The sequence below is a fragment of the Diuraphis noxia genome, unplaced genomic scaffold (assembly GCF_037042655.1).
Source record: "Diuraphis noxia isolate RWA-SAM2 unplaced genomic scaffold, SU_Dnox_SAM2 contig0001, whole genome shotgun sequence".
Classification (NCBI taxonomy): Eukaryota; Metazoa; Arthropoda; class Insecta; order Hemiptera; family Aphididae; genus Diuraphis; species Diuraphis noxia.
The window spans coordinates 13,375,892-13,447,980 of NW_028301711.1; the positions used below are offsets into that span (position 1 = coordinate 13,375,892).

Genomic DNA, 72,089 nt, shown 5'->3' on the forward strand with positions numbered 1-72,089 from the left:
TATTAAATATAAAGTAATTACCTATTAAAACATTTTAGCAATTTTATGGATTAGCCTACCAAGCCTCCCTCCCACGTATTGTAATAAGATTAATGGCCACAGCTGTAAAAAAATTTCTACAGCCAGCTGAGAACGATTAATTTATAATTATATACATATAATATATACGCGCGTGTATTTATGTATATGTATGTGTCGTTATATATATATTATATGGGAGACAGTGGATTTTGGTATTTCGGGTATTTGGGTATTTCGCATTCGATAACATTTTATTTTCGACCTATTCATCAGCAGGATGGTCCAACAATACGCTTCAATAGTCCATATTATTATATAGCTATAATTTCTATAAATAATAATATACAGAGTGAATTTTGGTGTTTATACAGAGTGTAAAAAAAATATCCGATAAATGAAATTACCTAACTAAATAAAAAAATATCTACATTTAAAATGTTTTTTTCTCATATCATTTATATACGATTGTTATATTGTATTTTACGAAAGTAAAAATGTCACACATCTAATGAAAAGTTTTAATAAATCGTTAATGAATAATAATCCAGTTTTTGAATGTATATCAAAAGAACAAAATCTCAAAAGTCATAGTGGTAAAATTTACCGAGTATTAAAGTAAATGCAAAATAATATATAGGTACATGTTAACTTGATATGAACGTAAGTCATTTGCGCCAAAATTTGCAGGTAAGGAAAAAAATTGCGGGACTTATAAATGTCGCACATCAACAACGCCAGCGATACCGAGCGCCAAAATATAAAAATTAAACATATTTATTTTGCATCACATCTAAATATTCACTTTGGTAATTTGCACCACGACAGAAAACGAAATGGAGTATGTAATCTGCGCCACACTTCCAACTTTACTTGTTGGAATTTACCATCAGATAAATTTACTGATACATCGCATCGGAAAAACGATAATACGCATTTGTACCAGTGCGAGCCAAGTAATATAATATCGTTATTGTGCCCAACTGATAATAAGTAGATGCGATATCGATTACCTACGTATAATTGGTTATCTTTTTTTCATAATTATTTTAGTATTACAACCGATTTTTATAAATTTTTTATTATCCGATATTGTACTTTGCTGTATACCTAATACACGTACCTAAACTGGTATACTTTTGTTTACAATTATTTAATCTGTAAAAAAATTGCTTAGTTGTTTGAAGGTGGTGCAAATTACAATAATTGCTGAAAGCATATAATATGGCACAGACTATACATAATACCCTTGTACTTATTTGGTTTTACGTGGCGCAAATTAGGTACATAAATAATATATTTTTTGGCGCAAATTACATACGTCTGAAATATCGAAATGCATGTACGAATGTACATATTAACTCGTCAAATGTGGCCTTTTCTGCGAGCATAAACATATTGTCTTTATAACACACGACTGCAGCCAAAATAACTTTGGGACAGGGGACGATACCTATATACGGTGCACAATAAACAATTGTTTAGGTCAAGTGCAGTGTAGACGCGCATTGACATTTTATAGAATTTTTTGTTAGCGGGACACCAAAATTCGGTGTATTATACAGAGACACGCATTATTATTATTATTTCATTGTTTGAAGCGCACAATACGCTAATCGTGAGACGTGCAGTTTTTCGGAGCCGTCAAACTGGCGTCGGACCTTTTTCTTATTTTGTATTTATTTAGATACGAGTCCGCTGTCTGTACAACAATAAATTATTGGAACAGGCGCCTATAGGTGCATTTTAGTCACGGACGGAGAACACACACCCACATACACGTTCACGGGGACGAGGGATAACAATAATAATAATAATAATAATAATAGAATGTATCTTTTACATGCACACCCTTAATCGGCGTTTGTGTGTGGCAAAGACGATGCTCAAAATAATATTTTACAATAATAATAATATTCTACATAATAGATGTTATTTCTCCGAATTTTGGACAAGGAAAGCAACTATCACTCTCTCACTCAATCTCTCTCTCTCTATCCCATGTGTCACAGTTCAGGGGATCTTAATGTATTATTATTTTCTCGGAACGCCCAACATTCCCTCGGTTTTGTACCAAATATATAGGTATATTGTTAACCAGTGGGTACACGTGTGCCATAAATTCCGAGAAATTTCACATCTCTAATGGCACTAAGGCACACCCCGACACCCGTAGCCTAAAACTGCACTATACCAAATGGTTCTAGATTATTGAAAACTCGTATGCAAATATATCGACTCCCTAAATTTCAGACACAAATAACACGTAAAAAGAGATCGTATGGAGTTTATAAAAACGACGACTCTCGATTTTTTTTTTTTAATTCGTCAGGTCAAAACGTCAGAAGCTCCACCAAGACTGTTCAAGGTACCAATAACTGAAAGACCTGACAAATCATAAAACTTTTGCTCAAATCTGCAATAGGTGTTCAAACATTTTAGATTCTGAACGAAACGACGGATTACGACGATGATGTGTGTGTGTTTAGTTTTATAATTTTATGGGTCTGTTATTGTCTTTAGGGGGGGGGGGGGGGCAGTAAAAAATGATTCGATATTCGACTTTTGGCAGGAGAGTGAAATTATAGCTGATACTTTGGGAGATAAAATGCATACAATTTTCAGTTGTTTTCAAAATCGTCGAGAAAAATGAAAAATGATGTTTTTTAATTAATGTTTGAAGTAGCAACTTAATTTAGCAGTTGGCCACTATTGTGCAGATTGTATAATTATAACTGGAAAAATATATAATTATACATGACAAATTTCAAATTCATGGTAAAAAAAATCAGAGCCATGAGAAATCCGATGTAGATAAGCTCTATGCCTAAAATATCTGGGGTAAGAAAGTCTGGTATGTATAATAATATATTAATAAATGATATACAGGATGTAACAGATAGAACTGACTTTTAGAATAACTTTTGTTCTAATTAATATTTTTTAAATTTTTTTTTGTTTATTATTAAGAGACCCTTGCGCTACACGTACAATATAAAAAAAAATTTCATTTTTTTAATAGTACAAATAAAAAAATTTAAATTTGATTAAATTTTTGTTGGAAAAATTCAAAATAGCCAATTTGTAAATTTAATTAAAAGAAATATTTTGATGGTAAAAATATTTATCTAAAACAATTAGTTTATTTTTTAGAATTTTTCAAAATATCAATATTTTTTTGCATAAATTACTTTGGAGCATTATAACTTCTTTCAAATATTATTTCTGAAATCAGTATATTTCTTAAATTATAATTATTAATCATATAATTTTCACAATTTTTGTTGTACGTTTAATTAGCATAATTTTTTTTTTTTTAGTCAGTTCTATCTGATACACCCTGTATATAAAAAAAACTCGATACTTATAATATTAATAATATCAATAATATTGTTACTAATCCTTTTCTCGACCTATCAGTTTAACTAATTATCGTCAAAAAAATAATGTATTAAAAGACAAATTATGTTTAATTGTAATTGTTGAACTACATCATAGTATAATAATAGTCAACTAATAAAAAAGCTAATAAAAAATGAATAAAAATGTCTGTAAATACCTATAATATATATATATATATGCAGATGTATAACAATATTTAAAATAATATAATATGTAAAACAAAAAACCAGATAATTTAGATATAAAAAGCAGTAGTATTTGATTATTACATAATATCACCAAAAGTCACAAGCACTGTTTAAGGTCCAAAAAACTTGTGATATTGTCATATTAATAATATATATGCCTACAAAATTATTATTTATATATTTCGTCAAGTAAATTATTTATATTACCTAATGGCTAATATTAATTGGAAGTTTGATTGTGGATCACATATTTTCAAAATTGAATCCAGACAATTTTTCTGGGGGGGGGGGGCTCACTTTTTTTCATTGGTGAATGGTGATACGTAATTTTAGTATTATGCATTGTATCTATTAATAGGCAGTTATTCTTATTAAAATTTATAATTTAGACATTTCAAATTTATATAAAACTACAGAACAAATTTTTTTTTTTAATTTTTAAATCAATCTAAGGTTGTCACACATTATAAATCGTATTACCTATTATTATTATTTATTGCAATTTAGAAATTATAAATATTTAAAAAGTTATAAAACAAATTATAAATTTTTAAATCAATCTAAGGTCGTCACATATTATAAATTATATTATTATAATTTATTACAATTCAGAAATTATAAATATTGAAATAATTAAAAAATAAATTAGAAACCTATTAATTATTTATATTCAAATTAGTATTGTGCATTTAATAAATAAGTACATTTTGTTGAAAGTCAGAAAGTTGTATTTGTCAGGGGGGGGGGGGCGAAAGAAATTTATGAAGTATACCTGGATTCAGCACTGCATATTTTTCATTATGTACCGGACTTTATGTGTTTTGGACGATTTTTAACTACCTACTTATTGAACATAGACTTTTTTACTCGGACATTTTGGTAGTATACCCAAATTTCTATACACGTTTGAATACGTTAATCGCCATAAAGTAATTTATAATTCAAATAAATTCATATAATAATATCAGTAATTCAGTAAATAATAATATTAATATGAATTTTACTATTTATATTGTGGTAAGTAAAAAAAAAAATAGCTAATTTATACCAACACATCTTGTTCCATATATAACCTATACCTAACGGTTTTGAAAACATAATTTTGTGTTTCGTAGGTATTTTGGAATTTTTGAATTTTTAAGTCATATTTTAGAATTGTGTATACTTTTTTACAAAATAATATTTAGGATTTCGTAAATTTATAAAATAAACCAAACATTTTTGTTTCAAATTCATGAATACCAAACTCGTTTTAGATTCTGAGCGGAGTTATGAATGTATTGATTTTACAATGAAGTGTGTTTTTTATGTGTGTGTGTGTGTGTGTGTGTGTGTGTGTGTGTGTGTGTGTACACGATAAGTTGTCGAAATAATTTTTCGATTTTTAATTTCTGTAGTTTGGGGAGGTCAAACTTTAAAATTCCCAGTAGTTTTCAAAAGCATCGAGAAAAAAAATACGAGAAAGACTTTAAAATAAAAACTTTACATATTTTGGTGTAACTCTAAAACAAATTACCGTAGATACAAGACATTTTCAATGATATTTATATTACAATTTTCTCTACTTGATTAGATTTTCAAAATATTCAAATACTTTTAAGCTATAAATAGATATCTGTAATATTCGAGTTTTTTAGTTTTTTTTTCTATAAATATCAACAAAATTGTATTCGTTTGGTAAAATCGCTTCAAAATGTAATACAAGGCTCCTAATATATTAATGCAATGATACTTAAAAATAGTCATAATATTTTTTTTAATAACCACGAAAATTTCAAATTATTTTGAGTTAAAATTGATTAAAATTCATAAAAATGTAGCTTTTTAAATCTAAGAAATTATTCAAGTTTGTCTACTTTTATCAAATAAAAATTGTCTATTGTAAAGTAAAATTAAATTTATATGAGTATTAATTTTTACAACATATTCACTCATATTTCAGGATATTCATTCGATTTCTCTTGTACCGATATTCATATTTTGTTATTTTTCAAAAACGAAACTGTAGAAACTTGAAATTTACACCATATATTTATTTTATAATATTTTCAAAATATTTCAACTTTATTTAAGTTATTTAAAGACATTTGAAATTTTCTGTTTTTTTAGTATTTTATTCTATAAATGTCAATAAAATTTTATATTGTTGGATCAAAAATTTTTAAAATTTAATTCAAGGTTCCCCATAAGTTTATGTAATAGCAGTTGGAAAATATCAAAAAAAAAATATAAGTACTTTTTTTATAACCATATAAAGTTCAAATTTAGAACAAGGTTCCCCATAATTTGATATTAGAGCAGTTAGAAAATATTTAAAATTATCAAGATTAATAAAAATGTAGGGCCATTATTAGTGTGAGTTTAGTTCAGTATAGGTAATGTTGGTATCTAGATGTATGTGGTGAGCTATTTCACTCACGCATGTGCAAAAGTCAGATTAGACACTCGAAAATAATATTGATGTACATTAGCAACTATCGATGATGAGAAAATATAAGTTTTGCGAAAAAAATATATGTAGGCCATGGGTCTACTATAGGTAGGTACATAAAATTACAAGTGTTATAATGACACAGTTAATTATGATAAAAAGCTGGAATTTAAAAATATTGTCGACAGAATCTGAGAATAGTAGAAAAATAGTACCTATCTAGGAAGTTAAATTATAAAATATATTTTTTAGTTAAAACTTTATGTGGTAGTGAAAGGTTTTATTGTTGTCAGATTATAATTTTGAAAAATAATTGAAATTCAAGATCCTTATATCACAATATGCTTTGTAGAATGAATTTATTTTCAAGATTTTGGATATTATATAGTTGAAGATAGTATGCTTTAACCTACGGTTCTAAAATAAACATGCACATTAATGGGCAGACAAAAAAAAAAAAAAAAAAATGAAAAAGCTTTTCCTTCAAAATATTAAAAAGGACCGCAAACGAATTAAATTATTTTTCAAAACTAGAATTGTACGGCTAGAAATGTGTTTGTTTTTATTCGGTTATAAATTATAATTATTGGTGTGAATAAAATCCCCTTGATACGTTTTAATAATAATTATGTAGCCCAATAACCGATTTTGAATATTAATTTAGTACCAATAATGTAAAAGAAATATTGTATACTTATACTTATGTGACTTTGCGAATTCTTATAATAAATATTCACCCATCGTATTTTATAAAAAAATAAATAATATATAGGTAGCTCTTACAATATCGATAAAGATTAAACAAATTTTTTCAATTTCTTGATGATTTTTCATATAAAATACCTACTTAAAAATTAACAACTATTCATTTATAAAATCAAGAAAAAAGTTTTTTTTTTTATCAAGCATTACCAGGAAAATAATAAAATAAAAAAAATAAAATATTGTATCTGTATTATGTTATAAATTTATAATAATTATGTTTATATTTAAAATTAAGAAATTGTTCAAATTTCAAAAACATTTTTATCATTCAGTCATGCCTAAAAGTTGTCAAATTGTATTTGAATTATCACAGTTACTTTAAATACAATAATCAACATATTATGAAAAAAGAACAATTAATCTTAAGTAGTTCATTTTGGTTTCAGTTCCTCAAAGCATGACCTTAAAAATATATGCGGCTTTTCATTTGGATCATAATACTCAGGACCCTGAAAATCAAACAAATAACAGTTAGTTATTAAAAAAAAATTGAGACAGAAGTAATTGTTTTATTTCTATTAGTTAGTAGGTATAACCTAATTAAATATTTCAACTTGTTTTACAACTCTATTATGAATTCTGATGTTAAAATATTAATAAACTTTTCTAAATTCAATTTTTTACTCAATATTACTGAATTTCATAGAAATTTAAACTATAAAACTCAATTTAAGTTTTAAGGGACCATAAATTATCTTAAGAAGCTATCAAATGATTATTTCAAACTAAAATATTTCGATAATATCTTTAAATAGTTATTTAAATATGATAAACACATTAGGATAGTTTATTGTATTTTTTTTTTTTTAGTAAAAAATTGAAAAAGGTTTCAAAAATTATAATAACATTAACTCCAGGTGTGATTATACCCGATGATTATTTATTGTGGAATGCTCATTATTCCAAAATGGGTAGATGTGTTGAAAAAAAAATGTTTTCACTGTTAATAGTTGTTAAAAATAAAAATTTTAAAAATATTTGTATATTTTTAAAGTATTTTTTTTAATGACAAAATCCCTTTTTATTTTCATATTTCAAAGTAAAATATTTTTCTAAGCATTTTGATAGGTACATAAAAATTAAATTTAGGACGATCAATTAATGAGTTATTTTAAAGTATTTTAAGTTGAGATGAACGGTTACTCCGCAAAATGTTGGCCCATTACCCTAAACTTTAAATACTTATAAGTCCAGTGCTCCCACAGGGGGTGAGATAGACCCATGGTACTGCGGCCCGGTGTTCATGCAAATAAAGTGTATTAAGTATTATAATGTATAAGTGTACCTAGAATTATACATACATATATTCAAATATTATACAGTATAAGTTATAATTAGGGCTCGGATGTTGTTGCCCTAAAAATGTTATAAAATTGATTGCATTATTGTTGTGAAAAAAAACCGAAATTGCACTTAAAAATTGCAATAAAAAAATATTTTGTACCAAAAAAATAAAAATAAATATATTAAAGAATTATTTTATGAAATGGATTAAGTCATTTTATTAAGTAATATTATAAAGTTTTATTAGATAGGTTTTAAACGAGTAAATAATAAAAAGATTCAAATTCTCGTCAGTTGTCATTAAAAATCTGGTAAATTGTGCGGTCTTCTTATTTTTTCAGAAATCTACAAATAATTTTATTAAAATTTATAACTTTTTATTTAAACTATTTTTTATTTGTTTTTTTAAAAAAACCTTACCTGACCTTAAAAATTATTGCACTGTATAATATAACAAAAAAAATTGAAAACATAAAAAAATATATAGAATTGTATTGAAAATGACGACAATCAACAAAATTGCAAAAAGTTGCACTTAAAATTTTTATATATTAATTGGTACTCGTTTGAAATAAATTTATAACTTGCTTAGCAACGAATCCAAACAATAGAAAAAAAATGCAAATGCAACAACATCCGAGCCCTAGTTATAACTATGGTTTGGAAGTTATAGGAGTTGCATATTATTCTGTATGCTCTCGATTTATAGCAGACTAAGCTATAAATCCAAGCTACAAGCATACATTTAAAGAAATAATAATAATAAGTTTATTTTGCCAGTATAAATTTTCAGTGATACAAGAAAGTAATAGTACTAAGTAAGAATAAATTATATTGATTCACTTCTAAAAAGCTAAAAGCTTGTGCTAAGAAGTGAGAGTTTCTTATAACATTATAATATCATAGGCGAATCTAGGAATTCATAGCAGGGTATGCCTTTACTTCAAAAAAGTCCTCTGTAGTTCAAAATACCTCTCAGTTATCACACGTTTAAAATATGTTTCCCATTTGAAATAACATTAATAATATTAAATAATATTATTATGATTAATTTTTATTACCTAGTTTAGATGCTATTTTTCTTGCTGTAGAATACACATGTAATGTTTCAAAATTATTCAATTTTTTTTTTGTACATACTTACAACCAATAATTAAATTGTTAATCAATTATGTTTAAAATTCTTGGAAGTTTAATATAACATCTTATTTTTATTATTATTAATAACAAAGAATTGTATTAAATATATAACATAATTTTATTATCATTAATAAGAAAGAATTGTATGAAATATATAATATAGGTAGGTAACTGATATCTAGTAATAGGCGACTAGGCGACATAATATTATACTTAATACTTAATACGAAATCAAGTATTTTTCATTTTGTTAATAACCATAAAAAAGATAATTACTGGTAAAATTAAATTACATAAAATAACTATGATTATGGCTACAAATTACGACTATAGTCGTGCTATAAATAAACAGGCATGTTTTCTCTATTCTTGAAAATATTGCTGATCTTTTATCAACTATCAACATGCTTATCACTATAATATTAATTGACAATATTTTTACCCATAAAAATGTATTAAAATTAAAATACAAATTGTTTAATGTTTAGACTCAATACCATTGTAACTGAAGTCTGAAATGAGTATTATGGGCCCTACAAAGGTTTATACGAGTCGCAGGGTGTGCACTGGCACACCAGGCCCACCCTGTAGATTCGCATATGTATAATATATAAACGAAATAACTTAAAAAATTAATACAACATGAGGGAATAAAGTAAAATAAAATACTTACAAATTATAATTAAATGTAACATAATCAAACTGGTTAAGCTTAATATAAGATTTTAAAGAGTTAATATTATTGAAGTTGAAAAAATTTTAATTTAATTTCTGACACAATAATGTACATTTGTAAACAGGACTCTGAGAGGTTACATATTTAAAGCATTTAATAGAATTAAGATTAAAATGACATTTATTTCTAGTATTATAATTATGTTCTATGGTATTCAAACAATGTCTATATTTATAAACAAGTAAAAGCAAAGATTTATAATATAACATGGATATAGCCGATATGGGTTGAACATTAAAATCAATGTATAACTGATTTGTTGGATATAGAAACGGCTTAGAGATAATAACTTTTATTAAATTATTAATAGTTGTATTTAAAGGAATCAAATAATATTTATAAGTACCACCCCAGAAGGACAATCCATAGTAAACTAAAGATTGAACTAATGACATATAAATAATTCTCAAGTGTATTAATATCTATAATGTATTTAAAGCTTTTAAAGTTATAAAATAATTTCCTGATAGTATTCCAATGTACTTACATGATAATTCCATTTTAGTTTTTCATCAAATATTAGCCCTAAATATTTAATTTGATTTACTCTTTGAATATGTTGACAATTAAAGGATACAATTTTATTTTTACAATTTAAGAAAGGTGGACAAATGAAAATTTTTATAAGGTAGTTGAATTTGATCTAAGATTAAATAGTATATAATTAGACTTTTTTAGGTTTAACTTTAAAAAGTTATTATAATGACAACTCTGAACAATATCTAGTGAAAAATCAACATCATAAAATAAAACATCAATACTTTTATAATTAAAGAGCGTAACTGTATAATCAGCAAAACTATAAATATCACCTTTTATAAAAACAATAAGAAGGCCTTTAACATAAATATTGAATAATAAAGGGCTAATACAGAACCCTGTGGAACATCAATTGAAATATTATTTACATTACTATATTCACCATTAATCACTACAATTTGAATTCTATCACTTAAGTATGACTTAATTAATTTTAAAATATTACCCCTTATCCCAGCATAGTGTAATTTTCTAATTAAAAGATCTAGATTTACAGTATCAAATGCTTTTTTTATATCAAGAAAAACACCTATTACATGATTACTTTTATCAACATTATCATAAATGTAATGAGTATATTAAATAAAGTGTCGTTAGTAGACATTCCCTCCCTAAAACCAAATTGAATAAATGCATATTTCTCGGTTTTCATATGCATATTCAATATTTTCTAAAATAATTGATTTTTTTCTTTGTTAAACTTTGTATTTTAAATATAATGAAATAATATATAAATAATTAAGTGATTCAATGCAACAACTTAATAGGTATCATAAAACACATATATTTATTTCATATATAACTTCACAAATAATGAAAAAAAAAAAAATTTGGTTTAATACAATTTCAAATGAAAACTAGTCACGCCCCATATTTTATTTTTCAAAAATATATATTTTTTTGTGTATTAATAAATATTAATTGATAATTAATAATGACGTTATATGTTTTTGATTAATGAACCTTGATTAATGTTTTGCATATTTCACATTTTTTCATGTATATTTTATCATTTTTTTGCACATATTTTGCTCCTATTACTTCCATCTTAGTTCTAACAAATTACACTATTTTATTTTTACCTAACAAGTGTTATATAACTTTTTGTTTTTCAAGATTTTAAATTTTAACCCATATTTTAAGTTTCTACTATGTATATATTATATATGTATTACACGTGTTTTTAATTTATAAAGGATATCTATACATTTGTTGGTATTTTACTTTTTATATTAAATTATATTAAATAATATGTATTTTATTATTTATAAGCATGTAAGGGTTAGTTATACCTACTCTTATAATCTACAGGTACATAAAACTAATATTTGAGATATATAAATGTCAAAAAACTAATGGATATTAAAGACGGAACTAGATTTAGTTTAGTACCAGTGAGGGGACATGCTTATAAGTAATTAACACTCATAAATTACTCGTACTGATTTGATTCATATGTATTGAAATACTCGGAAAAATATTATGCTTCCAAAGATGAAATGAAAACTGTTGTATTATCCAAAAATGAATACAAATTAATAAAATATAAGAATAAAAATATTTAATCAATGGCTTATAATTAAAACATAATTTTTTATATGAAAATGTTATCTAACGAATGGAAATAAAAAAATATTATATTAAAAAAACAATATAATTTTTTGAATACTAAGTATTGCACATTAAATTAATCACTCGGTATATCTTATCTCTTTGGAACTTATTTTAAATTTGTCAAAGTTGTAAATAAATATTAGATATTAATTTGGTATTAGTGTGGTAGTTTTAAACCTTAAAGTAATTAATATACAAACCTTTGACCAGTCATATCCAGAACTGTAAGCAAACATTTTGCCAGTACTGTTAAAACAACATTTTGTGATTGATTGGTCTAATACTTCGGACATCTTCAATTTTGTACGTGATTCCTTATCCCAAAATGCAAATGTGGCATTAGATCCCACAGTTGCAAATGTATCATGGATTGGATGAAACTTGATATCATTAACCTGTTAAGATATCGAATAAATAAGAAATATAAAATAGTTTATGTTAACAAATAGCTACATACGGCATATATGTTTCGTGTGGGTGGTATTTTCAAGATATTTCGACAGTGGCAATTTAATGAGAAAACATCTTTAGTTTTTTGTGGTTTAAAGTTTGAAAAAACAGCAGTACCTCCTCCAATATTTCCCAAACCAAAACCTAAAATAAAACCTCTTATATTTCTATACTTGCATGTTAATATACATATTTTTTTAATAATATTACTAACCAGTAGGAATTTGTGTTATCTTATCTTTGAATATTGCAACACAACGATTTTGATATTTAAGAGGAGATGTTATTTGATCTATCATTGACGGTGTCCCATCTAGTTTATAAGTAATTACAACATTTGATGCCGTACCGACAACTGCAATAGGATATTCCTAAACAATTAAACAATTAATTGTTGATATGTATAGTACCTACGTCTTTTAAAATAAATAGTTAAAAAACACAATAATAAGTACAAGATAAAATTAGTTAATAAGTATATCTAATAACTATTTTTGATGTAGTTAATTAATAATTTATATTTTTATAAAATATGATGAAATAAACTTACCACATCAGCACAGTAAACTCTTTCGGATAGATTAATGGTCGTTGTGGGACGTGTACATCTAAGATCCCAAAACTAATAAATAAAAATAAAATAAAATATAATACTTGAAGTACATAATTAAATATTTTTATAGGCACTTCAAAACATATTAAAGTAAATTACATATCAAACGATTTGATAACTACAGGAAAACATATTAGGGGAGACTGGCTATATATGACATACCAGGAAAATATGACACTTTAATGTTTCGTTAAGAAATAGTAATATTTAAGGACCAAGGAGCTTTTAAAAACATTATTTATAACCTCCTATACATGATTTGACATGTTAGCAGCTTGCTTGTACCTTATCACAGAATTGGTAATCAAAATTATATTTTGTATACTATCCATAGACATATAAATATATATATATATATATATATATATGTCTATGATATTATTACATTTTTTTTTTTTATCACATTTAATATTTATTTTTTATATACATCATTTTGTTGTACTTGAAAATTTTGAATTTCATGTTACACAAAAAAAGGTAAGCTACAATATAATTCTATTGAAAATAAGCTTATGTTAGTACTTTTTCATGAAGAAACTCAAATAAAAATTGCACCATATTAGGCAAAATGACATAGTGGCGTGTCATTTTTCCCTAGTTACAAACATTTTATAATATTTATATTGTTTTTAGTTAAGAATGGTATCCAACTATAGTCGCAAGACCAACCGACAAAAATGGTCTGAAAAAGATATGTGTGATGCAATATTGGCAATAAAAAATAAAGAAATGGGATGGCTCAAAGCTTCTCAACAGTTTAATGTTCCACAAGCTACACTTCGACGTCACTGTCAAAATAAAAATAAAATAGCAAAAGGTAGAGTAAAAAAACTTAGTCGGGGAAGTATTTTGACAACTGTTGTAGAAAAAAAAATAGTTGATCACATATTAAACTTAGAGTCAAGGTTTTTTGGAATAACAACCCATGAAGTGCAGAAGTTGGCATTTGAGTTTGCCGAAGAGGCTAAATTATCACACAATTTCAATAAGGAAAAAAAATAGCAGGTTGTGACTGGCTAATTGGATTTCGAAAAAGGAACCCAGAGCTGTCGTTACGTTGTCCTGAACCCACTTCATCTGCCAGAGCTAAAGAATTATGTCAAGAAGACATAAGTTCTTGTAATTAATAAGACTGAAGTAATTATGTTTAAAATATTTTATAAATGTTAACTCCATAATCTTTAATTATTAAATTAATTATTTTTATTAAAATTGTAAATAATATTGAACTTAAATCCATGATTAAAAATAATGTCTTAGCATGTATTGTTTTTAAACATTTAAGATTTTAAGTGTGAATTATGTCAAGAGACTGAGTTGTTATTATTAATTAAGACTGCAATTTGATATGCAATTACTAACAAATAAATTTAATATAGTTTAATTGTTTTAAATTTTAAATTTGTTGTACCTAATATATGATACAAATATTATAACTTCAATATGTTCCTTCATTATTAGATTTATAAATACTCAAGAAATTATAAAACTGAACTTTAAACAGAGATTAAGACTAAATTATTAGTGTTATTTTTAAATATTCCAGATTGTGTTTATGTTTTTATATTAATAAACGTTTTAATAGCTGTTAAGTGTTGTTATATATAGTATGTTGGGTTACGATAATAAAAAAATGTATTAAAATATTACAAAGTTGAAATTTCATAATGTGATTCTATAACGAAATAGTCAAAATATATTATGGTAACCTATACAAACATTGTATGTCATTTTACCTGAGAATAAGGGTAAAATGACATAGTTCACATTTTTTTAAAAAAGTAAATTTTTTTTTTTTATGTAATAAATTTAGTATTTAACTGCAGTAATGTGTGTACCTATAGTACTTGTACAAATATGCAGGTAAGTTTTCAGATGTTAAATAATAATACATTTTTTTGTACACCGATTTTAAAAAATGGTATGTCATATTAAGCCAGTCTCCCCTAATTTGGAGTGTTAGTAATAATAATTTTAGATTTTTTGCGATGAATTTATAGATTTTATAATGATATATATTTTTTTTTAATTATGCAGGAAATCCAAATTTAAAAATTTCAGTATTTATCAAAGTTGTCGGGAAAACAGGAATTTTTTCACGAAATTGGTTTTTAGCAAAATCTATTTTGGTTTTCTAATTAATAATTGTCATAGGTATATGACATTTTCACTGTATACTACCATTTTCTATATAACATACAATTTTCAAATATTTGTCTCTCGTAGAACTATTTAAAAGAATATCAATAACTTTTGATAATTATGATTTCAGTTTTTTTTAAATTAAAGTGAATAACAAAAATTTTGCACGGTCAAAAAATTTGGAAATGTAACACAGGGTTCCTGTTGTTAATGGAAATTCAAAAAAAAGTGTATATGAACGTCAGAAAATGAAATTATGATGGAATTCATTTTTATATAAGTATTTAAATTTCAGATATAATGGTATGATAAGCAAATAATATTATTTCAATCACCGTCTACCGCGGTATTAATAATAATAATATCCATTTGTAATATAAAATATCCTAGACTGACAAACAGTTTCCGTTCAGAATTGTTTTTCGTATACAATGATAATATTAAATTATTGAATTCTTACTGTACATCACCCATTTACCTCCTTTTTTACTATAAATATTTATTATGAATGATACCTATTATATCAATAGCTTAAAATAAAAATAATAATTGTGAAATAATCGTGAAACGTGACTTCGAAAGAAAAAAAAACAATTGACACACCTTTACCGTTTTATCCCACGAGCCCGTCATGATACGAGTATTAGATGTTGGTTCCAACCAATGACAAGTTCTTACGGGTGCATCGTGAGCTGCTACTTGCACTGTTTGATTTGTTTCTATGTCCCAGCTTTTCACTTGTTTGTTACAAGACGCTATGAAAACCTTTGTACCGTCACTACTCCAGCAGACGTCTAAAATTGGCATGTTCATAGACTGCAAAGATTTTGGCACGGTTTGGCCGCTCTCTTCGACTTCCCAACAACGTACCTAAGATGTAAATCAAATAATCTCAATACGCTACATCGTTCCACGTTAATATGTTCTTCTCACGCTTTTGTCCCAACTACCCGCTGTGAGAAATGTTTTCTGCAACGTGGCCGGACTAAACTCCATTCCTGAAACGGAATCATCGGGAGGCAACCTGACTTCAAAATCATTATTAGGATTTATGGGATCCGCCATTATCAATACACTTCAAGCCGCCTTAGTCTATAAATCCATTCAAAACGAAACAATAATTTTCGATCATAAATTAATACACTTAACATCGATCGACTTACTTGTGTTGCGGCCGAGCTTGTTGTATCCGTCTTTATGTATTATCTCACGCGTCCGTGTGGATTTTGCCTTTGGCACCAGCGGATTCACAAACAATCGAGTTACTATAAGAAATATACACGGCAGGTGCGCAGCGTTGGTCTATTTAAAAAAAAAAATTAAAAGCTCAGAATATTGATATTTGATAGTAAATTGAGTTTCAAAAAAAGTTCAAAAAATAATTAATACTCAAAAATATTTTTAAAGAGTTTTGCATATTATTATTACCTTTTAACAAAAGCAATAATTAAAATTTTGAGAAAATATTTTTTGGTATTCAACAAATTTATGAATAACTGTCCAGGATAACATTATATGGATCAAATATGAATAACAGTAGGTACCTAGGTAGGTACTCTTTCTGTATTTTGAGCCACTTTAACTCCTGTTAGTAGAAAGTAGGTACCTAAATTTCATGAAATATTCTAATATTTTTTTAGAAATTGTATCAGATTAATTGGTCAGTTGAAAAAACCCATGCCTCTATTGTTTATTTCCGTGTACGACGTACTTAAGAATAAAACATTATTTTTCTGGTAGATGCTTAGACACTTAGATATTAATATAATAGACATTTTTTCATTATTTTTGTTAAACACTGATCGGAGAGTGTAACCCATGATCGTAATACTGGTTATTCTAATTAATATTTTTTAGTAGGTACTGAAAAACTGATTAAAATTGTTTTGAAAAAATTGAAATAGCTAATATGTAGACCTGGTTTTAGGTAACTGTTAATTCTAAAAACATCTATTTAAGTCAATTTAAAAAAATATTTAGATTTTAACAAGTTCCTGTTCAAAAATTATTATAAATTATTTTTATAACGTTTTTACTTAACTATTGAATTTATAATTATTAATTAGTTTTTTCAACTAGATCAACTTAATTTAGCAAAAAATAATAACATTTCAAAAATTCGCAAGAAACAAACTAAGTACCTATACATGACATGAATAAATATTTATACAAAACAAGGTTTAAAAATTGGCTAAATTGAATTTTTCAAAAAAATGTTTACCAGATTTAAACTTAATTTATTTTTAATATTAAAAAAAAATTTTAATTAAATGTTATACCATACGAGTATAAGGCATTGAAAAGTGTTGCAAGTTTTTGTAATGTACAAAAAAAAAATGTTGATTAGAACAAAAGTTATTTCAATTATCATGTCTTCCTATTTTAAAAAATGTATTAAAAATTAAAAAAAAAAATATGTGCATTAGGAACTCTTCTACTACAAACAATTGAGGAGTCCAGTTTCAATGTGTCTAGTACAATATCCATGTTCGTTAAATATTTTCAAAAAAACAACCGTATGGCATGAAATACACTTGTCAAAGGAGATTGTGCGTTTTTTAATACCTACCTACACTAATTGTAATTTTCAAGTTTAAAAATACACTGATAGAGTTTGACCATTTTACTCGACAACAGTGTTCTATTCGAATTCGGAGATAAAAATTTCATACGGCACACGACATCCGTTTCATTTTTCACGAAAAACGGATGTTGTACCCTTTGAATAACCAGACACGTCCAGTGGCGTAGTTATGATTTTGTTCTTGGGGTAGGGGGAAATATAATTTATTGGATGTGTGTGATACTATGATAGGCGACAGACATAATTTGAGAACCTTGGTACTTTTATAATCAAATAACCGTATATCAAGTATACCAATAGGTCAATGCCAGTGACGGGTCGCAATTAAATTCATTGGGGAGACTGACAATTTATAATATCATAATCAAGTTTGTGACTTGTGTATTATACCAATAATAAATAATAATAATATCATTACTACACAGGACGATACAATGTGGAATAACTAAATTCAATCGTCAAATAAACGGACGCACGACAGTACGACACGCTGTAGATTTTAGGTGTTAACTGAAAAGTACGTGACGACTGCGATGCGAACGGCAGAAACTTTGAATGAGTCTAGTCTCAATGTACTGAATAACATCTATACAATCTACCCTTCTCCTCAGCTTTGTCGTACATATGAAATTTGGATACACAATTGAGTCTCTTAAACGGCAGATTCTCGAATTAGCGACCGTCATTGTTATCGATGTAAAAATAGAAAACAAATATTATATTGTAAATTTTAATATCGAAAACCATAATTATTATTTTTTAAATGGATAAAAATATTAAATTATAATACAACATTCTTCAAACTTTTGTGTTTTGTTACTACTTTTTATTATGGGGAGTCGCCGTCTCAAAGATTCCCCTGACGAGCCGCACGCACTGGTCTTTGCATTAAACATTTTAAAAAAGGCTCTGGGGGGGATCTATCCACACCATCACCACTACCCATAACTACGCCACCGGACCCTTCAGTTATCACTATTCTTGTATCCGGGCCTGTGTCTTGAAATTGTTGATCTTGCACGACACACGCCTCTGGAAAACGTGATGATGTATTATGACGTCATAAAATGCATTCGTATTTTTACAACAATAGTATACATCGTGTTTATTAGATATTAGGTATACAATGATAATGAACGTAATATAATATTAAAATTGTTGAGACGATAATGAAAACAAAAACAACGACTACGACGGAAGAACGCTCGTCGGCCGCCTCTTATCGGGTACTCTTCGCGGCGTCGGTGACGCGAAAAATCTGTCGGCCCGTGTTCACGTACGACTGGAGCACTCGGAGGTCGCGGGCCATCTGGTCGACCTTGTTCTGGATCTCGTGCCAATATTCGGCGGACGACAGCGGTGCGGGGGTGGCCGTGGACAGGCCGGTCGTGTCGGACACGAACGACATTAGCGACGAGCCGCAAAAACAAGCGCCGACCAGGTAGCCCAGGACGGACGCCGCGACGGCGAACGTCAAGTGCCACCGGTACTGGCGCAAGAAACTTTTCGCGGTGCACAGATAGCAAACCAACAGAATGTCCATCGTGTTTGCGACGACGACGACGACGACGACCGATTCAACGACGCGTTAGGCCTTGGCTGATAACAATAAATTATTGTTTTAATATTACGATCGCGAAACGAAACGAATCTGTGCACGCGCCGTTCGTCAAACGTCTGGAGAATAAACACTTATTCGTTCGTCGAAAACCACACACGGATGATGACGCAGGTCAACATCGCGCGATGTCGACGATGAACGCCGGCCGCCGCCATGTACCGTACAAATGATACCGCGATGTGTATACGGTATACCGACAAAATCGACCGTGTCCGCGGGCAATTCGAACCGAGATCGCAAATATTGTTTTCTATTCGATTTAAAAGGGCGCTACGCACGTATTTGTTGTCTCCGTCTTACAAGTGCGTAACACGACTAAAATAATTTACGTAGATCAAGTTTAATTCCGTTAGTTTGAAAATTAGAGTGAATCGACCGGTTATGAAACTTGATTACGACAACTTGGTTTTCAAGTGAGTTATGATCATTTTTAATTTACGTTTTTTATGTACGCATAACTTACTACAAAACTGAACTACCGTATAACAACCCACATGCAAACACAAATAATGTTCTTAATCAAGTTTCATGACAGGTCGATTCACTATAATTTTTAAACTAACGGAGCTAAATCTGCTGAGCGTAAATTTGCAATGTTATGCACTTGTAAGATGGAGACAACAAACGGTCGTGTAGCGTCCTCTTAATGATAAAATCAAAAAAAAATAGACGCTCTCACCTGCAGCCTTGGACGTCTTTGCCGTCTTATCGGCGCAATTGTTATTAAATGTTTTAAGCAGGCGGTTGGGTTTTTATGGTATTTGCATATATTTCTGATAATGAGATGCTTAAAAAATAGCAACAGAGTACGCTTAAAATGTGTTTCATGATACAAAGAACTTAAATTAAAAATTTAGATATTAGATTTAGGTTTTTTTAGATTCATGTCAATCGAATAATCAGATAAATTATAAATGCAGGTATAGATTAAGTGAATATATAGACCGATTAAGCTGATTCAACGCCGTACAATTACAGCGAAAATATATAGGTATAATATAATATCACGATAATTTCGTATAAAGTACTTGATTCTAATTTATGTTATCTGCTGATTTGTTGAGTTTTTTGTCGATTTCTACTATAATTATTAATCACCAATTATCAACGAACGAGCGTTGAATGCGTTGTATAGTCAATACTCAATTGTAACTAAGTGATTGAAAAGTAATAACTTTTCATTAATTACTTTTTTAATTAATTGCCTTATAAATTTCCTTCTTTTGCATGCTTTTTTTTTATTACAATATTTAGCGATGTTTAAGGTAATATTAAAGCACATATTTATGCAGTTTTAAGTGCTATAAAATCTCAAACCTGGTTATAAATTGATAAATTATGACGGCGTGTACAGTGACTTACAACGACACACTACTAATAAGTAATAACCAGGGCTCGGGACTTATGCATATGCATATTTGTTCGGGAAATAAATAGAATAAATCTGATCTGCTACAAATTTGTGTTGTGGTATTTGGAGTTAAAGTTTAAAAGTTTATTGTGCATATTTTTAAGATTTATTGATTTTTATTGCATATTTTAAAATGATTTTTGATTATTTACTAGTAAATCAATTTTTAATGCTATGAAACGTCTTACTGAGATAACTAGGAAAAATATTTGTACAGAGATGGAAAATGTATTGAAGAAAAATATTGGTCTTGTTATGGTAAAGAAAATTAAAAATATTCATAACAGTGAATTAATTGACATGAAAGGCTAGGATATTAATGATCTGACATATTTTAAATATGCTCCAATCACATTGGTAAACGTAGAAAGATCATTTCCTGGCTATAGAACTTTACTAACAAATAATAGAAGGTCTTTCAAAGTCGAGAACATCAAAAAACATTTAATGATTCAGTGTAATGCAAGTAAGTACATAATAAGAATAATCAAATGATTATTTTTAATACATACAAATTTTAATTGGTAGGCATAGAAGATGTTGAGTGTTAAAAAAATCTAAAGATATCACATTCAACAGTTTTGACCTTTTTTGAAATAATATAGTATGAATAAGATATACATTTTAAGTAGCATGTAGAATATATGTTTTATTTTTAGGTAAATTTGTATAATATAAGCCTTTTTTAATAAAAAATAAATGCATATTTTGATATATTTTGGTGCATATGTATGCGCATATTTTTAAGATTTTAAGCACATAAAGTACCGAGCCCTGGTAATAACAGACACTAACATGATATAGACATATACTAGACGCATTTTTTCTTCATTTATAGGTACAATAGGTTATCGTACTATTTGACTCGTCTTCTCATTTGTACTTCACAAACAATAACCTTTACAGATCCCTAAAAATTCCTACACCTTATCAATTAGTAAAAGTATATCGTATAATATGACACATTTTAAATTTCATAGCAACTTCTTAACCTCTCTCATCAGTAGGTAACTCATTAATAATCAATCAAACAACAGCTATATCCTCCAACTCACTGGCTATATGACATAAGCGCCAAAGGTGCAAAAATGACGTATCATTTAGGTACGCCAAAATTAATATTCTATATGAGTACCTACTAGTTATTTAAAAATTGCTATCTTATAAAAAATTACATTATATTAAAAAAGTGTTCAATAATAAATTGTTAAATTATATTATATCTACATACGAATCAATATAATTTTAATAATCGGTTAGTTCTAAATTTAATATCTATTAACCGTGGCACACGTACCTTTTGGCACTAATGTACGATACGACTTTTTTTTCTAATCTCATTTTGGCACTTATGTCTTTCACCGAACTCACTTCCCGGTATTGTATGTAAAATACTAAAAAAATACATTAGCCTAGATACCTACTAAATTAAAAAAGCAATTTTTTTTTAATACACAATATATAACACCTAAAATAGTCAAATTTACCACCAGATCGGGGGGTAGTTCTGCCGATGATAATTTTCTGTCACTAATCATTACTTATCTATTAGATTTTAAATAATTTTAATAATAAAAAAACAGGATATACCTATCTACCGTTAATAAAAATACATTCGTGATTTTATTGCGTCTAATTTTTGGGATTAAAGACATAATATAAGATAGCTGCGTGACTAATGTAATTCGATAAGGTACCTGTTGTTTAAAATTATATAACCCTTTCAAACTTTTAAGTGCTCAACTAACAATGATATTTTTGAAATCAATAGATTGTGGACTAGGTGATTGGGTAACTTAAAGAAAATAATAATTAAAATTTTTATATTCATTATAAAAGTGAATAAGTTTATAATCGTATATTTTGAAACATGTAGTTTATTTCAATAACCAGTTACCAGATGGTACCTACGGGTTAATACTGAGAGTTTTTTCCATCTTACAAATGTGTACCATACCAAATTGTACGCTCAGCAGATCACGTTTAGCTTCGTTAGTTTAAAAAATTAGAGTAGATTGACTTATAAAACTTAAAGGTAAGAATATTATTGAGACGACCCAGTGAGCTTTTTGCTTTATTTTAATTTTGAAGCGAGTTATAAGTATTTAAGAATCTAAAATTTTTTGTACATCTGAAAATACTTATAACTCGCTTCAAAATTAAAATATAGTAAAAAGCCCAGAAGCAGTCTTATAAATAGTACTTTTGAAAAATATTTAAATACTAGGTAATACAGTATTACCTAAAATTAATAAAAAAAAAAAATAGTATTACAAATACTTTTAAAATATCTATGAATTTTACATAGATACATGTAAATGAGATGTACATGAGATGTTACATGTTATATGTAGGTATATTGTATATCAGTATAGGTGCCTACCTATATTATGTAACTATTATAATTTACTAAACGATAATATTTGATTTAGATATACTGTATAATACATACGGTATACCTTTACAATTTCTAATATACATAGTCATATTCTATTATTTTATTACTTGTAAGATTTATCAAAAATAACTACTGCATAATACTAATATAATACTATTATATGTACGTATTTAATTTATTTGGTATAATTGTGTAAATTATATTCTATAAATCTATATATTTATTATACGACTATGATATATTATAGCTCCGTCACTCCAGCACCCCAAATTTAAAATTTTTACACCAAAATTTCACAAAATTATGTAATCATTTTGTAACGAAATGTAACCATGATAACTTTTTTTGTAACTTACAAGAAAGTCCAGAATTTCGAACTTAAATTCCGGGTGCTGGGGTGATGTCACCCCAGCACCCGGGTACTTTTTCAAAATGGTCCGATTGATTTGAAATTTTCAGGAGATTATGTAACCATTTTGTAACCAAATGTAATCCAAAATTCGAGATCCCTGACTTAACTCGAATCCCGTAAAAACTGATTCAAGACTACCGGGTGCCAGCGAGACGTCACCCCAGCACCTCGGTACTCTTGATAATGATTTTTATTGCTCGAAATTTTCAGACGATTGTGTAACCGTTTTGTAACCAAATGTAATCCAAAATTCGAAATCCCTGACTTAACTCGAATCCCGTAAAAACCGATTCAAGTCCGGCGATCACCATCGTGACGTCACGCGTAAAATCAAGTACCTTTCAAAATGGTCCGATTGATTTGAAATTTTCAGGAGATTATGTAACCATTTTGTAACCAAATGTAATCCAAAGTTCGAGATGCTTGTTTTGGATTTATTCTAATAAGAACCATTTTAAGGATATTAATAATTAATGTTGTAATATTATATACGCACTGGCGGGTTTAATATTATAACAGTATAATATTATATAATATAATATTATATACCCGACAACGTATAAAATATATTTTTGAAATAAAGGTTTAACACTATAATTTATTATTTTTTTTTTTAGTTTTTACTTATGAATGTTTTAATTGTATTAATATTTTCTTAAATATATATATTATATATAGTATTTGTATTTATATTATTATATCTTTATATCATACGTATTATTTATATTTTATACCTAATTAATTTATGTTTATATTTATAGTTTTGAATTTTCAAATCCAACTTTGTTTTGGTTTTTAAAAAGTAATTATTTTCAGTGTAAGAAGGTTAATATAGGCAATCGTGATGAAATAAATTTTTATTGTAACACTGCAGTGGTGGTTTTCATCTAATAAATATGAGTTTGCGTGTTACTGATGATAATTCTAAGGACTTATCCCATCTGTACAAACATAGGTATTTTGTTAGAAAATACAAATTACATCACCCCAGCACCCGGAATTGAAGTTCGAAATTCTGGACTTTCTTGTAAGTTACAAAAAAAGTTATCATGGTTACATTTCGTTACAAAATGATTACATAATTTTGTGAAATTTTGGTGTAAAAATTTTAAATTTGGGGTGCTGGAGTGACGGATCTATATATTATTACTTTTTTTAAATAGCTATAATTCAATCAATTAAACTTGGAATTACCAAGGATCCCCATGGATAGAAAATTATTATGATTACAATATTATTTTTATTGATGTCAAATTTTTGTGAAAAATAATTTATAAAATGAACTTTTTTATTATTTAAATACAAGTATTTACATTTTGTTAAAAATACTTTTAACAAATTGTATTTAAAATAACAAAAAATACTTTAAAAAGTATTTTAATACAAATGTTCAAATACTTGTATTCGAATACTTTACAAGACTGCCCACGAAGTCTTCTCAATAATACTCTTACCTTTAAATTTTATAAGCTGCCAATTCACTCTAGTTTTTAAATTAACGGAGCTAAACGAGATCTGCTGAGCGTAAAATATGCTTTGTTACGCACGACGGAGACAACGCATGCGGGTATAACATCCTCTCAAGAGTAGGTAATATTTTATGCTCGTAACTCACTTAAAAATTAAAATATCGTAAAAAACAGATCGAGAGAACCCAGATGACCTTACTTTTAAAAGTTTTATAATAGGTCAATTTACTCTAATAACTATCAATACTGACAGCACACAGGCATCTTACTGATACCGAAAAGAAATCTGGTACCAATGTCGTACGCGTGTAAGACGGAGACAACACAATATGTTCAATAAAAAAATAATATTATTTATTATATATTATAAGTAAGTAGGTGAGTACTCTACATATTTTCTCAATATTCCTACAACAATAATATGTTAAATTACACAATATATAAAACTATACACCGAATTTCAATTTTTAAACATCACCACAATTTAAATTATACCTATAAATAAAAAATATGTCAAATATATTTCTCCATGTATGATGTATACTAAGTCACACATAGAGTCTACCTACAGTACCTACCCATCTATTATCTATAAATCAGAATATTTTCCAAAGCGATATCTGTTTAACTGCATACCTAAGAACAACCATTATCTTGAAGTACATATTATATAAACTTTAAAAAAAATATTTATTTTAGATAAGTTCATTATAATATCAAATATACTGTAAGCAATTTTAACTACTAATTTGATTAGTGTTCAAACACACATTGTGCAGGATATCTTAAGTAATTCATTAGTGTAACATGGTTATTTTTTTGAGTAACATTGTATAATGACGAGTTACAGTAATTTTTCATAAAATTGTCTTATACAATTAACGCCTGATAGCGAGCAATGCATAATTATAAAAAAAACAGACATACAATTTCTAACAGCTTAAATAATATTAATACATTACACAATACTGAGATTTTGTGTTATTCTAATACACTCAATTTAGGTTTAAAAATATTAAATTTCTTACAAATTATAAAAAAATAAAATAAATGTTTCTAAATTTGGATACATTGATCCCTTTAAGTTCTTCTGCAGAACAGCTTTTTGGTATGGCTGAGAAATATTTACATGCCCAAAAAAAAAAAAAATCACAAATGAGTGACAACAATTTTGAAGATAAAAAAAATGTATAATTATTTTCATAACATAAATTACTGAAAAATTGTACATGTATAAATTGTTTATTTGAAATTATTTAATTTTAAACAAATAAAAACATCTACACTTAAATTTGCAAAATGGGACTTAAGCCATTATATACTTAACCGTCTTAAACCAAACTAAATAGTAAGCAACAATAAATACACATTGGTATTATTTAATTTAACTAGTTACTTAAATGTTAACATTTTATATAAGAATTATTTGATATAAAAAGCTAATTTGTTAACATTTTTTTACATTTTCTTAAATTGACATAATAATATATGCATCAAGCCATCAAACAAATAAATGTATTATTATTATATAATTTAAACATTTTACATTAGTAGGAAGTACATTATTAAAAACTAAATTTGAATCGTACTTAATAGAAAAACATAAGTAACTTAAATTATTGAAAAAAATAGGAAATAATAATAATAATAATAATAATAATTAAAACGCTTGTTTAGTATTTGTATTTTCTTGTGCTACAATTTTATCACAAAATGATTTAAATTTATCAAGAACCTCTTCGCCAATCTGTACTTGATTGTGTTTTAAATTTACAATCACACATTCTATTATATCTACAGGTACTGTCTTATCCAATGTACGCACGGTATCACTACTGCTCATTTCTTCGTCAAAAATGTCTAATATTAAATGTGCACAATTAATCAATTCCCCATAACTTAGGTATAATTGTAGTAATTCACTAACATTTCTTTCTTTGAATGTTCTGAGAATCCAATTAGGTAAATATGCTTGATGACTTAGTAGCTCATCAGCTACATGATAATGCATCAATGTTCTTCCTTCTTCTTCATACTTATTTACTAATGTCTCCAAAAAACGCCAAGCTATTTTCCTGCAATCACTGCCAGAACTATTGAATCCATTATCGGCTAACCAAGTCCATGCTTTATCACATTCGTTAGAATCCGTGAGGGTCAAACATGTTTTTACCAGCTCTCTTAATGGCTGATAAAGTGATAAATTCCACATTTTAGATAAACGCATTGCTTCTTTAAATTTATGTTTCATTAATAGTACAGATGTCACACTTTGTACGTTCATATTGGTTGTAGATCCATCAATTTCCAGACGAGCTCTAGCCAACCAACATAATTTTTTTAGATGTTTAATTTCTATTAATTTATTATGATAATCAATATTCTCAGAGATAAAAGGTAGTGAAACTGTTACAAACCAAGCATCAGTAGGATTTAAACATTCTAAGTATAAGAGTGATAGTCTTAAATATTGTTCTTGTTCAACACATGTGTCAGCCCGTAAATATAATTCATAAAATGTCATGGATAGTTTTTTATACTTTGCATATTTATCATGAAATGAACATAAAAGCATGTAAAAAGGACCAGCATCAACATTTGACAAAGATCTTGCTTTTTTAAGTAATATATCTTCTACTGAGCTTTGCAAACCACAAAAACTAAAACTTAAGAGTTGTTCTTTTTCATCATTTTCTAATAATGTTAAAACAAATGTATGCAAACAATTTAATTTTCGATCTCGATCCTTTAAACACACCATATTATTGTATGCACATGCATATGCTTTCAATTTTAAGTAATTAAGAAAAATGTTAGAATGTAACATTGATATCATGTCAATATCTCCATTATGGATGCATAGTTTTAATACATAATTTCCAAGGTTAACTGCGTGATTAATGTAACCATATTTTTCAAATAAAGTGATCGCTGAAACAAAATGTTTTGTATTTTTTTTTAAATCACTTTTAAGTAACTTAAGTGCATTATCTGGATCATTATTAAGCATATATGAAATAATTAATTTTTCTTCCCATTTCTTATAGTCTAATAATCGAGCCATTTTTTGAATAAAACTGAATTGTCTTTCTTGTAATAAGAACTCTACAAGTGTAGAACCATCAATAAGTGGCCAAGTATAGATTAAAAAGCTATCAATATAACACATAAATGGTTCCTTAACTAATAATGTATTAGTAGAGATCATTTTTTCGCATAACTTAATATCATGTGCAAATACAGCCTGAATCCAGTAGCTATAAGCAAGATTAATAGCGTCATCAATATACTCTTTATTTTGTCCATAATTCTTGGAATTCAACTCAATAAATGTAAGCAATCTACAACATAAGTCAAAACGTGTAACCATTATTTGATAGAAACTGTGAGAAACAACACTAGTTCCTAATCTACTTCTGAAGTGTCTTGAATAATGTGTATCTGGCATATCTTCATCTGGCTTCAAATCAACATGCAGCATTTTTATTAATACACGGACAGCATCAAGAACATTACATCCATTTAAAAATAATGATATAATTGGATCATTACTTTTAAACATATAAAACTTTCTAACTAATTCCAAAAAACCATTTGGAAATGTGTTTATGTCTAAAAATAAACTGAATTTATTTGTTGGTTCTGACATTAGTACTTTGAGTAAATTATTTAATTTTTTGTCATTATTAAGATCTTTAAATGCAAATATCTTATTTTCAACTTTATCTGATGGTCGTAAAAAGCAAAAACTTGAATTTGTTACAACAACTAATAAAAATGATGGTGATCCCAACCATATAAGGCCAAGAGGAGCCAATCTTTTAAAACGGTAATATAAACAGCTTTTATAAAAACTGGCACTACACTGTTCAATAAGTTGCATTTGTGACTCAATATCCGAAGAGTCAAATTTATGCATTTCCAGAGCTACTTTTATATCAATTACATTACTTATCTTGGTACGGTAATCAGTGGCAAATTCACAACTAATAGGTATTTCGTAAACGGCAATAGCATTTTTCAAGTCATCTTCTGTAAAATAAGTCGATGACGAAAATATTTTGTCCAAATAAACTTGTTTTGAGTTAAATGAGATATTGATAGGTTTTTCAAAAGGAGTAGATTCTAAAGAGCAGTTTTTCCAAACACCGTCCCTGATATTTACAGATTTAATGCAAGCAGTGTCTTTTCCAGTTCTCCAAATACACCAAATTTCATTACCAAACAATGACATATTGACTAGTCTGTTGTTCACAGGAGAGCGTACATAAAACTTTTGCTGAAGTTTAAACATTCCATTGTAAGTGCATGGTTCAAAAACCACAAATATTGAACTTTCTGATAAACTAAGATAAATAGTAAGAAAAAGTTTATCATCAAAAGATTTATGAATAATATGAGGTCTTGAACCGTTCACCTCTGTTGAAGTTGTATACATTTTTTTCATATCCATTATATAAATATAAACAGATTTATCGATTGACCAAACTTTTAATTCACATGTATCATCAAGAGTGTATACATATATATCTTGTTGAAATGGATGTACAGCTAAACTGTTAATAACTGGGTTCTCGGCATGTGAAGAAAAAGCTTTTGTTATACTTGAAAGCATTCGAGGTACTGCAGATTCTTGAGAAATTTCTTTTAAGGTGGGTAGTCCAGAAATATACTCCATACGTATATAGAGCATGATGTTGTTTTTTAGAGTTATAATAAATATAGCATCATGTTTTTGATCTATACAAGAAGCACCTAAATATGGATGACTAAGTACTGAATTATAGGAAAAAAATGTTGCTGGATCATCAATAGATGATACATTAAAATTTGAAAAAATTGATAGATTTAATTGCACATTATGATTTTCATTTTCATTATTGGTTTCCATATGACTTGGTCGAGGAAATGTCAATCGATGACAACTACATTCTGTTGGCACTAATAAAACAACAGATTCCAATGTCTCATATACAGAGATTCCACTTTCCAATATAGGCGAATCTCTAAAATGTATACGCAACTGGTTTTCAGTAAGATTTGTGTCTAAACTATTTTCAACTAACTCAAGCTTATCATACAAAACACGCCAAAATATAAAATGGTTAGGTAAATCTTTAAAACAGTATCCACCTGATTGAGGTAGTGTACTTTTATTGCACAAAGTAGTTGAAGCACCTTCAGGGTTAATCAAAATTTCCTTCCATTGATTTGATTGAAAATCTTCAGTAATTACTTGTCTGTAGACAGAATCCATGTATGGGTTATTGATAACCATATTCTCTAAAAAAATTATATATAATGAAATATAAATTAAAAATTAATAAATAGCAATAACACATTGATCCTAGGTTGTTATAATTGTATTTAGATGAAAAATAAAGTCAAAACAAGCCAAAAAGGTCACAATTCTAGTTTTATAAACATTTATTTTAATACAACAAAATAACTTTAACAGTAATTGGAAACCTATATATTATGGTAGCTATCTTTTTTTATATTGACTATATGGTATAAACCTATGTTGAATACTCATATTTTTATATTTTTTATAACTGACTAGTATGAATTTACTTTGAATAAAACAATATAAATCTTAATTAATAATTATATACAGTAGCTAATAAACAGACGGACACAATGGGGATATAAAGTTATGTCAATAATAAGGACAATATTAGGGAATAGATGTTACCGCCAAAAGACTTAATTTAGTAATTAACATTAATGACTAATCAATAACAATAATATTTGCGATCAAATTGGAGAGTATAAGATATTGACAAGGAAATTACGTTAATGTCAAAATTCCGGCATTTTCAAACATAATTTATAAAAATGTTAAATCAAATATTTGTTTGTTGAATTAGACAACGCCTTGCTTTGTAAAATTTAATTTTAATTTCTGGTCGGAGAGATGAATGTATTGGTTTCACGATGATTTTTTTTTCCTCATCACACTTTAGAGCAGTAAATATGATTTGATTTTTTTTCTAGTAGTAAGGTTCATCAGATTGCTTAAGGAAATCAAATATAGAGATTCCAGTTCTTTTCTTAATAATTGGAAAATTAAGAGAAAATAGAAATGTTTACACAAAACCAGTTTTTGGCTAAAATATTTTTCTTATTTTGTTTTAAGAATTACTTTCAACAGTTGTAAAAGCCTGAAATTTTCATTTTTCAATAAATGTTTTAATTAGAATTTATATTATATGGATGTTTTGTTTTTCAATAAATTTTGATACAATGCAATACTAACCATAACTGATCAAAAAATTAAAAATATAATTCAAAGGTAACTTTCTCAAAAGTAATACAAATATCACAGAATAGCTATTTAAAAATATTAAAATCACATAAGAACAATTTTTTACATTCTTGATTTTTAATAGAGTATTGAGATGAAAAATGTCTTTATTTTGAAAACTTTAAAATTTTGTGTTCAATATGAAAATAGTACAAATTTAACTCAGTATTGAGTTAGTGAATAATTAAGCAAGCTTTTTATAGAAAAAATTTAATTCAAAGTTCTACAAATAGTTAAAAATCTAGAAAATATTTAAATAAGATTGTAATTTGTAGTGTATGTATAAGTATAATGTATAACTTTAAAATAACTAAAACATTAAAAAATATAGCTAAGTTTTTAAAAAGTAGGTAATTCATGTTGAAACCAAGAAACTTTAAATTCAAATTTGGATGAAATTATATATTTAAATAAAAAAAATAACGATTTGAGTAACTTTGTTGTTAATTCAAAAATATTATTTGTTTGAGACTTAAAACTTATATGTATATAATTATATTTTACATAGGCAATATTTTTAAAAATATTTAAATAAATGTTAAGCTATTGCCGTTAAGGCTATAAGCTATAAACTTATTCGCAACATACTACGATGTGGCAGTATTGACTCACAAGTTAATAACAATAATAGATGACTAAATGATTTAATATATTAATATATTCTATTGTAATAATTTAATAAATGTAAAGTTTTTGGAAAAATTAAATCAATATTCCCATACAATAATAATAAAATAATTAACTTTTATAGTTATATCAAAAACTTATCATGATACACTGATATACATACTGACACCTTGCCGGCGGAAGGGGGATGCAAACTGGGTACCCGCCTAAGGCCTCACACTTTAATTTTTATATTCTGAGTGGATAGATATAGTGATAAGCAACAATAAAAAAAAGGGTAACATCAACAACAAAGATCATATTATATAAAAACTTTTTTCTGGGCCCTTTGGAATATTTTGCCTAGGGCCTCGCAAAACCTAGTGCCGTCTCTGTACTGACAGATGATCTATACTCAGAATTAAGTTTTGTATACAATGAATTACCATAAATTAAAAATGTAACACATATATTACAGTGACTATTATTGAATGATAAGGCACACTCCTCATCTACTATTATACAGCAGTGGTTTCATATTTTCTTACTTTATTTTTATTTTTACCTAATTACCCTTAACTCAAAAAAATAATTAAAGGGGGGGGGGCTGGAGCATGGTATACAGTTCATATTTGACATAAACTCACCCAGATCACTAAATTAAGTTTTTGACATTTTACAGTTTTTTTTTTTAATTGGAAAAACTGCTAAAAGAGAAAGATTTATATTGTTACTTCTTAAGACCCAATTTAAATGCTGGTACTTCTGAGTTATCTCACCTAACAAAACATTTCCAAGACTACCTATTATGATCATCTGGGTTATCTCGACTACCACAATTTATTAAATAGTAAAAATAATGTAAAAATATTTGTATTATATTGTAAATATTGTTTTTGACTAAAAACAAACAATTTTAAAAACATGCAGTCGATACTTTTTTTGCAAATAGTACCTGAATCTGGACCATTTTTAAAAATTAAAATATACATATACCCATAAAAATAGCATACCAAAAATGTATTCCAATAAAAATCATTTTATTCATGGTGCACAAGGGGTCTTAACATATCATAGCTGCTCCAAAAAAATGATACTACATAAACAAGAAATACTATAAGATAGATGACAAATACAAGTATTTTTGGATAAATCAATGTTATCCCCGACACCAAAATTTCCCCATTTAACAGTAATATAGAGACCAGTAAGTGGAAATAAGATTCAAAATATAAAATACATAAAAAAGATGATCTGATGAAGAGTTTACTGTTTATCTCCATTCAATCAAAAATAAAACAAATACAATGAATACATAAATTAAATTATTACCTTATAGATAATAAGTACCTAAGAATGAAATAAGTTATCTTTAATTTTCTCTAATTGTATTTCTTTCAACGCCATATAGTTGCATAATTAAAACAAATATAATAAATAGTGCTATGTAAAGTTTCATTAAAATAATATGTTTAGAATTGGTCATTTTTTACCTTGTTTAGTTTTTAGTAAAATTAATAACAAATATGGTTTAAATTGTTTTGCAGATATATTTTAAAGAAAGTTCTCAATGTGTCTTATAGAATTATATATTATTATAATGCTGATGTACCTAATTCTAAATTTGAACAAGTAGTTTCTTAGTTATTGAAATGTTTAAATTAAGGAGAAAATAGTAGTCCATAAAAATCATTTTAAAAAAAGTTATAAAATAGATGTAATATTGGATTTAGTATTTATCACAGTTGTATAATTTTTACAAATCATAAATATAGTTGGATTAATATGAATTATTAAATGTACAAATCTAGCTACATTTAAAATCATAATTAAAAGTGCAATAAACACCCTTACTCGATTACCTATAATATATAACAGATTCCTCGACCATATTATGCAAGCATACTTATTAGTCAGTTATTACTTACATATTGTTATTACCGGCCGTTAGCCTATAGGTACCTAAGAAATATTAAATATTTAAATCAATACCTTTATACAAGGTTATATTTTTTCTATCACATGATTTATAATCTAACAACTGAAAATGAATGGTGCGTTAATTCAACTACCTACCCCACCAACCTATTATTTTAAATCACATTCGTACACATCCTAATCTATCACTGAAAGTTATGTTAATTCATCGAGATTTTGTACCTACTCAACTTTCGATTTGTAGGTACAAAGTGATCAATAGGTTTGAAATTGTCAGAATTATTTGAGAATACCTAAAGCAATTTTAACCTTTTTTCCACAAAGATCATTTAAGGGTTCCGTGAAAGTTTAAAATTGCAAGGGAGAGAGACTGGCAGCGTCTGGTACCCTAAAGATAATTAATTTAAAATAGATTCCAAATGAAAAAAATATTCATGTTTGATGTTCCATGATATTAAAAAGGTTAAGGAAACACTGACCTAAAGGGCTAAAGGACAATGAAATTAAGACTTATGCTAAGATAGTACTTATAACTATTTTTGTTTCGTGATACACAACAATAACCGTAAATCCAGATTTCGATCCACGGGTAGGTAGTTAAAAATATAACTATAATATTGTAAACAACTTACCGCTTTTAATAGTAGCACGTTATGAGTCAATGTTATGTCAACAGAATGACAATCGAAGTTAATTAAAACGTTAAACTATCAAGAGAACGCTTAAACAGCCATCACTAATCACTATGGCTAGTAAACATTACTAACAGGTAACGCTCACAGTTGCTTGAATGTTTTTAATTGTTTGATTACGTTTTCGTTTCTGTGATGCCGACGATTAATCACAACTCTCAAGTGACGAGTGCTTGACAAACATGTACAACTAATCCATGAAAAAATAGAACTGCTCAGCACAAAGCATCACGCCATCACAGAACTTACTCACAAGAACGGAGTTTAATATTGTTAGTGCTTATCACGACTTTTCGACAAAAATGAAAAATGAATACTTTAACCTGAGTATCACACACATGTCCCAGCGTCACTTTTGTCTACAAAAGACGATCGATTTTCCTGACGTGGCCCTTTTAGTATGAATAAATTCCACCGGAAGCGCCACATATCCGTCACCCGAAGCCTTACTATTTGGTTTTTAGTTTTTACTACCGTACGGAGTGCCAACACGTCGATAAGAGGTGGTGGGGAGTGGTGGCCCGGACGGTGGCCACCCGCAATATTTACAAGCCACCCCGTTATATTGACATATTTGTTGAAGCAGTCGTTACCGTAAAGTATAACAGTAAAATATATTGGCCCCTGAGAGTTCTAGGATGTTGTTATTTTAGCCATAAAACGTTTGGTCCCTGGGATTTTAGATCAGTCAAATTGAAATCAATGTTTTTTTTTTTCTTAAATTTAAAATCTATTATTATAAAATGTAAATTTGTATAATTGTTAAATTAAAAATTATTTTAATTCATTTTCCACCATCAAAATTTAAAAATAAATACATACATAATATGTATAAAACTAATAACACATTAACAATTCAAATATGTAGACTAAGTGGCGTATATTGTATATAAGGGGGCTGGGTGGGCTGCAGCTCTTCCCGAAATTACAGTCGTAATTGTTAAATGATTAGTACATAATATATATTGTAAAATGCTACTTAAATCAATATGAGTGTATGGTATACAGCTCTCAGGATCAGCAAACCTACTAATATCAATAAGGTATAAACCTTTCAATCCAAAGCTCTACGTTTCCAATTACACACTCCATCACGACCTCTCCATGCCCTTTGTTGCAGACGTGGCTAAAACACAATTCATAAGATTCCATAACCGCTTCTTAAACCACAGAACCCCTCTCATGCGTGATATATCTTCCTTGACTATCCCTGGAAATCCTCCCAAACAGCTAAAGCGCAAGTGGTGTAGAAACATACTGACAAAACTAATTCAATCTTAATATTCTTGTTTTTTTTTTTTATTGTTGTACCTCCACTGGGAGGCTACTACGTTCTATTTTCTCTATCTATTTGTTTACTTTTTTTTTATTACTATCGATTACTTCCTCAGTTGTTCTTATTATTCTTTTTTGCTACAGATTGAATAAAACATAGTAAAACAAAAATAAAATATGTAGGTAGTAGGTAGTTTCTAAATGCTAGATCAGGGCCCGAGTCTTCAACCGTGGCCCGCGATCGCATTTTAAATTTAGCATGTTATTGCGAATATTGGAAATATGAAATATAAAAAATTTGTGATTAAAAAATTTTTTTATCTATATATGTTTTAATAATAATAATAATTTGTAATTTTAAATGTACCTACCTAATTTTAAAAATTTTAATAATAAAACTGAATTTTTATATAAAATACATGTTTTTAGGAATGCAGCCCGCAAGATTTAAAAAAATAATATAAGGCCGCTGCATAAAAAGGTTGAAGACTCCTGTGATAGATAATTTATTAGTTACTATATATTATAGTCCACCTAGAAAATTTCTTCAATATATGCCACTGTATGTAGTTACCTTCATTTAACATTTATACAACTAGGTATTTTTTATGTTTTGATATTATAATCAGGTCATTATTTATTTAAAATTTCAAATAATTACCTAAACCTAATTTGCATAAAAAATAAAATTGTAGAACCATATACTATGACAAACTGCCTATGGTAAAGTGTTGACTTGTTCCACTTTAATATTTTGATACATAGAAAATAACTTTTCAGTGTTTATTGAAATTGATGTGGTGTATTTCATGCATAGATAATTATCTACTATTTTAGCTTAAAAGCTCTTAAATTCTCATTGTTGCTTGTCTTTCCAATTAAAATTAATACTTGGTTGATTCAATTATTCAGTTATATTGATGGCTCAACTTATAAGTGTGTAGCTTAATACAAATACAATTATTATGATCAATTGATAATAAAACTCAAAATATGTATATTTATTTTTTAATGATTGAGAAAACAAAATTAATGTTAACCCATATAACTCATAATTGAATAAAATACAACTTTGTGAAAATGGTGAAATATTTTTATTTCATTATTATAATATAGGTAGGTATTAAACAATAAACATATTAAGCAATTTACAACTATTTAAACTACAAAGAACCAAAATTCACCCAAGTTCTTGTATAAAAATCTAATAATGTGTTATTCAACAGAAGGTTAGGTTAAAGTTAGGTTAGCAAAAGCAATCTAACTGGACGTAACTGTTGTCTGTTTAATTGATATTACATTATCAGATTATCTGCTGAATCTTGTGTGGTTTTAATTTTATCATCATAAATAAAATAATAATAATAATCATTATTAACTTTCTCTCATTTAAAATATGCCTTAAATTATTGTTGTATATAGTATATTTAAGTTAAAAAAATTTTATATCTTCTACAATATTTATTTCAATGTAGTTAACTGAATTAAAAATATTATTTATACTATACATTTAAAAATAAAATTTAAATTCAAATTTTAAATAGAAAACTATTAAATATAATCTTTTTTCACCTGTGCGGTTATTAACTTATAAACAATATACACCTATATTATTTTGTACTTTTAAGTATTTTCAATGAATCTATTTAAATAATTAACAAATAAACTGTAAACTTTAAACTTTGAATAGGAAACTTTTTTTTCTTATAAAAATAGAAATCAATAATTTTATGTAACCCAACATTCACATAACTTAGAAATAATGATGAAGAATTAGTTAAATCATTTTTAAAATACTTTCAAACTAACTGTTTAATATTTTTTTATGCATAGGTAATTCCTATTTGTGTACAAATTTAATTTAATTAACTAATAATATGCCCGATGGCTAAAAATACATTTTAATGTTTTTTATAGTATGTCTTGACTGCACTCAAAATTTGACAAAAAATATTGAAATTGAATTATATATTTATCATAATATTTAATCTATCAATATCATTATATAAGTTATATGTTTAAAGTTAAATCAGCAAAATAAGATAAATTTTTAAATTTATTATTACTTTTTTCGTGACTATAATTTTATTAATATGGCTAAAGTATGACTTTTTACAATATTTATTTATACAATTCTATGACAAGTCTTAATAAGTGTAAGTAAGGCAGCTTTTATGAATGGGAGACTGAAAAAAACATAATAACACAAATAATACACAAACTCAAAAAAAACTATTCCAAATTTAATTTAATCCTAAATACCTAAACATGCCTATACCATGTCTTGTAAATTTAATTGAGGAAATAATATTAATGAATCTAAACAATGAAATGAAATGTGCTTATATTAGTAAGTACCTACATGAAAAACTATGTAAAACTTTGTAAGACAAATTAGGTGCATATATTTTTTTTAAATAATTATTAATTCAATAATATGATTATTTTAATTTTGAATAATATGTATTCTAACGAGAGCACACTTTTAAAGTTTAATGTACTTACCTAATATTTTTTGTAAAATAAAAGTGATAAATATTTTTAACCAAATTTCAATTAAATACAAACGAAAAAATACAGTTATAATTTAAAATATATTTTAATCAATGGAAAAGAATAGGTTTTCCAAAAACGGATTTATTCCGTAAAAATTGGATAATTTCTAAAAGGAAGAAAACACTATTAAACAAGAAACACGCACGGGCGAACTCGCGAGAACATAGTGCATGTCGCCACAAACTGATAAAATTAAAAACTATCTAATGAAAACTATTCAATGATTTCCTAATAACTGATGCCAGGACTCAATAAAATGTTGTGTGAACTAATTTAGTCCATTTAACAAATTTGAAGAGGGGTTATAATTTGTCGGCAATTTTTATCCCATTTTTAGTATTTGAATAATTTCGTTTCTTTAATATTAAAGTTTTATTTAAGTTTTCTCCTATTAATTATCCAACTATGTAAAATACAAGTGTAGGTGTGATTTAAAATATCCTATAGTTTTAAATAATGAAACTGGGATACCTATATAGATTGTGTTACTGTTGTTGAGTTATTCAAAGATCAGTTAATTTAGAAACAATAACAAACCACCGACATTTCATGTATTGTATTATAACACCTATTATTTTTATTTTAGAATATATTTACAATAGTCAAAAACATATATTAACTTTAACATGTATAACTTTTACAAAAAACAACAGCCAGTACAATACTGCTAGAGAGAGACCAGTCAATACAAAAAACAGTGCTACCACAACATCTCCCTTTTTTTTTTACAAAGAAAAATGTAATACAATATAAACATAATTATTAATTATACAATATAATATATAATATTAATATAATATTAATTTATAATATTAATATATAATATTACAGTGACTAATGCTTAATTATTAACACATTTTTTTTTTTTTTTAAATTTATTATTAAGACTTAGATCTAGAAGGTGCACTCACAACTCTTCCACTCCGAGTCGTTGTGCCTTTAACATTTTGAAACACTCTTAACTCATCTTTGTTTTCATCACTCATATAGTCCTTTATACTATCATCAGATATAATACTTCCTTGTTCAGAACTTCTATTTAAATTATTATCTTCTCTTTCAACATTTACATTATCACATCTTCCTCAGACTTATCAGCCTGGGTGTTATTATTTAGCTTATCATCCTCAAAACTAGTTCTAGGTTTAATAAACTGACTATTCCTCCTCAATGTTTGTCTTTTATTTTTAATTTTAACTAAGTATGATCTAGGCTGCTGTAGCTTTTTAATTATAACTGCTTCTAACCATTCTTTGCTAAACTTATCTTGACACCATACCAACTGACCTGCAGTGAAATTTACTCCTTGTTTAGCATTCCTATTATACCATTTTTTCTGTTGATCTTTATAGTTAATATTATTCTCTATTGGCTTCACTATTTTAGGAATATAGTTACCACTATTAACCCACACCAGTTTGGTCCTTAATTCTCTACTCTGTAGCATTTGAGCTGGAGAAAAACTTAAACCTGGAATTGGTGTGTTTCTATAATTTAGCAAATATAACTCAAAATCTGTTTTGGTAAAATCAGACTTTTTAAGCATAGATTTGGCTAAGCCAACACCCTTTTCCGCTAATCCATTTCCCCTAGGGTTATTTGGACTAGATGTTATTATCTCAAAAGACCAACTTTTAGCAAAATTTTTAAATTGTAAACTGTTAAAAGGGTTATTGTCACTAACTGTCTGCTCTGGTATACCAAATGCACTAAAAATTTTCTTTAACTCATTTATCACACTTTCTGCCGTCTTATCTCTCATCAATTTAACTTCTAGCCAACGAGAGTAGTAATCATACAAAATCAAATATATTTTACCCTGGTGTTCAGCTATATCCATAGCTATTTTCATAAAAGGCGTATCTGGTATTACATGATTTAGCATAGGTTCCTTGCAACTGGTGCTATATTTTGACACACATTGCAGGCATTAATACAATTTTCTGTATAAGATTTCATCCCTGGCCAATAGTAGAAATTTCTTGCTTTTAAATAAGTCTTATTCGATCCTAAGTGTGTTTCATGCAATAACTCTACTATCCACTTTCTAAGTACTCTGGGTACTACAACTCTAGTTCCAAAAAATATGATATCATTTTCTACCAACATTTCTGATCTGTTGTAAACAAAAAATTTTTTAGTTCCGGATTTTCATTTTTCCGATGTTTATAATTAACCCAACCTTCCTGATAATTTTTTAATACTACACTTAAAATATCATCTTTCTTTGTTTCACTTCTAAGTTCCTCTAACCACCTCTCAGTTATTCTTACCTCATGTGCATTGAGTGTACTACATCATTAATTTCACTGTCTTCCTCCACCCTCTTATTTATAATATTTCTACTCAGCAGATCAGCAATATACATAAATTTCCCTGGTAGATATTTAAGATTGAATGTATACATGGCTAATTTTAATTTTAATCTTTTGATTCTATTATTGTGAATTTGATTTAACTGTTTCTTAATAATTGAGACCAATGGTAAATGATCAGTATAGATAACTGTATCCTTTTTACCATAAATATAGTTATGAAACTTTTTACACGACTCAGAAACTGCTAAAAATTCCTTTTCAATTTGAGCCCAAGACTCTTCTCTGTATCAGTTAAAGAACGAGAAAAATATGATAATGGTTTTTTATGTTGCAAAAGACAACAACCTATTGCATCCTGTGATGCATCACACTGTATCTCTAATGGAAATTTGGGGTCAAATGTATTTAATACTGTGACTTCTGCAATAAGCTTCTTTATATTATTAAAAGAGTCCTCATGAGCCCCATTCCAATCCCAAATCACATCTTTCGTTAACAGCTCTCTAAGGGAACTTGAATTTCTGCTAAGTTTGGAATAAATTCTCTGATATAATTTATGATTCCTAATATCATCTGCAATTCTTTTTTATTATTTGGTTTTTTTAAATTAATTATTGATTCTATTCGATCTTTGTCTGGCTTAATCCCTTCCTGATTAAAAAGAAAACCAATATATTTTACTTCTTTTAAATTTAACTGCAACTTATTCACATTAAATTTAATGTTTAACAATCTTGCCCGCTCAATTACTTTACCTAATAATATGTCATGCTCAACCTTAGTTTGAGCACAAACAAGCAAGTCATCAAAGTACAACACAATCCCTTTGATATCACCAAAATACCTATTTTGAAAAATTTCAGGAGCTGATGATACTCCAAATGGTAATCTTTTAAATTTAAAAATTCCAAATGGTGTACTAAAACAAAACAAGATACTAGATGCATCATCTAAGACAATATGATAAAAACCACTTTTAACATCTAAAACACTGACAATTTTTTTATTTGTAAGTTCTATTTTAATCTCCTCTAACGATGGTATCTGATATACCTCTCTCACAATATATTTATTTAGCTCAGAAGGGTCTAAGCATATGCGCAAAGTTTTATCTCGTTTTTCAACTACTACCATGTTACTAACCCACTCACAAGGCTCATTGACTTCTGTTATAATATTTTGACCAACTAAATCATTTAATGTTTCTCTCAATTTATCTTTTATAGCATAAGGTACCCTTCTGGCAGGGCATATTTTAGGTACAGCTTCTTTACTCAACTTAATGACTACCTGGTCTGGAAACGAACCCATTCCAGTAAACACTTCAATATTTTTATTTACAAATCTTTTCTTTTCCTTATCCACCAAACATTCTAATTTACTAATATTTCCAATGTATTTTAACTTTCTACTGTCAGTCAATCCCAACATTAGTTTAGCTGGTGTATCAACTACACAAACTCAGTCTTTATTTTAATTTTATCGTTTGCCAAATTCACAATAACCTTACCTTAATAATAAAACCTCCAAACGCCTCAATTTTTAAATTACAAACTATTGGTTTTAACTTCAGTTTTTTAGACAAAGATAATGACATAACATTAATCTCTGCCCCTGTATTTATTTAATACTAATTTCACTATTATTTATTTCAACCTTTTCAAACCAACTACTACCGTTTACTTCTAATAAAATCAAAACAACAAATTTATCTATTTCAATCTCACTTTTATCAATATTATGTACTTGATTATTTTTCTCATAGCTAACACTCTTAGCATTACAGCATTTAGCAAAATGATTCAATTTATGACAATATTTACCAAAAGCAAAACACTCATTAATTTTGTGAGTCATCCCACACCTCTTGCAATTTTGAATTACTTTAACTTGCATCTGCTTTGATTTGTCTCCTTCAGTAAAGCGACTCTCATTTTCTTGATTTTTAGATGCTGCTTTGAAACGATTGTTCATTTTATGATTTTGTCCAGATCCCCGATGACTTTTTTGATCTCCACTAGACATAACATGTACTTCTTTTGAATCACTTTGAAGCAGTTGTCTGTTCAACTCCGCCTGCTCCATTGCTTGGCACAGTTTTACTATTTTGTCCAGTTCTATGTTTTCCCTCAGTAGCCGGGCTTGTAGTTCCTTGTTACTCAACCCAATAATTACCTGAGTACGCAGTAGCTTGCTCTCCAATGCATCAAACGAACATGTAGCCACCAGTGCTTTAAGATCAGTATAAAACTGATCAAAAGTTTCATTTTCCAATTGCTTTCTTGGAAAGAAACGAAAATGTTCCATAACCTCATTCTTCTCGGGAATGCAATATTCCTCGAAAGCCTTTAAGACATCTTCAGCTGTTTTCGGTTTTAATTTAAAAGTATTGTACAACCTGAGTGCTTCAGGACCAACTAAATTCAATACTCTGGCGATTTTAATTTTTTCATCCTTCACATCAGTCTCCGTTGCTGTAAAGTAAATATCCACTTCCTGTCTAAAAGTCTGAAGTTCTCTTCTAGGTTACCTTCCAATCTGAGGTGATCAGGCTTATTAAACTCATTCGCCATTTTATCTTTAATTATCCGACCGATCCTAATACATCAATTAATTATTCGATTGCGCCATGCTGTGTACTTCTAAGATCAGTTAATTCAGAAACAATAACAAACCACCGACATTTCATGTATTGTATTATAACACCTATTATTTTAATTTTAAATAGTCAAATTACAATAGTAAAAAACATAGATTAACTTTAACATGTATTACTCTTACAAAAAACAACAGCCAGTACAATACTGCTAGAGAGAGACCAGTCAATACAAAAAACAGTGCTACCACAACAACTGTCATATATTATTATACTGCAAATGTTGCGTAATTTTTTTTTACCGTATTATTTCATATGCCCTGATATGGTCTTAATGTGTATATTATGTACGTGGGCTAGGTTTTTCGTCATTCAATAACTTGATATAATAGTTCGTTGTTTTTGTATCTATTTAAAAAGGAATACGTATAACTTTATAAGTTCTTTGATAACACTTTTTATCAAAAATATATGTTTTCTTTTGCTTGTTTGTTTTTTTTTTTCAAAAAATTTGCTTCTACCTATTGGAAATATGTATATTTAATAATATTATGAGCTATAAGTTGGTTTAATCCATTTAAATAAGTGGGTTAAATTTTGGGGGAGTGCATATAATATTCATATTAATCATAAAATAAATTTCCTTTTAAAATGTATTTCGTTAAGACCAAGGTAACCTTAGAACCCTACTACCATTTTACCGTAGTAGTAATACTTTTAATGATTCCGATTTATATAAAGTATGTTAATTTTTTACCAGCTCATTATTAGCATTGAGGATTATAGCGTAATCTCGTAAGCACGATCAAAGATATAATGATTGCATGCCCAACGAGTTTTGAATTGTCGTCACCATAATTATTACTCATGATAAATTGATAAAAACTTTTCTGTAGCACTCGTAAACTACGTGGTGGAATATTTTTGCTCTTTTTTATAATATTATTGTAATCTCAATTCCATAGGCGTGCGTACGGGATGGGCCATGGCCACTCCTGCGAGCAGAACTGTACTCGCTATACATATGTTATTATCTGATAATTTTTTATCATAAAACTTAAATAATACAATTGCAAATTAAAATGTTCAGTGATAATAATTAGTTAAGCACCAACATTGGAAAATGGAAAAAATGGATTTATAAAATATCTTATGTGACACTTAAATGCCATTGATCGTCGGTTAACTATTAAAATATCTTTCTAATTGTGCCCGTAAGAACAAAAATATTTTCGTACGTGTTAATAATGGCTCTTGTATGGGTGTATTGTGTATGTGAACTTTCATATAATGAGCTAACATAATGACACCGGGCGACGGTGACGAAAAACGGGCGCACGCACCTGTTCATGAATCTTTGGTATCTATCCCTAAACACAATTTTACTCTACCTTCTAGCTCAGCATACGAATTTCGCTTTACTGATCGTATTAAACGGATACTTGATTTTAATAATAATTATCTTTTTTTATTATTTTAATGGATATTTCTTGTATAACCCGGCGAAAATAAAACATACTTATAGTTGTCCAATTATAATTATAGAGTTATAGAGTTATGCAGCTTTGTTCCCGTAAGAAATGTTTCAATTATAACGTGATATCACATTCATTTCATATATCATCAGGCAACTATTAAAATAACAGTTTAAACGTGTCCGTAAGTACCTACAAAAAGATTTTAAAACGTGTCGAAAATGAATCTTGCATGCCTTTATTTGTACTATGCAATGTACTAAAGAACGTCTAATACAAAGTCCGCTGGCGGTGGTGACGAGGAACGGGCGCGAGCGTCCTGTTCATGAATTCCTGGTACCTGTTCGTAATTACAATTTTACCTTACTTTCTAGTTTTGCATACAGAACGCGCTACACCAATTGAATGAAATATAAGAAAGAGAAAACAATCGTCTTTCGACAATAGGACATTTTTTTCCCTCCCCTTGACAGTTATATAATATTTATATTTTTAATAATAAGAAGAATTAATAAAAATTTTGATTGCACATTAAATTATAATTCCTAAATATTGTGTTTAAAAACTTAATACGATTGATACAACACCACCACCAACGCGTAAAAAATCTTGTTATGGAGAGCCATTGGCAGCTATGCAGCTCTGTTCCCGTAAGAAATATTTCAATTACAACGTGATATCACTTTTATATATATTATATTATATTAATATTGTATACTAGCTGATCCCGTGCACTTCGTTACCTGTTAAATGTGCCATCTCCATATGACTCAAACTTTATTCAATTTTATTTGTTATTTAATTTAATTTGTATCACCTCCCCGTCACCGTACTCGTCCTGTCAGGGCAAAAAATTCTCCTGAACAGAACCGTCACCCTGGTGATAGAGCGGTGTGAATAAAAAATAATTAAATATAACATATATAAGCATTTAAAAGTAAGTAATCGCTTTATTGTTAATCATGTCAATCATAATTATTAACAAAAATCAGTTTTATTTTCATTGTAGTGCTTTGTGATATACGATGTTTTTTGTTTGATTACCTTGCATAGACAAACAAATCTGATGGTTTCCCAACACGGAAACAGGCAACATACAATTGACCATGTGAGAAACATGGGTTTCCAGATTAATACCACAAACACTTAATGATTGCCCCTGGCATCTGTTCCTATTCCTGAAACCAATGAGTACAATGGCTCTGATGGTGGATCCAATGGTATCAATTTCACTTTACCATTTGCGCAACACAATCCATTTGCTTCGTTTTTGTATTTCAAAGCCTTACAATATGAGCAAACCTAGTTCATAGAACCAATAACAACACAGTGGTAGTTACTGTAGTCAATGGACACATCGTAACTGAAAGCAGCTTGATTCAAGCTTTCGCGATTATTAGTTGAATGTCGCGCTCGCGTTTCACACGTTTGTGATATCCGAATTCTTTCACGTTCTTGTGCACTTTGGTTAGATCGGTAATTACCTTGGTTTGTAGCATTTCGGGTTTTTCTACCTAAATTGCTTCGTCGTATAGGAGGCATATCAAATATAAATTATTGTGTCACATGCAATAATTAGTGATCATAGGTAACTTAACACCCTGCACAAAACACGATATACGAATTTAATTCGTGTATCAGTTGACAAAAGCAAACTCAGTAGAGTAGGACAAAAAATCCAAGAAAAACAACACTTACGATATATTGACAGTTTGTTGATGTTTCAATTTTCAACTTTTTTAGTAAAAATGTACGTCTTTAAATAATATAAATAGACGAATAATGAATAAAAAATGTAATGGCATTGTAAATTGTTCATCTACCAAATCATTATAATTTTAATAGTTCATTAACAGAGAGCTCACAAATAATCGACCACCGTAGATGATGTTTTTGATCAGTGATTACATTGCCATGGAGACGATCAATATTATATTATCCATATTATGGTAAGGGCTGTTTTAAAAAAGAAAAGGTCTGTTTTTAGTGTCTTCCCGGCAATTATTCGAATTTTTCTCGCTGTAAAAACCATTCTTGGACTTCAACGAACATTAAAAAAAAAAATAATAATTGGCCAAATTCGTCCATGCGTTGTTGAGTTATGCGTTTACCAACACATTTTGCGATTCATTTTTATATTATAGATATAGATCGTCGGGCAACTATTAAAACGACCATAACACAAAGAACGTGGGCGGCGGCGGCGATGAGGAACAGGCGCGCGCGTTCTATTCATGATTATGAATTCCTGATACCGATTCGTAAATACAATTTCACTCTACTAAGCCCATGAAAAAACCACACATATTTCAAGATGGTCGTTCGTCTTATACCTAAAAAAAAAAAATGGGCTATTGTCGAGAGAAAATTGTTTTCTCTTTCTTTTATGTCATTCGATTGGTGTAGTGTGGTTCCGTATGCAAACCTAGAAAGTTGTGTTCACGAATAGGTACCAGGGATTTATGAACAGGGCTCGCGCACCTGCGGTCGTTGTGTAATAGTCGTAAATGATTACAGTACTCCCTCGTTAACACGAACTCGGTTAACACAAATTATTGGATAACGCGAACAGGTTTTTCGGTTCCGAGAAAGATCTCTATACTATAAGATAGGGTTTTTTTTATTTCCTCGGTTTATACGAATTATTTCGGTTAACACGAAACTCGAACAAATTTTAGGTACCATATTGTCGTTTTGTTAATTAACACGAATAGAAAAATGTCAATCTGTACATATGTATGTATCTATTTTCGTTTTATTACCCGTATAGTCGTTAAAATTACAAAAAAATGTTTAGAAACAAATTTGTACTTATAGTTATTTTACTGAAAAAGCATTCTTATATTTTTTCTGTAAAATTATTATTTATTATAGAAAATATCAAAAACTAAAAATATTTTAGTAATACGTTGATATTAAATTTTTCATTATTTTTGACGATAAACAACATAATTTACTTTATTTTCTCGATAAACTATACTATTTTTGTTTGGAATGTATATTATGCGTAGTTTTTTTGATCTACAATATATAAATAGTGTACCATTTCACATGATAAAACCGAACAAATCTTAATTTTAAATCGATAAGATAAGATAATTATCCCTCGGTTCTAATAAGTAATAGGTAACCATATTTTTGAATCTTAATGACAGTTAACCATCCACGGTGAAATTGATTTCACGTCTTTTGTGTGCTTTATTATATGCTCTATTATTTTTAAATATGCCGAATCGAAATATATATTTAATTAATTCGGTAAAAAATCAAATAACGGGTAGTAAATTACCATCTAAAAAGGATTGTTTAAGTGTTTTATTTTATAATATGCGGTTTGTTAAATTAAACTTAAATGAGAGTATAAGTCTTGTGATTGATGAGTGCTTAATATATTGGAAAATAGCTCGACTTCCTACACATGATCCTTCATATTGTTCAAAACATTGAAAAAGTTGTATGATTTCTGGAGAACACTTGAAAAAAACAAAAGTAGAAATAGTGACCTACACAAACAGAGAAGACAAGATTTTATTAATGAGTTAAATGATTTGTTTGATATTGCACATGTAAATGCATTGTCAATTATAAAAATCAATGATGATAAAAAGTTTCTAACACTGCAAAGACAACGTGGTCGTCCAGGTTGTATGTTGGGTCTAGATCTAAAACTAGATGCTTTAGAAAAAAGAAAAGAAGCTCGAGTTCAAAACGAAAACAAATTGAGAGAACAAATGGTTGAAACTTACGAAGAATTTGAAACCGGTATGTAAAATTATTTTTTGTATAAATGATTAACGAAATATTATTTGCCTTTTTGCACTTATTCTTAATAGTAAACGTAGTAAAAATAATTTAATATGATTTACTTTAAATTGTACGATGTTTATATTTATATAATAATGTTTTTTTTTACTTTTATTTTTTTAGGAACAATCTCTTCTACAAGTTCAGAGAAAGAAATACAAGATGTGGATAATTTTGAAAATGAGACAATCGCAGGCCCGTCAAAGTGTAAGAGAGCAAGAAAGAATCTAATGACACCTCGTCTAACTTTTGCGTTAGATAAATGCAAAATAAGTGATCGCGACGCCATTCATATTATAACAGCCTGTATATAAGCTGCTTCACTAAATATAGATGATTTTGTTCTCAACCGATCTTCAATTAAAAGAGCTCGGGAAAATTTATCCCTAATGTGACTAACCCCTAGACTAAATCCCTAGTCTAACTGTCAACTGTCTGTGTTATGACTAACAACTTCGTTAAAGCAACATCTGAAAATGTGCCTAAAGTAGATATGTTTGCTATTAATAAGTATATTAGAACAAATAATTGTTTTAATGATCCTGAAATGAGAGGTTGTAAAGCACAAAAGTAAGTTTTCATTTTTATGTTACATAGGTACTAACTATTTTAAGACTAACAACACATACGGGTGTAGCACTGTAGCTTCCTCTTAACTTTTAAGTAAAATATTATGTATTACTAATACATGAGAAAGTTAGAAAGTTATGGAGATAATGCTGTATGATACATTGAGTTAGAACGTACCTACTGGGGATTTATGTCTATAGTGAAGGGACAAATGTGTCCAGAGCATAGAGTTCGTAACAAGAACTATCATGTGTCAGTTACAGTGGATGAATCTAAAGGGGAAGTTGTGGATATGCTCTGCTAAGATTGTCCTTAGGTTACATTATATTAAATATCTCTCCAATACACATTTTGTAAATTAACATTTTATAGGTGGTTGTAAACATGGTGTTGGCATATCTACAGATGACAGACGACAGTTTGAAATAAAACCAATAGTAAATTAATGATAATAAATAATAACATTTGCTGTACACTGATATTAAATGTTAAGTACCTATATAATCATCTTCTAGCCAATTATTGTATCCTAGATTATATTTTTGTCCACAGTATGACATTGATTTTGCCACTGAATTAGAAAAAAGCTGAACTGCCAATCTCACATTTTGTTTTTTTGAACTTGGCACATTGATATGACTTTCAGTTAATTTGTGGGCTAATTTCAAATCATTTGGACATAAATTTATAACTTTTTCAATTACATTTTTCCCAATTAACTTGTTATTTTCAAGTAGAAATCCACTAAAAATTACAGTTATTAGGAATAACATTGCCTTGGATACTTAAATATTTTTTTGTACCTTTTAATAAAATGATTCCTTGCCAACTTAATCAAATGTGGGGCATCAGAAAATATAAAAAATTTCTTTAATGTAATTGGGTGTTGAAAAAATGTTTGATCTAAAGAAATTCCCAATGCATTCCACAGAGTACGATTGGTCGGTCCCATATCATTAACCATGGCTACTACGTTAAATTCTATTTTAAATAATTCTTCAATGATACTTTTCAACAATTGTGGTGTCATTGGAGTGTCATACTTGTAAAATATAGGCTGCCTCCATTTACCAATAAGCCCTAAAATAATATTATCATTTATTTTTATAAGAATTATTTTAATACAATATGTTTTTCTTTAGCTCTATTTTACCTCTTACAAAAATAGTCTGGACTGTTTAATGAGGACCAATAAACTGTTTTTTTTTCTATCATAACACACTTTTTGCGACAAATATGTTTCATCAAAAGATAAAATATGTTTCATTCATAGATTTACCTGTATTAATATTTATTTTTTTATTTGTTTATGTATGTATGAAAAATAAATTTTTTGTTTATTAAAAAAAATTATTGTAATAAGTACCCTTATGTTTCATAATGTTTAGTACACTGTACAGAAGACCTTGATCTAAATTAAATGTTGAAGCCCAAATTCTTAGTGTGGAAAGACCTATTTACACATTATTAGGTATTATTATTTATTACTAAGGATTTAAATTATTATTTTAAAATTATTAATTGTTAGACTTAACCGGTAAAGGATACTTTTTTGACCTCTTAAATATCTATAAGCCTTTGGAGAAAGACTCCTAAGAGTAATGGCATTGGCAATGTTTTCTTCTGTCCATTTATACACTTTTTTTTTTGGGGTGTAGAATTTAATTAATTTGGGTAGTAAACATTCCTTACAAAAGACTATAACACTTTAACTCAAATTCCTCAGTCTTTTTAGCTTTACTAGGAATTGAACTTATTACACTCTTTTGTAATTCTACAGACTTCTTTAAAAACTTGTTTTCTTTTTTAATTTCTTCCAGAATTTGTATGTGTTGAAGTAATTGTTTAACTCTTAACCTATAATTAAAAATATTTAAGAAGTATTATGTATAATGTATTGGCAATTATTATTTAATACATATTTAATAATATACTTTACATATAAACTTCAGTTTGATCACTACCCTCATTTGTACTTTGTAGTACTATAAATATCTGCTTCCGTAACTGTCTCATCTTCTAATTTAGATGCAAATAATGTGCGTCTACAAGCGGACTGGGTTTTAGACATTTGTTTATAGGCTAATAAGAATCAATTAAATTTTAAACAAATAAATATTGTGTTATTATTATTGGTATGTGAATGCGATAATATTATAAAATTGGTACTTTGGAAGTAACTTGCAGTTGTATGTTTTCCAATTTATTTGATGCATTTGACTTTAAGGATGACATTTTATTTTCAACAGAAAACTGAAAATGAATAATTGAATTGATTATTTTAAATACCTACTTAATATAATATTACTGAATACATTATATACATAATATAGCCGCATTGGTAATATAATGTATACGTGTATAAGTAAATAATATTACCTATGTATGTAATATAAATAATAATAACAGCTAAATAATATATTCTTACAGATTGAGTGTCTTCGTAACTTAATGTTTCAACGCAAAATTGAGGATTTTTAATGCTTGGACTTCTATATTTTTGACTTGTATCAAATGTTTGCTAAATTTTTAAACATAAACAAATATACCAATTACCAGGTTTTTGGAGGGTATAACGTTTGGTTTAAGCGTCCGTTGACACTTTGGAGAATAACCAATGACTAATTGAATTAGTGGTTTAACATAATATGTGGTTTCAAAATGCAATGAACATACCCTAGCTAAACATATTTTGAATTACCTATTTACCTTTTTCTATAGAAATGAAACATATCATCATGTATAGGTTTGTAATATATATTATATATGCAGTCACTCTATAATATTAATTTTAATAGTGTGCATGTTTTTTTACCCCCTTTAACATTTATCTGATCTCCTTTTCCACATAAATCAATCCATCTCTTTTGTAACTCTGTATCTTTTGGAAGGCTAAAAAGACGTAGTGTGGGAATAGTTTATTTGGAATGCTTTACTACGACTACCACTCTTACAATCATTGACGGAACACAGAGGCATATTTAAAAAATATTAAATAAATAAAACTCAATTGTAGATTAATAATAAGAATTTATTATTAAAATGTATAACATTTCAATATTCAATTAATAAATGCAAATTGTACATATAAACAATAGATTATAATAAACAAATAATAATATAATAATAATATAATAAATAAAAATAAATAAATAATAATAATAATATTGATCTAGTTCCCACCTAAAATTATATTTCCTATTAATAACTTAAATATTATATTTTATTTTAAGTATATTGTCGTATATAATATAGTATATTTGGTGCTCTATAATCTTTATCCCGCCTGGCCGAGGTTCAAAATATTGGAGACAGGCTTACGTCATAATTCATGGAATAAAACCAACATTTTACGTTATCTTCCATGATATCAACGAGATGCGTATCACAGCATTAAAATAGTTGATTTTGACCATAGATAATAATATATACATGGATAGGACATACCATGTATTCAAGTGTGACCGAAGAGCATACTAGTTACCGAAATGGTTAATTAAAATTAAGGTGTGGTATCAACCATAGGTGATAACGATAACGCAATTTTTGGCGCACATCGAAGAGAAAAATCTGGATACTGATATTATTTATTATTTGTATTTTGCATTAAGTTGCTTATAAGTTATAACATGTTCGATAGTTTACATTTAATTGGTCAAAGAAATATTAAATAACTGTTAAAAAAATTATTGGTGTTTAAATAAAATTAATTTAGTGAACTTTTATCTAATTTTTGATTGTTCGTTCATTTTTTTTATTTCGTGAAACATTCTGATGTCCAAGTATTTGTATATCACTAAATTTGTTAACTTACTGGTCTCTATGAGTATTTTAAATAAATAATATTAATAAATAAATAAATAATGAATTTAGATGAAATTAATAATTGTATTGATTCAAAAATTGGCACAAACCAGATTGATAAAAATGTTATTTATCAAAAACCAGTATCTGTAACTGCATATCCATTTATATATTATCTATGATTTTGACAACATACCATGTTATTTAGCCATGCACAGAACAATATAAACCTGTTTCACGTTTGATGACCATTTCCCGCGTGAAATACCCTGGAATATGACGTCATGGTCAAAGCGCGGCAATATTTACGGATTCAAAAATGCTATGCTCCGCCTTTACCTTGATTCCGTAATAACTCAAGTACAACATTATATATACGTTTTTTTTCTTCACACATAAATTTAATTATTCATCATGAATAACTACCTTGCAAGTTTATTCAATATTTGAATTATGGTTCAGGTCCTAATTATGTTTTAATAATTCCAGACGGATACTGGTAATCCAAAGCACAACATGTGATATGGAAGTGTCACGATCACGTCTTATCTAACCACCCGGATTGGAAAGAGACGTACAGGGTGGTTCGACAACGATACTATTGGAAAGCTAAAAAAAACGACGTGAAGTTATATGTCGGTGCGTGTCACGTTTACGCATGCACGAAATCACTTAACTCGTGTCCGGTGGGCGGTGATCTACCGCTGTGGGTGGTAGGACAGGGCGGCGAGCATCCAGCGGACGCTACAGCAACAACCGCTGCCGACTAGTCGACGCCCACAGCCAATTTCACCATCACCACAGTCACCAAGTCCACGTCCCCGCCACTCGCCGGCAAGACAGCCGCAGAACCAAGCGGCCGCTGGTACGGCGAGTCGACCGAGCTTCGTGACACCGAGCGCGCCGGCGCCGGCACCAGAGGTTAAGAGGCGCAGCAAGCGAGGAACCGCAAAAAGTTCCAACAGCTGAGGGAGAAGAAGAGGGCTAGGGAGCGATCGGCAAGCCAACAGCAGCGGCTAGCCAAACAACCTGCGCACCCTTCGGGATCCGAAGACCGCCTGCAGTGGTCCATCGGAACCTACGTCGACGGTAACGATGGAGGTGGACGGACCAGCGCCCAAGAGTTTAAAACTCGAGGAGCAGGCACCATCCGCCAGCCATGAGCAGCCCAGCCAAAACGCGGATTCGCGCGACGCCGCCGATGACGCCTGGCTGGCGGCTCCAGGCCTGTCGTTGCAGGAGTTGTCGGAGACGGTGTATGACAACCCGTTCTACACTCCGGTGACGTCACACCACCACGACTAAGGGTCGCAAGACTACATCAAGCCATAGCGAGAGGTAGAACAAGCTGACCAGTACAAGTGTATACAAGTGTACCCTGTTTGGTGGTTTGGCGGGGGAGTATGACAAGGTACGCAGCTGCAGACAGTACAAAGTACAAGCACCGCCGCGACCGATCTACGACTTTATCAACCATCACCACAGGTGATACCGACGCGACACCGTTGACTCTCCCTCCACGCCGAAAAGGCTAAGCGGGACAGGAAGACTAGTCACGCCGGACGAGTACCGGTCGTCGACCATCAATAACTTTTCGTCCGACCGTCGATGAAACTCATGTACACACCGAACTACAACTTGTCAATTCGTGTATCCGATATACGCTTCTTTTGTACTCTTTTCCATCACTCTTTTGTACTCTGTGTCTTGTCAGAATAAACGATAGTGATACTGTGAACAAACCAAGTGTTTTTACCTAAACAACAACCAAGATCCGGTTCTCCAAGAGTAACAGCGATTCAACACTCGTACCACGTCGTAGCTGCATCAAATTTATTAACTTAAAAATCAGGAAACTTTAAAATTTTTCTGAAGAACTTGTAGTCACGTGTAGGCCACGCCCACTATAAACGTGTAACACTTTAAGTCCAATAACTTGGTTAATTTTAATTTTTAATAAAAATTTAAAAATATGGGTCTTTTTATTTACTGTCTGTAAGAGATTTAAGTAATAATAAAAAATATGTTCAGGTCCTAAATTAGGATCATATCTTTAAGTAACTAAAATATTTTCAAGCGTGTCTACAATGACTTGGAAGCACAACCTGTACTATATTATAATGCACGACTATTACACAACGATCGCAGGCACGCGTGTTCTGTTCATAAATCCCTGGCACCTATAAGTGAACACAATTTATTTTACGCAACCTCTAGCTCTGCATACAAAATTAACTTTACTGATTGTATTAAACTGATACTTGATTTAAATATTAATTATCTTTTTTTATTATTTTAATAATAGTAATTTTTGTTGTTCAAAGATATAAATATGGGTGTGGTTTATCATGTTATGAAAATATTTAGAATTTTATTCTGTTCAAATTAGACACGAGGAAAAAAAATTGTTTACAAAATAAATAATCAATGATTAAATTTAAGAAAAGAAAAGAACTTGAGATATTTGAGGTGGGGGAAATGTTTATCAATTTGATGTGATGATACCACCAATGACCAAAATTAGAATGTGGTAGAGGTGATTAATTTATCAAATGGTGACTTTCATTGCAACAGGCTATTTTACCGAACCTAATCTAACTAGTTAGTACGTAATCCATCAGGAATATCTCGATTTTCTTGGCCTTCCTCCTAGACAGTAATATTATATTTGTAGTTTAACTTTGACCTATAACCTGGAGAAAATAAAACATTCTTCTAGTTGTCCAATTATAATTATAGAGTTATAGAGTTATGCAGCTTTGTTCCCGCAAGAAATATTTCAATTATAATGTGATATCACATTCATTTCATAGATCATCAGGCAACTATTAAAATAACTGTTTAAACGTGTCCGTAAATACAAAAAGGTTTTAAAATGTGTCGAAAATGAATTTTGCATGCCTTTATGTGTACTATGCAATGTACTATAGAACGTCTAATACAAAGTCCGCTGGCGGTGGTGACGAGGAACGGGCGCGAGCGTCCTGTTCATGAATTCCTGGTACCTGTTCGTAATTACAATTTTACTTTACTTTCTAGTTTTGCATACAGAACGCGCTACACCAATTGAATGAAATAAAAGAAAGAGAAAACAATCGTCTTTCGACAATAGGACATTTTTTCCCCTCCCCTTTGACAGTTATAATTATTATATTTAATATTTATATTTTTAATAATAATAAGTATTAATAAAAATGTTGATTTCACTTTAAATTATAATTCCTAAATATTGTGTTTAAAAACTTAATACGATGGATACACCACCGCCTATTAAAATGACTTTAACACAATTTCCGCGGTCGTCACCGTCGACGACAAACAGGAGTGCGCGTCCTATTCATGAATTCCTGATACCTATTTGTAAATATAATTTTACTCTACTTTCTAGCTCTGAATTCTAAACGTACTACACCAATCGTATGACATAAAAGAAAGAGAAAATGCGTATTTTTTATCGCATGAGTAAACATTTCGGATGTGTGTGTGTGTTTTCTATGGGTTTTAGTGTTAGAACAATTCAAAAAAATATTAGAGACCCACAGATTTTCTACTCAGCAGCAGATTAATGGCACTACTCTACAATAAATGACAAAACAAGAAACAAGAAACACAAACGCGCACAGTTCAGTGATCATTGATCACAATCGCAATACACTTCAACACTTTTAAATAGTGAATTTGTTATTTCGACGAATTATTTCCATAAAATCTGAACTTGAAATAATCAAATGCATACAAAACAAACGTGTCTATGTGTTGCTGATTTTTTTTTAATTGTTCTAACAGCAAAAATTATGTTATCAAAAAAGAAAACACAACTCTGCATGGTAAATATAATAAATCAATATAATAAATGCCTTAAAACCTAAAAATCTCTTGTTGTTTGAGAGAAAATTATTCTCTGTCTTCATTTTCTTTTTTTACATACTATTTTACATACTAAATAAAATTTTTCTGAAGAACTTATCATTTAAAAAATGTCCATGGATTCCAAATGTAGATATGTTTTTAATAAGTAAGTTGGACCTTATCAAAAGCTTTTTGAAAGTCAGTGTAGATAGAATCTATTTGAACATGATCGTTTAAAGCTTTTAGTATGTTAGTTTGGTAAAGTAGAATATTGGTGGAGATTGACATTTTTGGTCTAAACCCATGTTGGTTTTTACATATGAGAGGAGAAACTATGGATAATTTTTTATCTTTTATGTCTTCGAATATTTTTAGAATAATAGATAGTTTAGAAATTGGTCTATAATTAGTAATATTATGTTTATCTCCTGTCTTATGAATGGGGGTCACAAATGATTTCTTCCAAGAATCCGGAAAACAGCCCAGGTTCAATGATTTATTTAAAATAAAATGTAGTGGTTTTACAAGTACATTACAAAACTGTTTTAAAAACATTGATGGTATACCATCGGGTCCTGTCCCTGCATGCGGATCCAAAGAAAATAAATAATCATAGATTTCATCAGGATTAATAGACCATGAACTTAAATTAATATGGTTATTATTTAAAGAAAGAGTGGATAACATTACAGCCTCGTCATAGTCTTAAAGAGCTATTTTCATAGACACTGGAAAAATAATCTGCAAATAACTTGACCGTTCAGAAGTATTACTTGAAGTCACTTTATTATATTTCATACAGTCTGGGTTATTATTTTTTGTTTTTTTTTTTAAAAGAATTTACATACTTCCAAAAAGGGTTTATACTTATTTGTAAATTATTTTCCAGATCTGAAATGTATTGGTCGTGACAGATTGTAATTAATTATTTACATTTTTTACGAAGTTGAGAAAATTCTATATAATTCACAGGAGAAGGAGATAGTTTATATTTTTGATGAGCACATTTCTTTTTAATTATAAGATTTCTGAGCTCCAGATTTGCCCACACTAGAGAATAATCATTATACATTTTTGTTTTCGGTACAAATAGATTAAATGAGTGATAAACAATCTCGTAAAAAGTATCAACTATTGCGTCAAGTCAAGATTCTTGTTAAGATTAAGACCAAAATCAATATTGGAAAGAAAAAAAGATATATCATTGAAATTAACCTTTTTAAAATTGAAAATATACGATGACTCATAAGAATCACTTACTGAGGAATATTTAAAATTAATTACAAAGTTTAAGGGAGGATGATATTTATCAATTGTATGCACCAGAGAATCAACCGATTGAGAGATAGACGTAAGTTCAGCATTCTCACTAAGCATTAAATAATCGAGTGTTCGGCTAAGACAATTTTTAATAATATTACATTGTTTTAAATTCAAAAAATGCATATAACTATTAAATATGATGTCACCAGAACTATGATTTCTGTGTATTTGGATCAACAGACCAGTCAAAATTACTTAAGTTAAAATCACCAACTATTACAAAATAATGTTCGGGAAATTTAAAATGTATAGACTCAATTATATCATACCTAGTGATTTGAATACATATCAGTTGATGTATATGGTGGTATATAAACACAACCAATTATAATTTTTATATTGTTAACTGTAAGTTTTAAAAATATTTGTTTGATTCCAACTACAGAAGGAACAGTTAATAATTCACAGATAATACTTTTATTTATAGTAATTAATACTCCCCCACCTCTAGTTTTTTCGAGACTTATAATCCTATAATTTCTGTATAAATTATAATTATTAAAACCTAGTTTGGCATCAAAAATGTTACTATAGTTAACCAAGTTTCATTTAAGCAAATAACATCATAATTAATATTGAATAAAGCATTACGTTAATAAGGAATTTTGGTTTAGTAGGCTAGGTACATTTTGGTAAAACATACCTATTACCTAATCAAAAAAAAATTACATCACGAGTTTATGGACGATCATTCTTGGAGACTATTGTTGGAATACCTCTTACGTATCTGATAATTAATTCGTTTCCGCTTCCCCCTTCACTTGATCTACGAGACTCCAGCTCTTCACGAAGTTTTTTCATGTAGTTTGTTTGATGTAATGTACGGTCTGAGCTGATACCAATATTGGAAGGCGGATAAGTGATAGTAATTTTTTCTTTGATTTTAATATTTCGAATACATCAGCTGGTGAGCTGAATATCGCTTTAGTTGGACGAGGTTTATCACGACCTCGAATACCCAAACGTAATAACTTTGTCGGTCTAATATTTTTATCACCAATAGTAATAATTGAATTGATAAGATTACTTACAACATTAGAGTCGTGGGTAATTCTGTCTGCGGTATTATCTGAGTTGGACTCTGTAATGTTTTATAATATTAGATTGGAACTTGGAAGCTCTTAAATTACGCTCGCCGATCTCATTAAATTGGTTATGGTCCTATTAAATAGATCGTACTCAAGCGGTAAAAGTGTCACATTCTATATCCACTTACTTCTTAGTTACTTCTGGTGTACCACAGGGTTCCTGTACTCGGTACACTACTGTCGAACTCGGAGCCGTGACTGACTCGCCATATTGCGGTAGATAGTACGGACGGCGCGTCTTATCTTATCAAACAATTCCCATTTAGGTCCTCTGTTATTCACACGGTTTAAGATATAGGTATATCTTAAACCGTGGTTATTCATAATATTTATCAATGATTTACTCACCATTTTTTATAGCGCGGTAGATATACTGTTATTTGCTGATGACGTAAACATTTTTTCTACGATTTATTCTCCATCAGATGCAATAAAATTAGAAAATAACTTGAATAAATTTGTAACTTAGTGTTGTCAAAATAGCTTATCATTAAATATCAATAAATGCAATGTTATCACTTTTTCACGCGCAGATAATCCCATTAGTTTTGAATACAAAATTGACAATTGTTCCGTCACAAGAGTTACCTCAATCAGAGACCTAGGGATTATTATTGATTGCAATTTCTCTTTCACTTCTCATATAAATGCTATAACTAAAAATGCCTTTAAAATGCTTGGTTTTATTGACTGAAAAATAATCAACTTTAAAAATATTAAGGCATTGAAAACTTTATTTTTTGCGCTTGTTAGATCACACCTTGAATTTGGTTCGACAGCCTGGTCTCCTAATTACATCACTTTTATTGCTCTTATTGAAAATGTTCAGCATAAATTCTTAAAATTATTGAGTTACAAAATAAAGGTTCCATTTATTTCAAATAACTCGTGTAATATTTATAATTAGGCTTTATATCTTTAGAGGTAAGAAGAAAAGTTGCAGATATTATGTTTGTTTATGATTTGTTGAATGGTCATACTCGTATTTTTTCCCCAGAATTGCTCTCTATGATAGAGTTTAATATAACAAATCGTCGTTTGAGAAATTCAAACCTATTTCATGTACCATTTTACAAAAATAATTATAGCTCCACTTCTTTCTTCCCTAGAGCATTAAAACTAGCAAATCTTATTACTGAACATGTAGATTTTTTTTTACCTGTATTATTTTAGCACATAAGTAGTTACACATACCTAAAAATCAACCTGATGTTTTCAAAAATGTAATGAAATGATTTTTCGTTGAGAAAGCTTATCCAATTGGAGTTTCATACTTTCAATAAAAATATGTTAAAACATAAAAATCCAGTCCTACCTATAACCAATGTTATGAAAACCTATTAAATTCAAATTCATAATAGCAATGAAGAACAACACACTATATTGGTGAATACATAATCAAATTATAAACATATATTAAACTTAGGTACATCAATTATGTCAATTTAATGTTTATCAAAAAACATTATTTTATCATAATTATTTATACATTTTAAGTTAATAATATGTTCCTAATAATTTTAATTGACTTATTTAGTTTAATTGATAACAATTTTAATTGGAAAAAAAGTATTTCATTGGAAAGTATTCAATAAAATAAAATAGTTTTTAAAATAAACTCTAATACTTTTTGATAAACAGTATTTAAATTTTAAAATATGTACTTATTCAATACTTGTAAAAGTATTTTGAATAACAATACTCAAATACTTTACAACACTAGCTATAATAAGGTTATGAGTTAACCTATAATAAGGTTATTACTTATTAATAGGTATATTAATAAGTACAAGACAAATTACTGCATGGCGATCACCGCTCGTATAATCACTATCACAACGATATTTTTAACCTCGCATGTTTATCTCGAACGAACAATGGGCAACGGAATACGGCGGAATTGCCAGAATTATTTTCGTCACTTTAGATTCTGAACGAAGTGATGAATGTATTGATTTTACAATGATGTGTGTTTTTTTTGTGTGTCTGTGTACAGCATAACTAGTCGAAATAATGCTTCGATTTCAAACTTTGGGGGTGGTTTCCGATGTAAAATTGAAGATCCTTGGTGCATTATAGAGGTCAAAAGTAAACATTTTCCAACAGTTTTCAAAAAAATCGAGAAAAACAAAAAAAAAATGACAGAAAAACGGGAATTTTTACGCAAAATCAGTTTTCGAACAAATCGATTTTTTTATATGGTTGTAATTCAAAAATAATCACTTTAAATACTTGAAATTTTCACCAAATGTTTATGTTAGTGTTCTCTATATACAGTTTAATTTTCAAAAATTTTTGACTTTTTTTGAGTTATTTATAGACCACTGAAATTTACACTTTTTTTGAGAATTTTTTTTTGAAGTGTCGGTAAAAAAATGTTGGACGACCAAAAAAACTTGAAAATTTAATACAAGGTTTTTTATGAGTTTTTCTTATTGTAGCTAAAAAAAATTAAAAATCGTAAGTCACAATTTTTTTTAATAAGCTTTTATAGTTCAAAATTTTACGAAATCTGTCGAAAACGCGAAAATTTGCAAGTAATTTTGAAGTTGAAAAATCATAAAATTTTTTGCGTTAATAACTAAGGATTAAAAATACAACACTAAGTTCTCCATAAGTTTTCCTTCAAGTAGCTATAGAGAAAACTCGAAGTATCATTATAGAAAAAATTTTAAGTGAGTTTGAATTTTAAATTTTTACGAAATAGCGTAACGATAACGATTTATCCTGAAACGATTTTAAATATTTGTTATTATTCAAAAAGTATAAGTCCTAGATACTTGAAAATTTTACCAGTTATTAGGATTGGTATTTTCTTTACATGATTAAATTTTCAAAATATTTTGACTTTTTTTGAGATATTTATAGACGACTGAAATTTTCAATTTGTCTGAAAATTTTTTTTTGAAGTGTCGATAAAATTTTTTTGGCCCTATCAAAATACTTGAAAATTTAATACAAAGTTCCTCATAAGTTATTCTTAATGTGATTAAAAAATTATAAGAATACATAGGCACAATTTTTTTTTATAAGCGTTTATAGTTCAAATTTTTACGAAATCTGTCAAAAATGTGAAAATTTGCAAGTAATTATGAAGCTGAAAAATCATAAAATTTTTGTGTTTATAACTAAGGATTAAGAATACAGCACTAAGTTCTCCATAAGTTTTCCTTCAAGTAGCTATAGCGCCTATAGAGAAAACTCGAAGTATCATTATAGAAAAAATTTTAAGTGCGTTTGAATTTTAAATTTTTACGAAATAGCGTAACGATAACGATTTATCCTGAAACGATTTTAAATATTTGTTAGTATTCAAAAAGTATAAGTCCTAGATACTTGAAAATTTTACCAGTTATTAGGATTGGTATTTTCTTTACATGATTAAATTTTCAAAATATTTTGACTTTTTTTGAGATATTTATAGACGACTGAAATTTTCAATTTGTCGGAAAATTTTTTTTTGAAGTGTCGATAACATTTTTTTGGCCCTATCAAAATACTTGAAAATTTAATACAAAGTTCCTCATAAGTTATTCTTAATGTGATTAAAAAATTATAAGAATACATAGGCACAATTTTTTTTTTATAAGCGTTTATAGTTCAAATTTTTACGAAATCTGTCGAAAATGTGAAAATTTGCAAGTAATTTTGAAGCTGAAAAATCATAAAATTTTTTGTGTTTATAACTAAAGATTAAGAATACATCACTAAGTTTTCCATAAGTTTTACTTCAAGTAGCTATAGAGAAAACTCGAAGCGTCATTATAGGAAAAATTTTAATTGCGTTTGAATTTTAAATTTTTACGAAATAGCGTAACGATAACGATTTATCCTGAAACGATTTTAAATATTTGTTAGTATTCAAAAAGTATAAGTCCTAAATACTTGAAAATTTTGCCAGTTATTAGGATTGGTATTTTCTTTTAATGATATAATTTTCAAAATATTTTGACTTTTTTTGAGATATTTATAGACGACTGAAATTTTCAATTTGTCTGAAAATTTTTTTTTGAAGTGTCGATAAAATTTTTTTGGCCCTATCAAAATACTTGAAAATTTAATACAAAGTTCCTCATAAATTATTCTTAAAGTGATTAAAAAATTATAAGAATACGTAGGCACAATTTTTTTTTATAAGCATTTATAGTTTAAATTTTTACGAAATCTGTCGAAAATGTGAAAATTTGCAAGTAATTATGAAGCTGAAAAATCATAAAATTTTTTGTGTTTATAACTAAGGATTAAGAATACAGCACTAAGTTCTCCATAAGTTTTCCTTCAAGTAGCTATAGCGCCTATAGAGAAAACTCGAAGTATCATTATAGAAAAAATTTTAAGTGCGTTTGAATTTTAAATTTTTACGAAATAGCGTAACGATAACGATTTATCCTGAAACGATTTTAAATATTTGTTAGTATTCAAAAAGTATAAGTCCTAGATACTTGAAAATTTTACCAGTTATTAAAATTGGCATTTTCTTTACATGATTTAATTTTCAAAATATTTTGACTTTTTTTGAGATATTTATAGACAACTGAAATTTTCAATATTTCTGAAAATTTTTTTGGAAGGGTCGATAAAAATTTTTTGGCCCTATCAAAATACTTGAAAATTGAATACAAAGTTCCTCATAAGTTATTCTTATAGTATTCAAAAAATTATAAAAATACATAGGCACAATTTTTTTTATTAGCATTTGAAGTTCAAACATTGACTTAATACGTAAAAATTACGGCAATGTTCAAATTATCTTAGATAGAAATTCATAAAAGTTTTCCTTTTTAATTCTAAGATTTGAAAATTTAATACAAGGCTCCTATCATATTTTTACAATAGCAGTTGAATAATAAAAGAAATGCGTAGTCACAAATTTTTTTTATAAGCATTTAAAATTCAAATTTTGACTAAATACGTAAAAATTACGGCAATGTTCAAATTATCTTAGATAGAAATTCATAAAAGTTTTCCTTTTTAATTCTAAGATTTGAAAATTTAATACAAGGCCCTAACATATTTTTACAATAGAAGTTGAAAAATAAAATAAATATATAGCAACATTTTTTTTTTACATGCATTCAAATTTTAATTTTGACAACATACATAAAAATCACTAAAATTCGTAAATTATTTTATTTTAGAAATTCATAAAAAATTTCCCTTTTAAACCTAAGATTTGAAAATTGAATACAAAGCTCCCAAAAATATTTTTACCATAGCAGTTGAAAAATCAAGAAATGTATAGTCATTTTTTTTTTATAAGCATTTAAAGTTCAAATTTTGTGTAAATACGTAAAAATTACGAAAATTCGCAAATTATTATAAGGTAGAAATTCATAAAAAATTTTCTTTTTATATCTAAGATTTCAAAATTTAATACAAGATTCTTTACAAGTTTTTCAATCTTTATCACAAAAAAAATGTCCACTGGAAATTCAAATTAAATTTTCATTAGCATTTGAATTTCAAATATTGACAAAAATTCGTCAAAACCATGAATATTTGCAAATTATTTTGTAGTTCAAAATTCATAATATTGTTTGTATTTATATCTAAGGTTATAAAATTTAACACCAAGTTTTCCATAAGTTTTGCTTCAAATAGCTATAGAGAAAATTTGAAGCGTCATTATAGGAAAAATGTTTTGAGCGTTTGAGTTTTAAATTTTTATGAAATCGCGTAATGATAACGATTTATCCTCAAACCAGGTATTCGTATATCTATGATAATATAAGGTATTATGAATTATGATAACTACATGCAATGTTTTTGGAAAAAATTATTAACCATGCCTTATGCAAAATGCGTAGGTACTAATTGAAAAATAAAATATTTGTTTCAAAATAGAATATATGACAATATTTAAATATAATATATCCTAGACTGACAAATCATCTCCGTTCAGAATCGTTTTTCGTATACAATGATACCTATCATTGCATTCAAATTTAACCCCATCCATTACAGTAGCCTACTGTACAGCAGAGCGACATCCACGACTTACCCGCTTTTTTATTATCTATATTATGACGAAGCCATTAAGTGGAACAAGATGGGAGAGTAGAATTGACGTCATTAAGCCTTTTCGACATCACATAGCTACTTAGGTAATATATATTATGCTTTATTTGATATAGTTGATAACAATAATTTGGATGCAATGACTAAATATGAAGCAGAATGCCTTTGTAAGCATATCAAAAATTTAAAATTCCTTTTTTCTATTGTTTTCTAGTATGATTTGCTTGACAAAAGTAACCCAGTTAGTAAGCTTATGCAAATAATAAATTTTGACAAAAGTGCCGCATTAAAATTATTAGAAAGATTATTAATGTACTTTGCGAATTTAAGATCTAATGACGATGAAGTATTTAAAAAGTTTATAGTTGAGGCAACAGAACTAGCAAAAGAAATAGATGTAGTCATGAATTTGCAGAACAACTAAATGACGTTGACATGGTAAAAGATTTTGCTAATGCAAAAGCAAGAAAATGCAGTTTCAATAGCTAACTAATTTTTATGTACTTATTATGAACCATGTATATAACTTTATTTAGTATTATATAGGTATAGTTTAAATACCTAATGATTATGAAAATATTTGTATTTATTAATTTATTAATTTATTTGTATGCAAATACGTATCATAATTTAATGGACGAAAAATTTTTAAATCGCTCCGGGCGCCAAAATACCTCAGGCCGGCCCTGGTTCTTTGTCATGGGAAAATTTATATTATTAAATCACCCACTTATTATATTTTGATTATTTTATAGGCTATAATTATAAATTACTTGTACATCACAATCATAAACAAGAATCTTGTTCAAAAAACTTAAAATCTATGAAATTGAAATTAAGTAAATGTCAGCATTTAATTCATAAACAAAAGCAAAAAATATTCATACTTCAAAATAAAGTTAAAAAATAAAAAAATATAACAGTGAGAATAATAAACAATTGTTAACTAAATTTAAAAGTAATTCAATTATACAAATGCAACTGAGACTTAGTAGTCTTATAAGAAAAGGTTGGAGGTATAAAGAAATGGAAAATCATTTGCACTCAGTCTATACTATAACTCTCCAAAAGCTTACACATTTATGAAAAAATTCTTTTGTCTTCCAACCATTAGATCATCAAGAAAATCGCTTCAACTATTAGATGTATCTAGTGGCTTAAATAAAAATGTACTTGAGATACTAAAATCAAAATTTATTGATGCTGAGCCCAAACACAAGATGGTTTCTACAATAATAGATGAATTGTCAATTAAATAATTTATATCCTATAATTCCAAAATATCCAAAATGATCAGTTTGATGGGTTTGATGATTTCGAAAATGATGGTATAGTGGATTTAAAAAATAATAAGTATTGTAATCAAGTTCTTATAGTCATAATAAAAAGTGTAATAATGACTTGGAAACAGGTAATTGGACACCTTTTTCCAAATGGACCCGTATCAGGTCATAGACTTAAGGTATATATTGGCTTCAACAATAAAAATAATAAAATAAGTGGGAATCAAACAAAAAATAGTAATTTATAACCAAGGTACCAATAATATTTCTATGCGAAAATTATTTGGAGTTACTCGTTTAAAACCAATTATAACATTTGAAGAAGAAAATGTTTTTTTTTTACATGCCAGTCCACATTTAATAAATTCAGTGAGAAACAATTTAAAAAATATAATTTTTCGTGTGATCAAGAAAAATATTCATGGCAACATATAGTTACATTTTATAATTTAGATGGAGATAAAAAGTCAAGGATGGCACCAAAATTGAATAAAATTCATATGGAACTTCCTCCCTTTCTTTCAATAACGTGTTTGCTCAGCAAGACAGACATTAAGTCATACTCTCAGCTCACTAGCTCAGGAATTATGACACTTGTTGGATTAAATAAAATAAGCAGTGATTCAATACATATACATAGAGCAAAATTTATTATTTTTTTTGACATATTTAATAGTATTACACAAAGTCAACCAAAAGTTATAAGAAGGCCTCTCTCTAAAGATTCGAGTCATAGGGAATTTTTGAACAAAGCTGTTAAGGTTTTGTATGAATTAAAAATTTATAATAAATCAGGAAATAACCTCCATGTATAACAGACTTGCGAGAAAATATAAGTTAATTAAAATTGCTTTGTAAATAACTAAACGAATGTTATGATGTAGATTTTTTGTTTACTAGGTGGCTTAAGTACACAAGATTGTTTAGAAAATGTTTTTCAGTTATCAGATCTAAAGGAAGAAATAATGTTAATCCTGATGCATCAAAATTTTAATTCTTCAATATGAATATTAATTTGTAATAATTTATTAACTCCATCAAAATTCAGAAACTGTGAAATTGATACAGTTTCTAACAAAACTTGAAATATAGATGGTAGGTTTAAAATTGAAAACAACTGTAAATGAAAACATCAAGTTAATGACAAAAAAAGATGAAAATTACATACATAGTTTAATGGATAACCTTTTATCAGTTTTATCACCAACTAATATACAAAGTGTTCTTATGGACGAACATAATTTTTTTGCAGTGGCATATGTGACTGGGCTAGTTAAAAGAAAAAGTAAAGATTATTCAGTAACCTAAAGTCAAGATAATATATCTATTATCTATAGATATTAAAAATTATGAGAACTCAGGCATGTTATATCTACTTGATGCAACCATTGATTATAGTAAAAGAATTACATCTTTATATTTTAATTCAAATATTGAACAGTTGTTGTTGTTAGAATTAAAACACAACATTATTGTAGAATCGTATAACTTATTAAAATAGTAAGTATCAGAAAATTACATATTTTTCAAACATGTAAATCAAAATTCATTGAGAAATTACTTAATATTTTAATAATTGCTTATTTAAAGCTTTTTAATAGGTAACACTGCCATACAGAATTATAAAGTGAAAACTAAAAATAAGAAATTAAAGAAAATGGCTCATTTATAATTGAATTTATTATTTGTACTATTGATAATACTTAAGTATATAATATAATAATATATATATATATATATATATAATACTTGAGTATATAAATTATTACACATTGATTTTATTATAATTACATTTTATTGTGTTTAATAATTTTCATAAACTATCCCATATAACATTTTATAAAAGTTAGAAAACTTAAAATCAACTGTCACCTCCCAGAAAAATCACATCTTATGTGACAATTATTTTATTAAAATCCTTAATTAATATATTTTTAAATAAAATAGGTATATATTATGAAGGTATTTAAAAAAAATAAAATAGCTAATTTAGAATAACTTTTTTGTCTTGACTGAACAGTAGTATTTTTTCACATAGAAGATTCAGTCTCGTTAACGACTCCCTTTATGTAAATAATATGTTTTCAAATTTATTAAGGAGGACGCTACACACATATTTGTTGTATCCATCTTACAAGCGTGTAACATTACAAATTTACGATTAGCAGATCACGTTTAATTCCCTTACTTTAAAAATTAGAGTTAATTGACCTATTCTGAACCTTCATGGTAAGAACATTATCTGTATTTGTGTGTGGGTTTTTTATAATAACTTAGTTTTTAAGTGAATTATGAGCATTTTCAATTTACGCTTTTTTTTATATAACCTAATGCTCTTGCATGCCTTTATGTGTACTATGCAATGTACTATAGAACGTCTAATACAAAGTCCGCTGGCGGTGGTGACGAGGAACGGGCGCGAGCGTCCTGTTCATGAATTCCTGGTACCTGTTCGTAATTACAATTTTACCTTACTTTCTAGTTTTGCATACAGAACGCGCTACACCAATTGAATGAAATAAAAAAAAGGGAAAACAATCTTCTTTCGACGATAGGACATTTTTTCCCTCCCCCTTGACAGTTATAATTATTATATTTAATATTTATATTTTTAATAATAATAAGTAGGTATTAATAAAAATGTTGATTTCACATTAAATTATAATTCCTAAATATTGTGTTTAAAAAGTTAATACGATGGATACACCACCGCCTATTAAAATGACTATAACACAATTTCCGCGGTCGTCACCGTCGACGACAAACAGGAGTGCGCGTCCTATTCATGAATTCCTGATACCTATTCGTAAATATAATTTTACTCTACTTTCTAGCTCTTAATTCTAAACGTACTACACCAATCGTATGACATAAAAGAAAGAGAAAATGCGTATTTTTTATCGCATGAGTAAACATTTCGGATGTGTGTGTGTGTTTTCTATGGGTTTTAGTGTTAGAACAATTCAAAAAAATATTAGAGACCCACAGACTTTCTACTCAGCAGCAGATTAATGGCACTACTCTACAATAAATGACAAAACAAGAAACAAGAAACACAAACGCGCACAGTTCAGTGATCATTGATCACAATCGCAATACACTTCAACACTTTTAAATAGTGAATTTGATATTTCGACGAACTATTTCCATAAAATCTGAACTTGAAATAATCAAATGCATACAAAACAAACGTGTCTATGGGTTGCTGATTTTTTTTTTTTTAATTTTTCTAACAGCAAAAATTATGTTATCAAAAAAGAAAACACAACTCTTAAATATAATAAATCAATATTATAAATGCCTTAAAACCTAAATAAAAATTTCTTGTTGTTTGAGAGAAAATTATTCTCTGTCTTCCTTTTCTTTTTTTCCATACTATGTCATTCGAATAGTGTATAGCGTTCCGTTTACAAAGCCGTTAGTCTTTCGACGATGGAGGTAGAATTGTGTTCATGAATATCAGGGATTCCATTAGTCACCGCCGCCGTTTTCGGTTGTTGTGTTATTATTAGTCATAAATGATTATTAGCAGTGGTGTAGTCGTAAATATTGTTTTGGGTATACACCTAAATTGAGAAATAATTAATACGTGGGGGGCAGTTTCTTTTACAATCATTCAAATTTTAATTTTGACAACATACGTAAAAATCACGAAAATTCGCAAATTATTTTAAGCTAGAAATTCATAAAAAAAATTTATTTTAAATCTAAGATTTGAAAATTTTTAATAATCTATAATATATCCTAGACAGATAAACCGTTTCCGCTCAGAATCGTTTTTTGTATACAATGATATAATATCATTGGATTCAAATTTAATTCCATCCATTACAGTAACCCATTTATAACCTACTGTACAGCAGAGTGACATCCACGACTTACCAGCTTTTTTTTATATTACCTTCATAATGATATGTTTAAGATATTGTAATAAAAATATAAATTTAATTAAATTCGGACGGATTCTTATATAAGAATGAATTCTGCCGATAATAACGAAAGTAGGATAATTAGAAGTAAACAAAAAAATAATATACAATTTATAAATAAAAAAATCGAATTATATAATAACAACCAAATAGATAGATATAGTTTTGTAAAAAGTTTGGCTTCGTTTAATAATATTTTATTTTAATTTATTTTAACTTACATTATAATTTTAACGATTTTTTGTTGTATGCATTAATTATTATAATTTTTGTTAGATACATTTTATACCGACAATGGCGATTTTTTTTGTATGCATTAATTATTATTAATTTTATATTTTATAATTACCTAGTATTATTTGCAGTCTAATATTATTTTTATTTAACTTTAATAACATGTATTGTATTTTGTATTTAAACATTAAAAAAATTATGTGCGGAGTTACAGTGTTAAAAAAAATCTTTTATGCGGAGTTAGGGTGTTAAAAAAAAACTTCATATGCGGAGTTAAGGTGTCGAAAAAAAACCTTGTATGCGGAGTTAAGGTGATATATTATAAAATGGCGACGATCCGTGCGGAGTTACGGCGCACCGAATTAAATATTGTGTAAAAAGACTGAATAAAATGTATGTATCATTTAGTTAGTATTGTTACATGGAAAATTAATTCAAGTCTGCCATAAAAGATAAGACTGAATTATGTTAAAATAAAATTACATTTTTATTATTATTATGTTTTTATTACCTACCTATAATTACAAAATAGTGGAGTTGAAAGAAATGTATTCATTTTAATTATTAGGTATATCAAGGGCGTCCGCAGGGGGGGGGCAAGTAGGGGCATCTGCCCCTCCCTTAGCTTTTTTATGGGTTAATTGTCATAATCACTATGTACTATATAGTATAAAATATCACAAAATAAATATTTTTTAAATTAAAAACATTTTTTTGTAACGATGAGTAATCCGCGATTACCATCACGCGCACCCGACCTCCTAGACAGCAATATCTACTAGTAAACTTTGTAGGTAAGTAGTAAGAAACTTGTAAGCATTAGTAACTATTTCAACTATTTGGATCCATCTACTTTTATTTGTAACCTTAAAATCGTTATCATCATTGGTGCTCCCGAGCTACGGTTTAAATATATTTAAAAGAATCTAACTTATTCCCTGAATATAGGTATTTTACTGTTCATTACCAACCACGTTACATATTTGGACGCTTATTAATTTTTTTTTATTTTATATTATTTTATTATATATTCAATTATTTATTTTAGTCGACAAATGTTATGTGGATCTTTGTCATCGGTTTTCGATGCACTGTTTCGACTTATATATTATGTGAATATTTAGTAGAATCTCGTGATTTTACTGGTATCATTGTCTATAAACACTAAAATACTATACTAGTATTTATAATCATTAATCAATATTG

At 28.1% G+C, this 72,089-nt stretch overlaps 2 protein-coding genes and 1 pseudogene across 2 annotated transcripts; all 3 read right to left on the reverse strand.

Annotated features, from left to right (window-relative positions):
- Positions 1-6,997: 6,997 nt before the first annotated feature.
- On the reverse strand, positions 6,998-34,837 carry LOC107167568 (protein Rae1-like). Its single transcript, XM_015516684.2, has 9 exons — positions 34,702-34,837; positions 16,487-16,625; positions 16,257-16,415; positions 15,927-16,193; positions 13,119-13,190; positions 12,783-12,939; positions 12,576-12,712; positions 12,319-12,513; positions 6,998-7,253 (listed from the first exon to the last, which is right to left on the reverse strand). Exons 3-9 carry the CDS (start codon positions 16,386-16,388, stop codon positions 7,176-7,178), a joined length of 1,038 nt encoding a protein of 345 aa, XP_015372170.2. The 5' UTR covers positions 16,389-16,415; positions 16,487-16,625; positions 34,702-34,837; the 3' UTR covers positions 6,998-7,175.
- LOC149059792 (nuclear pore complex protein Nup160 homolog) lies at positions 25,928-34,837 on the reverse strand. The gene is made up of 2 exons (XM_089217012.1): positions 34,702-34,837; positions 25,928-30,501 (listed from the first exon to the last, which is right to left on the reverse strand). The coding sequence occupies exon 2, from the start codon at positions 30,494-30,496 to the stop codon at positions 26,879-26,881; it is 3,618 nt and encodes a 1,205-aa protein (XP_089073138.1). The 5' UTR covers positions 30,497-30,501; positions 34,702-34,837; the 3' UTR covers positions 25,928-26,878.
- Positions 34,838-51,043: 16,206 nt separating this feature from the next.
- On the reverse strand, positions 51,044-52,334 carry LOC149059793 (uncharacterized; annotated as a pseudogene).
- Positions 52,335-72,089: the final 19,755 nt, after the last annotated feature.

Coding starts and splice junctions, on each gene's coding strand:
- LOC107167568 (XM_015516684.2), bottom strand. CDS start 16,388: ATGGCGGATCCCATAAATCCTAATAATGATTTTGAAGTCAGGTTGCCT. Junction 12,514..12,575: donor CCACACGAAACATATATGCC/GTATGTAGCTAT, acceptor ATATCTTAACAG/GTTAATGATATCAAGTTTCA. Junction 7,254..12,318: donor CTGGATATGACTGGTCAAAG/GTTTGTATATTA, acceptor TTTGATTTTCAG/GGTCCTGAGTATTATGATCC.
- LOC149059792 (XM_089217012.1), bottom strand. CDS start 30,496: ATGGTTATCAATAACCCATACATGGATTCTGTCTACAGACAAGTAATT.